The 57,175-nt window shown below is 39.4% G+C and overlaps 1 protein-coding gene across 2 annotated transcripts; it reads left to right on the plus strand.

Annotated features, from left to right (window-relative positions):
- Positions 1-23,297: 23,297 nt before the first annotated feature.
- Positions 23,298-28,690, plus strand: stx19 (syntaxin 19). Of its 2 annotated transcripts, none has more exons than XM_028393581.1 (5): positions 23,298-23,467; positions 25,543-25,877; positions 25,978-26,214; positions 26,574-26,786; positions 27,966-28,690. In XM_028393581.1, exons 2-5 carry the CDS (start codon positions 25,656-25,658, stop codon positions 28,200-28,202), a joined length of 909 nt encoding a protein of 302 aa, XP_028249382.1. In that variant the 5' UTR covers positions 23,298-23,467; positions 25,543-25,655; the 3' UTR covers positions 28,203-28,690. The 2 variants fall into 2 exon arrangements, with proteins under 2 accessions (XP_028249382.1, XP_028249383.1); XM_028393582.1 differs by having other exon boundaries at positions 25,592-25,877.
- Positions 28,691-57,175: the final 28,485 nt, after the last annotated feature.

Below are 57,175 nucleotides of genomic sequence, written 5' to 3' on the forward strand. Positions count from 1 at the left end.
AGGCAACCATAAAAGCGATTTATTTAGTGGCTGGGGACATAAAGTGGTAAATGAAAAGGATTTTTTTCTATATATGTGCATATATATGACCAAAACATTATCAGATTTTTACACAAGTCAGAAAAATTACAGAAACAGACAAATATAACAGAAAAGGCAAACCATAAAATATTACATATGTGTGAGTGTTGAGCCTCTTGAATTAGAGGAACAGCACAGATTTATCAGTCTGTGTAATTATTAGTAATATCCATAATCATATTTTCTTTTATTGCAACAAAAAGGATTTCATCATATAAAACATCCAAAACATTTGGTCACCTAGTTCTAATACTTCTTTGCAATACTTTGTACACTATTTAACTGTTGATGTGCACGTCTTAAAGAGCACCTGTGTTCACAGACAACCACACACAGCCTCAAATCATTGTTTTGCCCTGTAGGTGAATGAAGGACAGTGTGCACCGGAGTGAACTCGTACTTGATGAGAAAATCTGCTCTGGTGGTGGAGGCATGTCCCAAATGAGCCAGTGCATGAGCAGGTGTGAATGAGTCAATTAAGAGTTTTAATGAGGGGGAGGCTAAGATGAAGGAAGGCAAGGAGAAGATGGGGAGTGGGATGCTGTGGAGGGGGAGGTGGGAGTGGATCTGCATACCTAAGTGAAGGCAGGATTCTGATCTAAGGAGGCTCTCATGTGGATCGGATCTTTGCCAAGCTCTGGCTCTCAGTAGTCTGAGTTCCTGTCTGTCTGCTTGTGCCAGTTTTTTCTTGGTCTGTTTGTGGAGTCCCTATTATAATAGAGTTGGGTGAAGATGCTGTGGAGAACTTAACTGAGTCACGAAGTTTCTTGTTTTATTTTTAATATTCTGTCTGACCAATACGCTGTTATACACTGCTTTAAGCATTTTCTAAGCAACTGACAATTTCTGAAACAAACAAGTCAACTCTCAAGCAGTTCCTTCATAACAAATACAGATGAATTGATTGGTCATGTACTTCCAGTACGAGCACATTTATACCAACAGAACTTATAGATGTATTGTATACACGTACTTTTTGTGACAAAACCTGCTGTGTAATCATGGTTAAGGTTAGTCGATAAAATACAGGGTAAGGGCATAGAAAAATATCACAGAACATTTTTACACCATGAAAACCCTTCCTTTCCACAGCTTCCATTTTCTGCCCCTGTATCAGTGAACACATAGTGCTGCAGCTGGAGAAATGTGCTCATATTCATACCATTTTTGAAGGACTAGAATATTGACCATCATGTTACATTTTCCTGGTAAAGATGGGTTAAAACGTCAGCTGCTCATTAGCTGTTACTGCTCCACACTTGTGTTTTGTTTTTTTTGTTTTTTCTTGTCAGCTTTATACAGAACACAATGACCTACTTCTATACTAAGTTCTTTATATTTAGTTGTATTGACTCTTCGTCTTTGTCAATCTGCTGGTTTTGTCTGTTCTATTTTCATGTGTGTGTGACCAGCTTCTTTCTCTTGCCCATTGAGTGGGCCCTGTTCCCAGGCTAGTTGGGATAATTAGATTTGGGAATGCAGAGAAGAAGTCAGCGCTCGTTCCTATACACAATCACACACACGGTACATTCTAGATTATGCAAATTAGTGGCTCATGCTTCCTTTGAAATACACAGAATGAGGATGGAGGAGGGTTTGCAGCAGAGATAAATACAGAGTTCAGATGGAGGCCATGGTGAATGAGCTGAACTCCACAAGATGTAAACGCATCATCCAAAAATTTGCTGTGCTTAAATAGAGGTGCAACCTGCAGCGCCGAGCTGATCATGTCATAGAGTTACTGTATCTCCTTATGAGTAAGGAGTAATTGCAGAGATTCAAGCCAAAAGACTTTAACAATGCTAGATCTAATGTTATTTCACTTGAATATTATATTTCATAATTCAATTTTATTTTAGCACCTTTTACAATCAAAAATGGTTCTAGGCGCTTTACAAAAACCCAGAGCCTGAACCCCCAAGCAAGCAGACAGTGGCATGAAAAACTCCCTTTTCACAGGAAGAAACCTTGAACAGGACCCGGTTCATAAGGAGAACCCTTCTGCTGACAGTCGGCTGGGTAGAGGAGGAGAAGAAGCGGTAGATAGGACTGTTGAGTTTTATATGCATAATTTGTCTAATGTATAAATTAATGTATTATTTTTAATTTCTCACATTTTACATACTAGTACTTTATCACTTTGTCCCTTTATTACATATACCCTGGCAGGTGAAGTAAATTAACACTGATTATGGTTACCTGGTAACTGTCAGTGGGCGGGACATATGAGGTGGCAAGTGAGTTTTGTCCTAATAATTTTGATGGCAAAAAAGATGAAAAATGGGCAAGCAGAAGGATTTGAAAGGCTTTGACAAAGACAAAATTGTGATGACATGACTTGTTGTGCATTGTAAAAATAAACACTGACCAGCTTTTCTGTTCACAGAAATTGATTTTATAAAGTTAAGTTCTGGGCCGGACAAACACTGACATGACAAACTTCATTATCAATGGTTGCTATTGGTTGCTATGGTGACAGCAGAAACTTTGGAACCTTTCTCAGTTTGGGAAAACTAAGTAATTAGAGCTGACCCACAACTGCACTCTGAAAGTGAACACCATGTAGGTACTCGCCTACATTTATCACCTGGATGTCCATACCACGCCCCCTCTCTCCAGCTGCTTGCCTAGAGTTGATTCATTATGCAAGGAGGCATATACCAGTGTTAATTTTGGCAGCAATTTCTGATTTTGTTTTTATTTTAGTCTTGTGACTATTTAGTCTTTTGATTTTAGTCACATTTTAGTCATCAACATTTTTTAACTTTTAGTCTAGTTTTAGTCGACGAAATCTGCCGTGGATTTAGTCGACTAAAATTCTGATATATATTTTTTCATGAAATAATTAAGGTTTGAAGTGCAATAAAAACAGGCACAGCTTTAACTTGTGTTATTTGAAACAAACACCTCTTTATTTAATTGCTATGACCTTTTCACAAAAGAACCAGTGAACAGTGAGCTGCTCTCCCTGAATACACTGTTCAGTCATGACCTGATCATGAATACTACTACTACTACAGAAAAATACTTCAGTGACAACTTAGAAACGGTGTGCATGCTGTAAAACCATCAGCAGCGGTGTCTTAATTTATAGATTTTGTCACGTGAAGTTAAGATGACTCGTCTGCCAATGTCGCTTCACATTTATTGTGTTTTTACCGCTGATAGTCGCTCCGCACGGTTTGCAAACCGTCTTCTTTGTCTTGACATCAAACATGTCCGTGTGTCTGTTCTTCTCCTGTTTTGTGTTACCATGCATGCTTCCAGCATCGCGGGGTAACGTCCTTACGCAGAGAGATCACTTCTGATTGGCTCTCTGCTGCCGTCTCCTGATTCGTCCCTCCCTTCCACAGTCAAAATTTGCTCTGATTGGATCTCGTCTCCGTCAATAATTTCGTCTCATTTTTATTCGTTGACAAAAGTGTCAATACATTTCGTCTTCGTTTTTGGCACCGTGCGTTAGTTTTTATTTAGTTATCGTCTCATTTTTATCAGCAAAAAAAAGGTTGTTAACGAAAACTATGACAAAAATGATTCGTCAACAAAATTAACACTGGCGTATACGCAAAAGTTTTGTATCATATGACTGTTTCATCTACACGGATCTGGCTGGTATGATAGTAAATTTATTATTATTATTATTATTATTATTATTATTATTATTATTATTATTATTATTATTATCATTATTATTAGTAATAACAATTATTATTATTAATAACAATTATTATTATTATTATTATTATTATTATTATTATTATTATTATTATTATTATTATTATTAATAATAATAATAATAATTAAACTTTTTTTTAATGAATGTGGTTTTGCTCTGCATGTACTTAAAAGACATGTATTTGCATTTTCAAAGTCAGTATGGTTTTCCACACATGGTCTGAGGCAGGCTAAATTTGTCCAACGATCATACGCACAGTTTAAGCACAGATTTGTGTGTACACACTGTTTGTAAATGAGGCCCAATGTCTGCAAAAAGCATAATATCATCATGAATCCATCTTGCCTCGCCAGCCATCCTAATTCTTTTTTTCTTCTATAGAAAGAATTAGTCTGGCCTCTGTGGGTTACATTTAGATTTCCAGGAGGCAGTACCAATGGACACTGAATAAACTGTCTAGATGCATTTGGACAGACATACAACCAATCAAAGACACAAAGCATGAAGCGACGTATAACAGGACACGACACCAGTCTGTGACAGTACCACACAGACAAAACACACTCATGCTGACACCTACTGACCTACTGATTTAGAGTTATAAATTATATATAATGGCATATAGCAAACACTTATTGTTTAGTGTTTATTTGTATTGATGTTTCTTTTTAAAAACACTATTTACTTTATTAATTTCAGTTGTAAAGGTAAATGATTAATAGCAATATTTTAAACCACCTTTGATAACAGGTACATTTGTAACTATTGTCTTTTTTTTCAAAAATACTTATCTTTTTCAGGGATATGAAAAATGCATATCTCTGTAAACCTGATGCTGTACAGTGAAATGGATCCACAGTTCACACAGAGTATAAAACACCCAGCAAGACCCGCGTGAAACCACAGACCTGGCAATGTAGATTCTATTGTTGCCATGAAATGACCCACATCAGAATAATAGCAGTTTAAGTATGCATGAATGCAAGAATAGAGGTAGAAACAATGAGTTAGCATGGTGTGTAATTATTATTCATATGTGTGACAAATAGGAAGGAAGCTGTTAATATGCATTCAGCCAAAACAGTGAGAAGAAGCAAGACAGAGGAGAAGAGAAAGGAAGAGGAAGAATTATTAATCAGGGCATGGAAATACAGTTATTTAAAGTCTAGCTAACAGTCTATAATGACTATACCTCTATACCCTGAAGATGGAGGTACATTGGCAGAAATAGGTCAAGATGGAGTATAGAACAAGATGACAGTCAGTCACCAAATGTGTATCCAATGTCATTACGCTCATAATAAAACAAGTACAAAAAATGTTATTATTTCATTTCTGTGCATGAATACAAGTGGCCTGAGCCTCTGTATGCTGCAATTCATTCTCCATCCTGAGGGAAAAGTAGCTGGTTAGGAACCCTCTGACAAACTGCCCTTGAGTTTAGCCCAGAAGTGTTTCAAAGAGGAGAGAACTGCTGCAGCCCCCAGTGCAAATATGTCGTATTATAGAAATATTGCATCTGCTCCTGTAATATTACAGCTAAAAACAATACATTTATAATATACATGTGATTTTTTTAACTGTCCTACAGCATGCACCTAGTTCTAAATGGCACCTGGACAGAGCCAGGTTTCGTGGCAAAATGTGTTGCTTGAGGTATGTTGTGCTCCTTAGTAGCTGATCATAGCCTGGTCTCTATCATCTATTAAGCAATCCTATTAAGCGAAACTCAAACATCATGCTTCATCATTAGGCCATTACAAACCCGACGTAATCTTGGTTTATGAATTAAATTACCTGTGTCCTACATGACATTAATAGACTCTGAGCGAGGGTTTGTGCCAGCGGTGGGTCTAATGTTGACAGGAAATGAGTAATTCCTCTGGGATTGGAAATGAAACAGCCTTTACCATTTAAAGTCATGTAACTGGGATGGCAGAACATAATGAAGAAGAAAAACAAACTGATGACTCAGCACACTCCAAATTTCCTTGTCACATTATAGACATTATAATAATAACAGAACACATCAAGATTGGTCAGCTTTACTTTTAGACATTGAGATTTCAATAGTTTTTTTCTTGACATAGAAATTCCACTGACAGTTATCGCACAACACTGTGGTTTAACATCACTGACACTACAAACAACAAAAGAATCCCTCAACAAATTGTCTTCCCCCTGACATTACCAGTTCATGCAGAGGGCATGACAACTTACCCAAACAACAACAACAACATATCAAACTATCAGAGAGCTGTAGCAACACAGCAGACGCTTTGCTGCCAAAGGTAGAGGAGCTATAAACAGCCTTCGGGCGTCACTTGATGAGCCTTTTTACCTGGGTTAAACAAGGCCTGGTACACAGCATTTGTTTTTCACCTGCTGCTCTGTTCAGGCACCTGCAGATATCTGTCTTGGCAGGAAGACAGATGTCTTTAGAGATTGTGCAATACTCTAGTTGCTTTTTTAATAGTTCTAAAAAATTTTGATCAGTCTCCAGAAGCAAAATCAACCTGATCTCACAGAAATACATGACATACACACGGATTGTTAACACTGCATTATGTGGCACTGACACGAAAAGTAGTGAAATTACATGCAGGCACCACGGAAAACTGTCGCCATAGAAATTCAATGCGGGGCATTTTCGTAGGCACACCACGCTTTTTAATACGTGTGGACACCACGGACATGAGCTCCAATAGAAATGAATGAGTCGATTTGATGCAACTTGCAGGCCCGCTAGTGGTTGCGTAAATTGCCTGCAACAACGCACCATTTTACCAAGCGATTTCACCTAAATAAACGTTTATTTTTTACTTGGTTTCCTCGTTTAATGTATACTTCATCCCCAAAATCTTCTATATATTTATCCATGTCAATCTTTTGCCTGGTGCACATTTGTTCATATTGTTTTCTAAGTTGTTCTCTAGTTGTGTGTTAATATTGCACTTCATATTGGTAGTAATCACAACGGTAAACGTATTAATATTATGATGTATAGTATTTAGATAATATAATACAATAGCATTTATATCTGCAAAGTTTTGAAGAAGACTACCGGTATAAACCATATGGTTTCCACGGCAACGGACGTCACATGTCGCCTCATCAAGCTGTCATTCATTTGGGGGCTATTTGCTAGGCTATATGCTACATGCTAACATTAACTGTCACATCAAGACAGCAGATTAACGTCACCGTCAGCTAAATGACGGCTGTTTGCATGGTGGTATCTCCACCACCAAAATCTGTTCAACTTGTAGTTATTGTCAGTGAGTTGTCAATAAAATGCAAGAGCACATTTCTGCTTTAACACATGAACTTTGAAGACAAAGTGTTCACTGCCCATGTTCATATTTTCACTATGTTCAAAGGTGTTACAATGACTTTAATGTGTATGGCTGATCACTTACACCCCACCATGTTTGTTATCATCTTTTCACAGTGGAAAGACGAGGCCTCCGTCTCTGCAGCCAGCCTGATTTCAGTCCAAGGCATCTACTCTGCAACTTAGATCTACAGCCACGTCAAAATACTTGATCTAATAAAATACAACAGTTACACAAAGAAATCCAACCAGTGTCATGTGATTATAGTTTTTTTCATCTAAGCATGTTAAAAGCCAGGTTAGGCCTCAAGCTACTGTGTCAAATAAACGTCAATAAACGTTTATTTAGGTGAAATCGCTTAGTAAAATGCGTTGTTGCAGGCAATTTACGTAACCACTAGCAGGCCCACAAGTTGCATTACCATGGCAACGTGACGGCGCTTCTGACCAGAGCAACTGCTAACCGAAGTTAGCTTACACCGCCTTTCAATCCAGTCGTTCTCAAAAATGAAATAACTGTTACGGCCCCGGGCCGATTTGTGGATTGTATGTGTGAACTTAATGAATGGACACTGAACAGGCTGAGCTGGAGCTGCATGGATTGGGGGACTGAAGACCTGCCGCTGCGTGATTGGTTTGCTCCTCAACCAATCACCAGGCTGCACTTCAGGAAGCCCATTGAAAAGGCGACGGAAACTACACACCGACGGGAAAAGACTTGGAGCCGCGTTTGGCATGAGTTCTCTCCCCCTCTCTCTCTGGCATAGCTTATTTGATTGCTTGCTTGTTGTTTGAAATAGTAAGAACTGGTTAATTGTGTTTCGCCTCGTTTGTATGTTCATTTGTAACTGTAACTGTATTGTGGAAACCGCTTCTGTGTGAACCTTTTTGGTAAACGGTCCCTTTTGTTTTCGTTAGTAAGAAAGTCTTAGTATTTAATTCCAACCTCAGGGTTGTGATCCTTAGTTCTGGTACTATTTGTGTCTCGTTGTCCTGTCAATGTTCTCAACCCTCTGTCCCCTAGCGGAGGGTTGTAACAAATGGGGGCTCGTCATTATTGGATCATATAAATCACCTGGTTGTTTTCTGATTAAACAGTGGTGTGATTATTAGTTGAGTGAGTGCAGTTGCTTCCGCTTGTGTGTGCAAACTAGAATGGCGTCAGAGGAAATTGCTCATTTCCTTAGCGCTCCTTCTGTAGAGCAATTGGAAACATTTAAGGAGGAGAACTTAATCAAAATTGCTGCAGTTCTTAATATCACGCACCCTAAACAAATAGTAAAGCGTGATATAAAAGGTTTGATTATAAACAAATTGGTGGAATTGAGACTCCTTGTGGTGGCGCAGGGTGAGCCTGTGGCCGAGACCGTCATGTCTGCACAGCAGAGTGACAAGGCTGGTAGCTGTGAGCAGGTGGCAGACGCTGCTGCTACCCCAAATGCTGCCCCGGTGAGCGGTAAAGTGGAGGTGAGTTATACTCCCTTCACGATTCCTCGTTTTGACCCTCACTCCCCAGAAAGCAGTGTGAGTTCCCGTGTACAAGCCCGGCTAAAAATGCGCCTGGCTAGGTTGCAGCTGGAGGCTCAACAGAAAACAGAGGAGCGGCACTTTGAACTGGAGTTGAGGAGGATGCAAGTCGAGGCTGACAAAGCTGTGCGGCTGTGCCAAGTCGAGGTGGAAGCTCAGAACCGGGCGGTGTTGTCCGCGCCAGCCATTGATTCGGGTATGTCTCTTCCCATTCACCCTCCTACTGCATTTGATATAACCAAGTATATTGCTTTAGTGCCTGCCTTCAGAGAAGCTGAGGTAGATTGCTACTTTTCTACCTTTGAACGAATTGCTGTTGGATTACAGTGGCCGGAAGAATTTTGGACGCTCCTGCTGTAATGCAAATTAAATGGCAAAGCACAGGAAGTTGTGACTGCACTCTCTCTTAACGACAGTATGAATTACAAGGTTGTCAAAGCTGCTGTGTTAAAAGCTTATGAACTAGTGCCAGAGGCATACAGACAAAAATTCCGAAATCACAGACATGTTCTTACACAATCGTATTTAGAATTTGCCAGAGAGAAGAGTTCACTTTTCGATAGGTGGTGTGCCTCAGCAGATGTACATGATTTTGCCTCTGTGAGAGAATTAATATTGCTTGAGGAGTTTAAGCGTTGTTTGCCTGAATGTATTGTTGTGTATATTAACGAACAGAAAGCAAATACACTCGCTGCCGCTGCTATGTTAGCAGAAGAGTTTAAACTTACTCACAAGTATTCCGCTGCTGAGTCTGACAGGCCCCGCACTGCCGGTGCCTCGTTTAGCTACAAAAAGCCACATTCTGATAAAGAAGTAAGAGAATGTTTCTATTGTCACCAAGTAGGGCATGTGATTGCAAACTGTTTAACGCTCAAACGAAAAGAGCGCACAACTCAGTCGCAGCATGTGAAAGCGGTTTTACTCATAACTAGAGCTCCGGTTGCTGAGGAACCAAATTCTGATGGACGGCCTGATGCTTGTTTCAAGCCATTTTTGCTGGATCAGCATCTGGTACGCATACTCCGCGACACGGGAGGTTCTCAGTCTTTGATTATCACAGGTTGTCTAGCTCACTTCAACAAATGTCTCCACGTTACTTCTACACGCCCTATTTCCTGTCATTGCATAAGGAAATGCTGTCGCACACAATTATATCAAGCACTGTTGCATTAGAAAAAACTTGTATCAATCAAATAAACGTGTCGACATAGATGGTCATGTTGGGCTGGTTCGTTTGTGTTAAATAATAATATAATAGGCATCGTTTCCTAAAAAACGTTTATTAAGGGCCAAATCGCTTAGAGAAATGCGTGAATTGTCAGAGCGACATGACTGTAATCAAATCAGCACGTTTGATTGACTGTGTAGTCTTTCCATTTAGATCGTCATTTTCTTTCATTTAAAAACAGAGAACGTGCACTCTTTAGCTAACTGCATATAAGATCGAAAAGAATAATGTTTTACCGTATAGTTCGGCTTAGGGAGCGGCCTTCAAACAGCATATAGTTTATGTAATAATAATACATTGCTATTGGTGCTCATATCCGTGGTGTCCACACGTTTTAAAAATCAGTGGTGTGCCTACGAAAATGCCCTGCATTGACTTTCTATGGAGAGCCTGCATGTAATTTCTATGGAGAGCCTGCATGTAATTTCACTACATTTTGTGTCGGTGCCACGTAATGCAGTGTTAACAATCCGTGTGTATGTCATGTACTTCTGTGGAAAAATGTTGAGTAAACTTCTTCAACAGTGCTCAGACAGCTCTACTTCTTCAAAAACTTGCCCTAACATTAAATTGAATTAAATATACAATTTAGAAAAACCCAAGAGCTTAGCAACATATATTCATACAAACAGAATAAGTTTTCAAACACAAATATAGCAAGGGCAGCACAGTGAACAAACATTCACCAAAGATTTACATGCACAGTCACTCATTGAGTCAGGTAGAAGCAGGGTAGACATTCATCCGCAGGAGTCCTTGTTGGCTGAAGAAGAACCCTCAAAGCCACACTGGATAGGATCTGTTCTTTAACTCTTAGCAGCTAGCTAGGTGTTTGCAAACTGGTATAGCATTGGCGCTCTTATTCTACTCCAGAAAACGCTGTTGTTCTTCTTCTCTCTGCAGCACCATCACTACCCTCTGCTGAGCAACAGTACCTATTGCAACAGCGAGTCATTTCCCATAGACTCCTATGTTAAAATGCGAGTCTCAAATGATAAGTTCCCTTCTAGTGTCAATTGCACGGGGGGGGGGGGGGGGTTACAACTCACTCGTTTTATTTATATCTTAAAATTACGCATAATTATGGGCGTTGCCGCTTGAGCGACAGATGGTTGCCGTATCATAGCGCGAGTTTCCTGCTTCCGTGATCGCCACCCCCCTGAACTCCACTCGTGCTTCCCCTCTTTGTCCATATTTGGAGTTTTGGTGGACAGGACAGGTCAGAGCGTCCCGGAGCCTCCCACCGAGCTGCAAAGCGGCTCTTCAGAAACAAACAGGAGACGTCACGGAAGCTATGTCTATAGTTTTTACTGTCAATGTCCAAAACGTCTAAATTGCCCCCTAGTGGCTGGCTGCAGTAAGGCTTATAAACGCTGCCTCTTCTGTATTAGTTGATAGGAAATAGATCTAACTTATAACTAAAAGCACCCCAAATTTTTCCAGAGATGTTAGCTAGTTTGTGTGTTTGCTTGTTTTTCTTGATATGTACATAATGAGTTGATACATTCGTAATCTTGGTCAGCAGCCACTGGAGCACCCAAGCTACTGGCTTGATGCAATGGCCTTTTACAGTCACTATATCTTGCAGCACCAGCTGCTGTTGGTTTGCAAGGTAAGATTTAAAATTTATTTAACACTGGAATTGGCATACACTGACAGCCTGGCAACAATCTATTCCTTCATATGTCCAGTGAGGAGCGTCACAGACCTGTAAAAAGGTTCATTGAAACAGACATGTACTGCATCCCAAATACTGCAGGGGGCACACTTTGTTGTGTATATGCACTATGCATGCAGAGGTTTGTTTGCAGAGATCATGCTGCATCAGTGTTGTACTTAGATCACTGCACTGACAATTCCCAGTAGATAAAAAAGGAATCCCACTCACTCTTGTTTCCACCTCTCTGTGTAGAGAGATTAAATTACTATGATTATCTGTCTCCTGCTGAAAAAGCGTTTGGTGTTAAGTCAGGCAATAATAAAAGGGCATCTGTCAGCTGTACCCGTCACTTCAAACCTGTGACATATCAGTTAATGATGCCAGTCTCATACCATTATGTGTAATAGTCACATATTATTTCAGAAAGTGCTAGCTCATGGAATGTGTTTCCTATTGTGAAAGTGTGTATTTGATGCCAAACTCCAATCTTTATGTAAAAAATACCAGTTTTTAAACACTTAACCTTAGGCTGCTATTTTTAATGCCCATCTCCAACAGTAAATAAAATGTTTGTGAAAATCAGTCAGTGTTGCCATGATCATGAGACTCCTGTATTGAAGTGCACTGTGGCTTTATGCTACCCACCACCCCTCTCTTGTCTTGTGCAGGCCCTGGACAGGTTGCCAATTTGTGGAAATGTCCATACAACAGTGGATTAATTTTGCAAGGTAACTGGCTGAGTTGCATCTTTATACTAGTTGCATTGTTTGACTGGAGCCTGTAAAGTAAAACAAACAATGTTGGACCGTGAAGATTCCTGTGAAAAGGGTAGGTCTTTACTAGATGCAGCAATAAAATGTTATGTGTAAATATAGGCTGCAAAATCTCAGATTAAGATTAAGATTAGGATTAACTTTATTAATCCCCTCAATTACATTGAGTAACATCCAGATTCAAATTCCATTCATTTTACAGATTTTGTATGCATCAAGAAGCAAAAATACACCAACACACTGGATCAGTTCAGGGTACCTTGTCAAGAAAGATATATGAAGTCTTTTGCTAGAGCCATTTGCAAATCTTTGGGTTTCTAACCAAGTGTCCCCTTACAATAAATGGCAACACTACAGCATGGCCTTGTGGTACAGGATGTGGTTTAAGCTGGGGTTGTGGATTAGTGTTTGAATGATGCATGCACATATTGCAGACAAGGGTATATGGAGAAAGAGAGAGAGACAGATTTTTTTCCACCTAAGTGCCTTTGGAGGTGCAAAAGGGGGGATGTGAAGGCCCTTGGCATCGGCTGGCGCGTCTAACGGACTGGAAACAAGGCTTTATATTCAGCAATTTATGATCTCAATGCAGGGAAAGGAGTGTAAGAGAGAGGAGAGGGGAGGGAGTTACCAGGAGAGACCTTGGGAGGTGAAATGAAGGACATCGTCCAAGACAAACTCTCATCAGCAGATGTCGATGAGAGACGCCCGACTAACAGGAACAAATGGGATTGCTTCGATCTCAATTTGACACGTCATTTCGGAAAGCCTTTTTCTGCTTTGCATTTTCCACTCTCTCTGACATCCATCCATGGTGTACATTATTGAACAAGTCTGTCTCAGTGACAGGTAACAAGACAGATGCAAAATATATTGGGTTATAAAAATATTTTTTGGGAAAATGTCATAATTAGCTCAAAACAAATTCTAGAAGTCAAGGTCTACTTTTGAAATATTAACAATATTTCTGTAGCACACAATGACAAACTATTTTTGTTGTAGTATGATAAAATGCATGGGGCTAATTTCTCCCCCCTTCCCCATCCCCCCTGAGTTTTCCCCTGCTGTTTCCCAGGTTTGCTGTTGGCAGAGAGTCCCTATCTCGCTGGGATGATTATGTTGGCAGGTAGTTATGCGGCCAGGTGATTAATCCCCTAGGGAGGGGAAACAACATTAACCTGCCTCTCCACATTTGCCACTGCATCACCTTAGGAAAAACACACCAGTCCAACAGCCTACAGTATATTATCCAGTAAAGGTTGGATTGTAAGCACTGTGGCATTTTGTGCAAATTAAAACATTACTCCTCTACTTCATGTGGGCTGTCTTTGATGATGAGACTTGCATAAGTGAGTGATATCACCCATATTCCCTAAAACGTATTTATCAATTTAATTGGATTCAGTTAAACAAAATGTGTTTTCTTCACCCCTTGTCCTTCGCTTACTGCATGACTTGGAGAGTTGTAATTACTTTAAAACAAAAGAATTGAAATGTGTCAGAAACAATGTTTTCCTGTTCTGATTAATTTTCTTTCCTACTACTATAAAGTATGACCTTCAACCTTCTGAATGAAAATGACCTGGATGACTGAGGATCTTCATCAACAAACCAGAAAGTACAGAAGACATTCCTCAAAGGAAAGTATGTTGCTTCAGAGCAGCTAAAGAAGGAAAAGGGTCGTTAGGGAACATGGTTCAGATCTCCTCAACAGTAATGGGAGATCACTGACCTGTAAAAGACTGCCAGGTCTCACAAGTGTGCAGATAGAAAAACCCCTTCTGGCATCGGCAGCAGGTGGTAGAAAGAAGTGGCCTTTGCAATAATTTGTTCATAGTTAACAAAGCTTATTTTCACTGACAGGAACGTTGGGGTCATTTCTGCTAACAAGTCATTTCTTAAAAAAGTGACATATTATTACACCTTTGTCCAGATGTGATCAAAAACCCAGTACAATCACCCTGGACCTGGAGGCCAGGTGTCTTAACAGTACACCATCATGTGCAACCTATTGCAGTAGTCAAGTTGCTGTTGCTGTGTTACTCGGTGATGGAAATTTGACGTACACCTCCGTACAAGTACAATATAGGTTTTGGCTTGACCTACATGAGCGAAGGGACCTGCAGTAGGACGCAACACTTCCAGTGTACTGCCTTTGTTTTAAAATGACAAACCGTGACATGACACCATATATTTTGCAATAGCATGTATATAGAAAATAAATTGGTGGTACCCCCACCAAACACACGGATTAAGGATTTATTTTGTATACATTTATGAAAAGACACTATGTCACACTATGTAGCATTTTAATTCATCGCTGTCTGTCTTCCCCTGCCTGTCTGCCTGTAAGACCCTGCCTCTTGCCATGGAACCCATCTGTCTTCCTCTCTGTTTGGTGCAGATGGAGCAACATGACAAGGGCACAGGAGCCAATCCATTCCCACCTTGTCATCTGCAGGCATTTCGATCTGCCATAGAACTCTTCCATCTCGATTAGGGGTGTCCTGCTGGTGGGAGACAAGCCTGTGGTTGTGCTTATGTGTGTGTATGTGTGTGTTTTGGCAGTGGGGGTCTGTGGTAGCAGGCTGAGCCTGTAGTGCAATATCCGCCTCTTACTCCTCCCTGTCAACCACTTGTCAAAGACAAACCCATTGTCACGGTGTGGATCTGAAGATGGAAGATTACCACACACACACCATCACAAAGATCATTACTGTCCCTTGGAGATGGGAAATAGCGTTAGGGTTAGGGTTAGGGTTAGAGAAGCTACCAACAGACAATCTCAGATCCTGCCTTTCTGATAATTGATAAAATGCTATGGTATGACAATAATAGAGAATACGGTAGGTGCAAGCACACATGTGACCCATGTGCTAATATTGTTAACCCTTGAAATGATAGCTATGATGCTGTTTATGGACTTCTCTAACCTCCCCTCCTTTTGATTTGCAAGCATTTCAAATGTTGATTATATGGTCATAATTGACCTATGACTCCATTTAATCCCCTTTTCAAATGTTCTTTCCCATCTGTCAGCATTTCATCTTGCTAAAGGAACTACAGAATAGATTTTTGTTCTTATGCAATATTCAAAAAAACATGACCACAGGTGCAGACAACAAAGGAAAATGCTTAGCTGTTTGTACTAGTTAAGATTAAGATTTACTTTATTAATCCCTATAGGGAAAAGTTGTAGCAGCAGCATATATCAAAGAATAATAAATACAATTTATACACACACAGCAGCAGACAAATGAACATAAATACACAGTTAATGTAACTGAGAAGTTTGACGTGCACCTGATGATGCTTTAGTCCAAGTTTGTGAGCACAGCTCTGACAGTCACAGATGAGTTACAGTTACAGAGTCGGATGGCAATAAGCTCTTGTGCAAAATGCAAAATTTACTACACATCACACTGCCAGAATGACCAACATGATATCATACAATGGTGTATAAATAACATGTTGTGTGCATTAACTATGCATTTTAAGCTGGTTTGGAATTGAGTTTTTAGAAGACGTTTCGCTGCTCCTCTGAGCATCTTCATCAGTTCTGTTTAGTGGAAACAGGCTTTTATGCGTTGGAAGGCCTCAGTGGGTGGATCTGTGAGGGACTCACATCACTATAGCTCATAAATGTCCCATCACTTATCTGTGTTCATTGATCCGACTATCTTTGTCAGGTGTGTCTATCTATTGGCAAATGACTATGAGACTATAGGGGAGTTGTTGAATTGGGGGTGTTGGAACAGCGGTTTTGTTCTCACTGGACACATGTGAGTTGGAGTGAAACTTTCTGGGAATGGATGGGAGCACTGCATTGAATATGGTAAAAAAAGATGATGCCTGTTCTGTTAAGGGAAGGTCTTCACGAAAACTCTGAAAGTCCAGGTTTCCCACTTCAACCCTTTAAATGGAAAAGCATTTAAAATTTGCATTTTATTTCATGGTATTTTTGGCCACAACATGCATGATGGTGGTCACATAATGCTACAGACTTTACCTCAGGTCACTTTAACTCACCCACTGTTAAGTGTTGTTAGGGAGGCAGGGAGACCCAAGGCGAGGGTCAAAAGGGCAAGAGACCCCAGAAGGGGAGTCAAGAACACGACGCTGTGGAGTGACACCATGTGGAAACCGCCTCCAGGCCGCCCTGGAGCAAGCCCAGCAAGCTCCACAGAATCCTCAGAACTACTGGTGAAGATGAGGAGCTCATGCCGACTGGCTCAGGCAGAGATTAAGCAGGTATCCCAGCTGGCTCCAGCAGGAAGGCTTCAGCTGGAACTGAGGCCTTGGCCTTGACTTGATGGCCAGGCAAGTTCTAGGATGAATTGTCTGCGCTCCTTCTTCTCCTGCTGGGTCCATTTTTGGCCAGTTCGTACCGTCATGATTTAGTTCAGTTTAAGGTGGACCCAAAAGCAAGACAAACTCAAAAAGATTAAAACAAAGGGCAATCTTTACTAATAAAGCTGACTAAAAGCATTAATTAAGAATAAATAAAAACCAGAAACCAGAAATGAAGATCCAGGCAAGACACCAAAACGGGAAACATGGGGTAGCATCACAGGTGGCAAAACAGTGGTAGCAGAACAGACAAACTGTCAAGGACAAAGGGGAACAGAAGACTTAAATACACAAGGTTAAAGCTGGATACATACTCTACGAGAACCAAGAGCTTTCTTCTCGCTCCCCGGGTGGCAAAACAGGAAAAAAGTCTGTTTTGGCATGGAGTATTCACACTTTGCGAGAAGCGTGTGTGCAGAACTCCTCATACGGCCCTCCCACTGCAGCGCACGTCACACACAAAAGGTTGACAATGCAATTGTATTGCAAATTGTTTGCACAGCTGTGGTTACATGGCCTAACGAGCTGATAATACTCAGGGAAAAGGGCATATAGCATGGTAATAGGTAGAAGATTAGTATAGCTGACTGTCTGGAATAATATATCCCATCTACCAGTGTTTAATGTGCACATCGAGCGACTGTAATGCTGTGAACAATACCGGGATTAATTTTTGGACAGACACTCTCCTCTGTGAGCCGTGTGTCTCCTTCCAGGAGTTGTTTGCCAACTGCCCATCGTCGTTGTACTTCCTCCTTTTAAGTCTGTGTGTTCTACACCTGTAGAAGCTCTTGCGCTTCACCACATTTATCACGCCCACTAAATTCCGACCAATCACACAATTGTTCTCGCACACCACTGAGAGAAAAAGAAAGCTGCCGAACAGGCTCCGACAACAAAATGACGCCATTTTGTAGTCGGAGCGCCGGCAGCGAGAAATGAGTTCTTTCTTCTCGTGGAGTATGGATCCAGCTTTAAAAGACACAGGGGAACACTATCAAGGAGGGACAGGTAATCACACCATTATTTATTTAATAGTTGTGTTTGAGATATATATTTGGTTTTCTTCAACACGTTTCTAATGTAGCTACAGTATCTCTTCTCTCATCTTTCTCACCTCTCTGCCTCAGTTTCTCCTCTCTTTCTAGAGCTCCAGCTGACAGACGTTTCATTATGTCTGTTACAGTTTTAGCTGTATGCAGATATCATACTGGCAGACAATGGTCCACTATAGGCTATACGCCCCCTCCCTGAACATTACCGGCTCGTTATCATCACACACTCAGGTCAACAGCGAATTAGCAAAACCTGCATAGTAGCAACAACTCTTCCTCCTCCACTGCATGTTCACCTAAACTGCGGTTTCTGCTGTTCTGCAGCGAACCGTTTTTATTACCTGTCTGTCTGTGTGTGTGCGCACTGCGCGGCATAGTGAGAGGACCGTATGAGGAGTTGCACACAGACATTTAAAAATGTCTAAAAAGTCAGGGCTGAAACGAACTTTGCAGATCTCTCTGTTCTCATGGCGTATGGAACAAGATGCGACCTCTGATATTTTTTGGTTGCACCATTGAGAAATTAGGTCGCATGTGCGACTAAAATGGTCACACACAGCCCTGCCTAGGAGGAGTTCGTCCGCATACCAAAGGTGGTCAAAATGGCTGACTTTTATGTGCGTCTGATAACTTTTGATCAGCAGGTCCTTTAGGTGACATTCACTGAATATCAAGTCAATCGGGCAAAATCCCTAGGAGGAGTTCTTCCATATACCAATGGTGAAAATTGCCAACTTCCAACCAACATGGCGGACTTCCTGTTAGGTAGAGATCATGGTGTCTACTAAACTAAGCCAAATGCAAGGGGGGGTTGAAAATTTCAAGGGGTTGCTGCAAAGCCATTTTGCCGTGCAAAATATCAAATTTTATGACAGACCTAATGAGTGTGCAAAGTTTCGTACGTTTTCGTGCATGGCAAATGGCTCTTGGGGTCCAAATAATAATACAATAGGGCCTTTGCAGCACTAGGTGCTCGGGCCCTAACAATAATAACAGAACTTAGGATCATGACAAGAAAACCAGGAAAACTACAATTACATTAAAATAACCAAGAAAACCAAGGAGTAAATGAAAGCAAAACCAACTGAACACAGGATCATGAGAGTAGGGTGGCTATGTCATGGTTATGAAGGCACAATTTATTTATTAGTCCTTTGTTACCCCTATTCATTCCTTTCAAAAAAGCTTTTTTAATGCAATTGTCCTATTTGTAAACAGCTTCCCCACCATTGTCATGCTACATTCATACGACCCCAGGATGGCACCAGATATGTAAACAACAGGCATTTGAATGGTTCAGGAAAGCCAAATGTATCTTTTTTTCTGAAAAAAAAAGTAAATAACAGATTTACATATACAATAAACTATTTAGTAAGCTTGAGCTGGTAGTGTAATCACTGTCACTTATACACAGCCAACATGAAGAATACAAGTGAGAGAAGTCTTGCATGTTTATCAGGAAACCTGTCATTTTGAGCAGCGCACAAAACCTATAAACTTCTGCTATCAAAGCACTATATTGCTTAGATTCTTGGACACACACTCCCTTGCTCGCACACATTTAGTAACACTACAGTGTACATGTTACCATAATAGAAATTGTCTACTTTTCACCTGTACTGTGTTTAATTAAGGCTTAGGTACATCATTGTCTGGTGGATAAATGTGTATTTACAGACTGTTTCTCTTTCTGGTGTTTACTTACCTTTTTCTGTTCAATCCCAGTCAGGGGCAAATACAGAGAGTATTATAGGGGACCACACACACACAGAACTGGCCTCCCCTGGCTGTTTGTCCTGACTAAATGTGTTTGCTCATCTCTTTAGGTGGATACAAATCTCACTAGTCCATCCTGGATATATCACAGCAGAGTTTACTGTCATACAGGTGTCCTTCAGAACACACTGGCTGCACCACAGTACAGTAAGTTCACTCATAAAGGTTGACATGTCATCTTTGTAACACTGCATAATACACTATTACTTAGTAAATTCACAGAAATGTGCTATTTGGATAACCCACATGAGTTACACTTACTTAGCTTCCTACATTGACAGAGAGTCAAACCCTTTCCACCCTGGAGGTATCAGTGATGAATCAGGTCATATTGGTTACTTGATACAGAAACAGCCTGTGGTTGATTTTAAAAACAACATGCAAACAGTTCAGGCCACCAGAGTCAAGCCAAACTAATCTGCAGTACACCTGATATCTGGTTTTATGGGTACTTTATCTTCCTTCAGTGCTTCTATGTGTGCACCTCTTCTTTTACTACACAGACCAAAGGATGATATAACCACCTCATGACACTAGGGGGTGAAATGACCCAAGTGCTAGGCCAAACGGAGGAGGAGGATAGTCCAAAGCTATGCAGCTATATACACTGATTATTGTGTGGCGCAGTGGAGCTCTGTCAGTCAGACAGGCCAGAGGCTGCAGGGACTCAAAATGAGCAGAACTAGCAACTCTCTAAGGACCAATGATAAAATCATTCACATCCCTTTGAAAGTCGGAGCTTCACTAGCTTCTCCACCTCCAACCACCTACAACAACCAACTTGATCAACACAGGAGGACGCCAATTACACAAACACTACTAATTTCTGCTAATAAATAATGCACATTTTTTTGATAACACACAGCCATGGGTGCACATCTACAGTATGGACAAAAACTAGTATCCAAAACTAGTATTACTTGTAAAACAAAGGAAGTTTTAGCAGGTTTAGCAATTACAGTCCATGCTGTTCAACTCTAAATGAAAACCTAAATGACCCAAGGCACGATATCATACAGTTCCCAGAGGGAACATTTAATATTGAGATCACTGATTGCCTCATGTTAGTAGGCAAAGCCACCAACCCAGTATCAATCTTTGGGATTGGCTTAATGACAATGGCTTTGACCTCATTATCATTGCCCCTCTGACCACCTTTCTCCCCCTCGCTCATTTATCTCCCCCCTCCCTCTCTTCTTCTTTATTTCTCCTCCCGTATGACCCATATTTCATGCTGATACTAGTCTTTCTTTTAAAGTCAGATATTAGCCTGTCATGTCCTCTTCCTATAATAAGATGGAGGTTCTCCTGCTGATAATTGCGGGCCGCAATTATCAGCAGGATGCCCGTTTACACCAATGAAACAGTTTTACAGTTACGGAGTAGGTAGGTGGGGGTGTTGTTGAACAGTAAAGTAATCTGTCCTTGTGGCTTTGAGACATTTGTTGAAATTGTTTCTTGCCTAGTGGCAGGTGTTTACTTTCTAATATTTATTTTGATATTATCTCATGAACAGTTCACACATACTGATAACTGTTGGTAGGTCACAGCTGACTGTGTCTGTAAAGATTGGCCTCCATTGCTTTATCAGTTTCCTCTAATTCTGTTTTATGATTCCCTCAGGCAGAAATTAATGCACATTTTCTGTGGCAGTGTTTAAATATCACTCTCAGGGATGTGACTAGACTGTTTGTGAGTTGTTGTCTTTCCTCCCTCTCTCCCTCCCACTCTTCGTTTCTCTCCAGACCCTACAGTGGAGAATATCAAAGCAGTGACTCTGACATCCCTTCAATTACAGAAATACCCAGAGAGCTCTTCAGCAGCTATAGTGTGAGACAAACTCTACTTGATACAATGACCAAGACAAGATGATACACTCTTTCATATTGAGTGAATTTGAGTTAAAGCAACAAGGACATATTACTTTTCAATTTTTTTTCAGAATACTTGTTTTATGCTGTCTTAAACTTCTACCTGCTTATGTTAAAGACATGAATACAAGTTGGATAGAAGTGGTACATAACCATAAGGCAGATAATGCATGCCACTTACCGAGCGGGCATGGCTACCACAGCATTCTGCAGTGAGTTGACATCTGGTTTGTTCTTAGTGGGACTATCATTTATTTTTCAACAGGACAATGACCCCAAACACATCTCCAGGCTATGTAAGGGCTATTTGGCCAAGAAGGAGAGTGATGGAGTGCTAGGTCACATGACGTGGTCACAATCACATGACCTAAATCCCTATGAGATGGTTTTGGATGAGTTGGACTGCAGAGTGAAGACAAAGCAGCCAACAAGTGCTCAACAACTCCAAAAAGTCCTTTAAGACTGTTAGAGACCATTCCAAGTGAAGCTGATTGAGAGAATGCACTTTTTTGACTACCTAATAGTGTTCCTTTATAGTTGTGATGTCTTAGATATGGATCTACAATGTAGAAAATAATAAATTGAAGAAAGGCCTTAGAATGTATGTCCAAACTGGTAGTTTATGGCCTCTGATTAGAGGTGCCTATTAGACCATCTGTCAGTTTGAGTTCCCTGACCTTGCTTGTCATACTCATATTTTTTTTTCATGGAGAGATCAGCTTTCATAGTAATGCAAAGGGTGTATGTGTGTGTGTTTTTCAGTGGAAGATACACCCTTCTTAATCACCCTTCCTCAATCTGAGGTGCAGAGAAGAAAATCTTATATAAAAAAAGATGAATGAGTGCTCATCCACATGAAACAGTGCAGGCAGCTTGTTCCCTGCGATGCTGTTTAGGTTGAGTTCTGACACTGAAAAGCTGTTTTGCTTTGTAATCATAATATATTGCCATTAGGGAAAGATGACTCACAGATAACACACATCTGCAGCATTATTACAGACATGGAGGAGCATCTGTTACAACAGAGATAAAACTTTCATACCAGCTTTTTGCATAGTCATCATATGCTCAATGTCCTTTTTATGTTTATTTTAGTGAAGCAACCACAACACACCTCCAAATATAACCGTGTCTGTTATAGTGATTTCTTTTTATTATTATTTAAAGTACTAGCTGGATTAAACAGTACTTAGAAACTGGAACTCATGGAATGTGAAAAATAAAGGTATATATCTGAAACATTACCTGGTGACTACACCTTCCAGTGCATCACAGATTGCCACTCTGAAGTATAGTTCCTAAAGTTCTGAGGGGGGGGGTATTCTTCCAGCAGCTTCCAAAGTTTCCAATAAAAGAGACTGAACTCTTGTCCCCGACAAACTCTTCTCATCCTCAAAAACTTGTCTCCCCACTCTTTCTCTGACGCCTCACTTCAAACAGCTTTATATAGCGTGTTATGCTGCATAGCAGAGAGTGGCTGCGTCCCTTCCTGTGTTGAAAGGACTCCTGGGTTTTAGGCAGCTTGTCAGTAGAAATCTGTCAAAAGTACTCAGTGGAGTTACTGGGGCCTAATACCCACAGACCAAGAGGGCTTACCCCAGGAACCCAGACACTTCACACAGAAATTAACTTTGCGGATCAGAAACCCCGGCTGACAACCTAACCACAGTCCCTATTGTTTGGCCTTAGCAGTGTACACAATACACTTCTATTTGCTCTGCTTTATTTTCCTGCTGAGGAATAAGCCTGAGGGCATGGTTTGTGAATTCCCTCTGCTCACCATGCCGTCTCTGCCTCCTCATTTACTTAATCATGTCACCTCACATTTCTTTTAATAAGCAAATAGCCTTCCAGCCTGCTCTTTTTCTATTGGTTCTCACCAGGCCTTTTCTCTAAAGGAGGGGAGGTGCTTGAAACTGACTCAGTGAGACTTCCTCAAAACTTTCCCCTACTTGTGACTGTAACTGTGCTGATAAACAGCTGGTGGCATAGAAACTGCTGATGAGCATCAGGTGAATGAAAGGAGATATAAAACCATGATGATATCCAGCAATACGTTTGTGCTCGACTATACATTCTTGGCTGAAATGGGAATACTTAGCAGACAGGTCCTGATGGAATAACAACAGCATTAAGGTAAAAATCTGCATTTCATACTGTTTCCTACAGACTCATATGTGGGTGTTAATAGTGAAGGACAAGTAGGAAGGAATGGCCTTCCTCTTTACATTTGTATATTAGAGGTCTAGTCTTAGTTTTTGATGAGTTAAACAGTTAATAAATGCTGCACTGTTTTAACTATTTGATTACATACAACACAACGTTCTGCACCTGCATTGAAATAAGATAATGTCAACATAAGATTTCCTTCAGAAACACGGACAAAGGAGCAGATGAATAGCAGGAAGAAAACATTTGCTTGTTTAAGGGAACAGAATAACAGAGAGAAGCTGAACACCTTCTTGAACTGTGCTCCACTTTTTTCCAGGTTTTTAGGCTAAACACAGGAGAATGTGCTCCCAAATCCTTTAAGCAATTTTTTTAATCGGCTCTTCTGTTTCGGGCAGGTAGCTAGAGAAAAAGCCAAAGGGGTGTGGGAGCAGGAAGACGGAGAGAGCTCAGCCAGAAGATACTTTTTTAAGCTCAGAAAAGTTTGCTAAAGTTAAAGAAGGGTGTTTCCTGTTTGAAATCTACCCGTAAATGGGATAGCTTGTGATTTGAAATGCTCCATTTCTCAGCAGCCAAACACTTGGTTCCCCCTTCCACACAATCACATGTTGGGGTGGGGGTGGATTATGTTACAGCCTGTAAAACCTAAATCCATTTGTAACTAAGGCAATTTTTTGTATGCCTATTTGATGAAGTGCACATTATTAGTCGTTTAAAAAAAATCAGATTTGGTTTCTCATGGTGAGTGTTGAGGACATCTTAGGAATTAGGTCTGAGATATTGTGTTTGCACTTGTTTTATGTTGTGCTATTTAACAAGGTCTAGTTTTCCTAGGCTTATCTAGATGCTACAACATGGAGACAACCTTCTTTCCTTGTTTGTGTCGAGTGTGCTCACTGGTGAACACAAACAACTCTGTTCCCACGGGAAAATGAACTCAAGTCAATTTGACTGATGTCGCAGATAAGCTTTCTGCTTGGTTTTCTCATGTTGTTTTTCATATAGTTAAAAATATATCTCTGTGCACTGCAGAATGCAGATATGGCCCATCAGTTAGGCTCACATGAGGACAGATACATGTTAAACGAGCTTTAAAAAGTATAAATAAAAACAGAGGACCAGTACACTGAATATCAGTACTCAGGAAAGACAAACAACACAACCTTACTTAAAATAAATAACACCTTAAGCATATGCATAGTAGATTATTTTGGTGAGGTAAAGACAGACAAAAGCCAGTTACAGTGGATAATCATCACACTCTTACCAAGGACACTCACTCAAAAAGAGGTTATGCCACAATTATGCAAAATTTTAAATGGGGTAAGTTGATGTAAAATAGTCTTGTCAAAAAATAAATGTATCTAAGGAGACCAAACCAGTTTTTGTACTATATTGCATTAAACACATACAGCATTTACATGCATTTACAACATAAACCATTCCCATTGTGCAGTCGCCATTTTTGGCTACCATTGGGATGAGTCCCCACCCCCATGTACGTAGGGTTGCGGCAGGAGAAAAATATACACGTTCTGTTATCTGAAATATCAATTCTAGGACGGGGTGGCATAGAGGTCTATAGGGGTTGACTAAATTTTGGACCCCCCAGAGGTAGTGCGGTTGACTGCAATTTTTAATACTTCCACGTGGGCTTCATTTCTTGGCCCTGGAGATTGCGGCTTGGTAGGCTGTTACTTTGTTTTGTTATGGCTGGGCACCAACACTAGACAGAGGATTTAACATTTAACATGCTACAAGTACAAATTTTCGAATTTTTACTAAGCTACAAAGTGACTGTATTTACTGCTAACTTTAAAATACATTGGAATAATGTAGATAGACCCAAACATTGCCCAATGTTGTGGCAAGGACAAAGTAGGGGGACCAAAAGCACAAATAGGTGTAGCCAAAAGCGCCAGTTGTTTAGCATATTAACGTTGCATTGTAAAACCTAAAAATGTGTAAATGTGTTCCAAAGCACCCTCCCTCTACTTGACTACACTTTAATGCCAGTATTCTCTGTCTTCATTTCTTTTCAGCTCAACATTTTCTCTTCTGTCCCAGTGATTAAAAAGATGTATTTTCCAGCATTCTCTCATCAGCACTGACAAGACTTTTACACACTAATAACTGAGAAGAGGACACTTCCACAATGAGAGACCGATTAGAGGAGCTGCGACAGAAGGCTCAAGAATTTTCAGAAAATGAGATTGAGAACAGCAGCCCTTTTTCAGTGGAGGTCGATGGTGATGACTCTGCGGTGGTTGAGGTCATTACACCTCAGGCTGTGGTGTTTGAGGAGGAACCAGTCATTGAGAATTTCCTGTCAGAGGCCCAACAAATCAGAGATGACATATATGCACTAGAAACAGAGGTGATGAAGACAGGATATTTAACATTACACTAATATGTCAGTGTCTGTGTTTTACAAGTGACACGTAGTAAACATTTTGTCTAATCTGTACCACAAACAGGTCCTGAAGTTCACTCAGCAGCAAAAAACCCTGGTGGCCACCATGCGTCGGTTCAGTGTCATGAAGAAAGAGAGTAGCATAACACGAGACATCAAGCTCCAGGCTGAAAGCCTGCACCGTCGTTTAGATGTTCTTTCAAAACAGGTCCAAAGAACCGAGGACCAGCAGGGACCTGCTACTGTTACTACCAGAATACAGCGCTCCCAGCATGCAGCGCTGTACCGCAAATTCCAGCAGGTTGACAGTCTGATTATCACTTTGTGTTGGACACTTAATACACCTTTTTCTGCAGTTTTGATTGATTGAAATACATATAAAATCATTTTAATAGTATTTCTCATGCGTGAGACAAATGATAGCATTGCAAAAACCAGAAGGTGGAAGTACTTAAGTTGGATCACTGCACTTTATGACTGTCTTTCTATGCTAAGACATAAAGATGTACAGTAAATGTATTGTTCATAGTTTGAAGAGGGTCAGGGAAGCTAACATAAATTATGTTTATGCTGAAAAAGATGGGACTCTAATGCCCTCTCATTGCTCATTTCCCCTCTCCCTTCTTTTTCATTCGCTCTTTTCGCTATAATTATTTCCAGGTAATGCGTCAGTATAATGAAGGTCTGCTGACCAAGCAGGAGCGCTGTAAGCACTTCATTATCCGGCAGCTGGAGGTATCAGGACGAGAGGTGACGGAGGAGGAGGTGAATGAGATGGTCGCCACAGGAAAATGGGAGGTCTTCAATGAAAACCTGCTGAATGATGCCCGAATCACACGGTCACAGCTATCTGAGATAGAACAAAGACACAAGGTTAGAGCACACTGGTACAAACCACTAAGGTGGTGTAAAAAAAATACTCTAGTATTTATTGGCTTTGTGCCTTCTGTAAAGTTGTTTTTTTTTTCCAATTTGCTCTACATCCTGTGTGTGATGTTGTATTTATTTAGCATAGGGAATAAAAAGGGGGTTTAATGCTAACATGCAAAACACCTCAAAGTTCTCTAAACAGCTGTAGACTATAAAGATGGAGTTTCCCCAAAGTGAGGCCAAAACATCTCCATCACACCTTGGTGGGTGACTTTCTCTCAAATATTTTTTTTTCCTCAGCTGTGGTTTATGGCTTGTTTTTGTTACACTGATCAGTGTCCTTTAAAAAAAAAGGCGGAAGTAAAAAGGCTATTAACTTTATGCATAAATGGATGAACGTTTGGGTTTCAGCTCCCAACCTCTCTCACATTGCATTGTCCTTCTCTTATACTACAGTTAATGCGATCAGCCATCACCGAAGAACGCTGTTAGTTAATGCTAATGCTAACAGGGTAGGTGGAAAAGATTACTTTCCCTTTGTGTCCACCAAAGGCCAATGAAGAGATTAAGGTCAAGATATTATGAGCATTGGTTTATCTTTTTGTTGTAAAAGCTAACCTGGTAATGTATGTTAACTAATTTAGGTTACCAAAGTTCTAAACAAAAAAAAAAAAAAAATCTGTGATAGACTGGTGCCCTACATCATGCACATTGGGGGACAGCTGGGATAGGCTCCAGCTCCGGTACGCTAGGGTTTGTACCAAGTGAAATTGGCTGTGAAGTAGGGATTCCAGACCTTCTCAGGTCTTTCTCATGAACAGCTTAATCCACTCTAAATGAAAGCTGAAAAATAATTTGTTTCTTCAAAAACACTTGACAATGAATGATTCCATCCTGTCATCCTTGGAGTGAGCTCTACTGGTTTTTATTCGAGGCATCTACCGTCATGTAGTGCTGGGATCCTAGGTGAATGACATTAACTCCTTGAGGCGAAGCAAGCCAAGCTGCAGCCACTCCTGAATACAAAAAGATTTCAATGGAAACCAGGACATTAATCACTCAGTATATAAAAATCAGTATCAGGATGTCAAGAAAATTCCTATTTGTTCCCTCATTGCATCTTAAGCCTTTTAACCCTCTTTGAAAATGTCCATCACATGTGCTATTCCTCCCCACAAACAGGAGCTTGTGAGCCTGGAGAACAATATGAAGGAACTGAGGGACCTTTTCATGGACATTTTCATGATGGTGGAGGAACAAGGTGCCTACATCGAACACATCCAGACCAATGTAGAGAGGACACAGGATTACGTGGCTGCAACTAATGAGAAATTCAAGATGGCAGCCAGGTATAAAAAGAAAAACCCACTTCGACAGCTCTGCTGCTGCTGCTGCCCTCCATGGAGATGCTGCATATAAAGAAATTTGTGCCTCGACGCTTATTTCAATATACTGTTTACAACTTACCTGTTGGAAGTAAGCAACAGTGGATTCAGGTACCATTAAAGTGAAGGTAATGGTACTGCAGTTTTTGCTCTTGAACAAAGGGATGGTGAAGACAGATTCAGCAGAGCATAGAAAGCAATTAGGGGGGGAAGGACCAGAATTGGTATGGGAGGCACTTTATTCTTTCAAGAGGATGTGAAGCGACTGCTATTGGAAGAGACAGTTCAGTCAGAGCTACACACCGACACTGTTGCTTATTGGAGACCTTCACTGTCGTCTGACAGAGGTCACAAACAAGGGGAGGCCACTGTCACTGCTGGATCAGCAAGACTGAGATTTCAGCATTTTTATTTTCCCAAGGACCTTCTCATCTTTTTTTTTTTTTGACACTGGAGCTCCAGTTAATGAGGACATATTTTTTTATATGTAGTATTTTCAATGAAAAAGTAAGCCTTGATCAAAATGATGGCACTACTGTGAGAAGTCCTTTTAAAAATATTATAATAAAATTGTTACATAAAGTTACATTTTAGTATAATATTAATTCTCTATATTTTTTTATTGTTTGTTTTTTACACACATACATTCACAATTGTGTTATATTGTTCAGTTGAAAAAGTTTCAGAACATGCACATACTTATAAGGAGAATTAGGTAAACTCATTATGCCTACCATGGTAAAGGACTGAGTACTTAATTCCCTGTTGGTGTCACAGTGTTTTAAAAGTTCTTCTAATCATCAGTGACAGTGACATTCCTTAGTGAGTGTGTGACCCTGTGGTGTCAGATGTCTGGAACAAAATACAGGTGTGTTACACTCCGACTGGAAAATCTGGTTGGTCTGCTTTTTCCAGGATTCTTTCCAGATAGTTTGTCCACGTTCCTACAGGGAACAGTGTGTAAAGAGATCTAACAGGAGAGGACCTACCTTGGTTAAATAGTCTTCTTCTGTTTGTGCTTCATCTAATATTTGAACATTGTAGCTACACCTTTATGTTCTGTTACGAGTGCCAAAATAACTTAGTGTCTGTTTAATCACGTGGCGCCTAAGGAAACACTGCTTGTCAGTGAGCTGCTTTATTTACCTTTACATTAATTAGATTGTTCTCACAAGAAGAGGCATGTGTGGCATATGTGTGGTGATGTGTTTGGTGACCTACATTAAGGCATCTGTCCTATACATCAGATTGTTTAAGATTTGAATTTTATGACATATGTGACTGTGCACGTCAAATAATGATACATTATAATACATAGGAGACATCTCCAAACTATTGTGAGGACAAATGAAGCTGTGCTGCAAATTGCAGAGATCCTGAACAGCAACAATGCCATCCAGTGTTCATTGAGATAATTACCATTTACCACAACATTTCTGAGAAGTGACAGCTATGTGATTAAGCAGTGTATGAATGCTTATGGCTGTGGTGTTATTAAGCAGTTCATTTTACTCCAAACAGATCATTCTTCTATATACTTCTATACTTCTAGATATATAAAACAAACTAAGTTATGTGAGATATTTTTTGGGGTCAGAACCATATTCACAAGTTTTAAGCATCAACACGTTTGATTCATTAGAAAACAAATATAAATTCTTTTCAATTACAGTATGCCTATGAGATATCTCTCTTATAAAGTTTTATAATGCAAAATTATGACATTTATTTGACACATAAATGAAAAGGCAAAATAGATACACTGGCCACCTGCAGGGCTGACGGAAGACTGCTGCTCAGGCTTTGAGACAGCAGTGTTCAGTTCATGAACATCCGATCCCAGACCGTCTGGACAAGTGACTCGCCGACTCTGTCTTCCTCTGTCTCGCACCTCAAGAGTCAGAAGGCAGCGCTCTGCTGCCCTGTGCAACAAAAACGTTCAAATAGTTAGAGGCTACACTGCAGTTTTATCTTGTTTACCCCCCATCACTGAAGCTATTATATTATAACAATAATGTTGATATGTTTATACAAATCAAGCAACAACAAAAAAAGTAACTGGATACACCAAGCACGTATTCATGGTGAGTACTTTTGCAACGCCCATCAATCACGTTTGATCTAGCAATAATGTGAATTTTAGAGGCACTTGAACATTTACATGGCTGACACGGTGATGTCTTCGACTGTATACTGTACATATTTCTTCTTTCTGGCCTTTCAGTCACAGCGTGGAAACTAAAAGACTTTCTCTAAATGTGTGTAAGACATGAAAGCAGCCCTCCTGTGACTGACACCAGCTGTGGTTACAGAGAGCTGACATTACTTTACTGCCTGGTTTTATCACACCCATCAAAATCTGAACGTGCAGATATCAGGACCCTCAGAAAGAGATAAATCACAAAGAAACTGTACAGTAAACTTGGCAGCTGTGCCAGAAATGCACAGTGGCTACTCTGATTTATAACGTGCATAATCCTTTTTTTTCAGTTGGAATGACTGTTGCCCACAAAGTCGCAATAATTTGAGAAAATATACACTTTATGTACCTCAGAATCATTTCATGATTTCATCATTTTTTTTTTCAACTTACTAGCCATATCCAGTTTTGGGTTAAAAAAATTGTTTAAAAAAAAACTTTGCTAAGATTCAGTATTTGACTTTCTAGCCAGTGTTTCAAATTCAGATGAAATGTTTGTAGACAGCCTTCATGATCTACAGCTTGTTGTGCTATTGCTTTACCATCCCAAAATGTGAGATTTGAGATTTTGTAAATGTGAATATTAGAAATAAATGCAGAATACTTTCTTTTTTCTTACATAGTTTGGTATAGCACTAACTTTGAGCATTCCCTCATACAGATCTGACATCATTTATTTTATTTACTCTGCCTGTCATCTGACCAGGTATAGTGGGAAAAAATACTCAGTGTTTTCTGTGTCCTTTATTTGTTTGCAGTACATTCATGTCATGGTGTTTGAAAACCATTATTATCTTTCATTGGTTTTAAAGGAAAAAATAGATAATAGAATATATAGATTAGATTAGATTAGACTCATATTTATAATGTCAAAAGTTTATCAATATTTATCACATATCAAAGAATGCATTTTCCAGCTTAAATATTCTGTCAGAATGATTTAAGTAAAAAGAGCTTTGGGAAGGTCAGTGCGTGGAGCATGATATCTTTGTGTAAGACACCTGTGGGGATCACATGCAGATAGAAGAAATGATGATCTGTGTGCATAGCTGACACTTAAAAGATGTTTTTTTGCATCACAGCATGTGAAAGTGGTGTAAAACAACAGGAGGGGATTTTGTGTGCCAGTTCATTGTCACAGTTTATCACTGTTACACAACAATCAGAGGACAAGATTACTAGTCCTGTAAATTAATCAGTGCTGGAGGAAGTACTGAAGCTTGGTACAATTATCCAGCAAAACATGTACTGTAAAAGTAGAAGTGCTTTATCAATAATCCTACTTAAGTAAAAGTCTTAAATGCTTATAAATGTACTAACAGTATTAAAAGTACTCACACAGGGAGTTGCCTCATATCTATGTGGTGCCATTTTGAGCTCCTGGTGATACTTCTGGCTCCATACATGTCACTACTAGTAAATCCCTGCCAGCAGCTGTTTTCTTTTTCGAGGCAACATTTTGATAAATCAGTATTCATAAAATTAAGGAGTAACAAGAAACATTGTTCAAATGTAGTATGTATAGATAATAGCTGCAAAATGTAATAGAGTAAAAGTCTAATGTATGCACTATTATTTTAACTTAAGTAAAGCATATATATAGTGTATGTAAAAAATTACTTAAGTACAGTAAAGAAGTACAAATTCCACCACCGAAAAAAATGCAATGATACTGTTTTAGTTGCTCAATAATAATAGTAATAATATTTCATCTTTTTTTCTGTCATGTTTATTTTTGTTCAGTTTGCTCTCTTTACTTTCACCTTCTGCTGAGACAGTGCACACTACATTCATCATCTCCCTTTGGTTTCAGTTCAAGCCTGATTTTTCCTTCAGAATATTTCTCCACTTCTCTTCCACATGATGAAGCTGTAATATTGACAGATGTGTGTGATATGAGGAGATGTGGGAACACTTTGAGTGGCGGTGATACACACTCACAGCCAGCAGCTGCAGCTGTGAAAAGAACCCACAATCACTCTGTCAATCAGATCCAGTGAATGAGTAACTACTCAGTCTGCATTGTGCTCTGTCTCTTTTTCATTTTTTTTTATCCCAATGCAAATTAAACACAGGAAATGACAATTTAGAAGATGATCCTCTAAATTCATAAATTGAACACTTGATGCATCACTGAGATGTACAACAGTTTTTAAATACATTTGAAAGAGTTTAAATCAAAAGACGTGATACAAATTCATGAGTTATTTTTCAATGTAAATACTCATTGTTAAAGTATCCCATCACTTTCTATTCAGTCAGACCCTCCCCGAAGTGACCAGCAGAGGGAGCTGATATCCAAGAATTATAACACCTCACATGCTTTTCCTGCTCATTACTTACTAATAAAGCCATTCTTCTCAGCCTCTGCGCTCCAACTGTGAATATTTCAGCTCTTATTGCTGTTAAACAAGGCAAACACCTGCATGTAGTGTTTTGTCGCTCTACTATTAACGCAATAGCATCCCCTTTGTGTTCTTCTGTGTTAAGTATTGATTCATGCACTCGACAATGAAAGATGAACGGTGGGAGGCCCAGCCGGGGCACTGCCGACATGCACACGTCGGGACAGAGGAGAGGTGAAAATGAACTGAGACGTGGGTGAATAAAACATGTCTCTGAGGATGCTGCCTTGTTTTACCGCTCTGCGGGCTCAGGGGGTACTGGGAGCCTCCCTGATGGTTAATCCTCTCTGTAATGAGAGGGTAAACACAAAAACACACATTTAGACATGGCTCTGCAGCTGTCCTCTTAATCCTTGCTGCCTTTTGGCTTGCACCGAGTCTCCTCTATTGTTGATGTATTCTTTTTTTTAAGTGCATGTCACCAATCAACACACACATAAATATTGTTTTCCTACAGTTCATAAATGTCTGTCTATTTATTTTTTATAGTATGTTCTTTTGACCCTGCCAAACAGCACACAAGCTGTTTAGACCTATTAAACAGATGCTGACTTGGACCTGTCCAGTCTATGTAATAAGTAATACGATCTTGACTCCACGCTTTACTCCACCTTGTCATCAAACTCGGTTCAAAGTGATTAGATTTCTCCCTAAGCTTCATAATGTGATTTACTCTATTGGATAACTGTGCGGGGAAACAGTTGTGTGGTCCGAGTGGAGAAGCGGTAAGTGCATTCAGCACAATTTTTATGCTATCATAATCAAAAGTGGAAGGTTGTGTCTAGTCTACCAGCCAGACTGAAGTGCATTGCACAGATGAGGAAATACTGTAATCTGTGGGCAATCTTGTGTGTGCACAAGGTTAAGCTATTAAAAAAAATGCAATAAATTCATTCTTTGATATCAAATACATTTGCAGGAGATGCTTTATATTTACAGTATAGTTGTGTATGGCGTACTGCCTGGTCTGTTCAGTTGCCCTAAAGACCAATGAAAAGGCTGTAAACTGTCATAAACTACCTCTATTAGGTGAAAACTCAAAACAGATTTCCTTCCAAATATCAGGAAGTGAAGTTTGGCATTTGATTTGATGAGAGTCACATACTTCTATTGAAGTGGACAAAGAAAACATCTGTGTTTTTAATATTCGTCTGCATCTGTTGCATCTGTCAAATAAATTACTTTGACATACAGGATGTTTTTATCTCCAGTGTCTCATTGTTTTCATATAGTCCGTTTATCGTCCATTGACTTTACTTTTAATCATTTAGGGGCTATTAACATTAGAAACCATATACTGTGCTATATGTGATGAAACTTCCTGGAATAAACCGCCATATTGTAATTACATATATTCATCCTTGTGCATGTGTTAATGTATTAGAGTCAAACATCATTTGTTTAGGAACTTATCCTCCATCTGTCTCTTTATCAGCTACTTCCTCTGTCTCTCTCATATCATCCCAGCTTCCACCACATCAATCTGGCTTTATGTGCCACACCTAAGGGAATACAGAGCATTTCCACCGGCCAGCACCAAGATAATGAGGCAACATTTAAACACATCTGAAAACAGCACTTCAAATTAAAAGCATGAATTTGGCAACTGCCTAAAGACAAACCATGAAGCCAGCTGTAAACAAAAATGATTAATGTGATTATAATGTTCTCAGTGCATGTTTCTTTTTGCCTCTCCTAGTGAAATATGCACCACAGAGCAGATGAGAAAGACCAACGGCCAACAGTCATGAGTGTCACTGGGTTATGGATTGCAGTGGTTTTGCTCCAGTCCAGGACTCAGCTCTGGGACTTCATAAAGCTCCTGACTCCTGGCCAGACTCTGATTAGGCCCACACATCCCTTTTGCCCTCTATCTGACAGCGCTTGGCAAATGTTCTAGTAAATGTGTGTGTCTTGATTTGTGAAGCCAAAGCATATACATCACACAACTCAGTGATGACGACATAAACACACACAGAGACAGACAGACAGACACAGTGCTGCACCATTAGATGATATACGGCGGCAAGGACAGCCTGTGTGTGTGAAAAATGTCAGTTCAGAAGCATAATCTTCCCCAAATTCTGCCAATTATTTATTTATCAATAATTTATTTATCACCACCACTTTATTTAGGGCAACAAGCCTGCAGGGAGGACAGGATATATATTTACAGTTCAGTGACAGGGAGGGACCAGAGGACTGCGCCTTATAATTCTTTTCCCAGACAGAAATATTTCTTCCACGGTACAACTTGATTGTTAAAGTTTCTACAGCTTTTCTTTCTATTTCAATTTTTTGACAGCTTCGACTCAAAAACTCAAACCACATGATTTAGATGTGCCACTTTATCACAGGACTGTATATGCCAGCAGCAGTGTTTTTAATGGTTTTAATCAAAATCAAATAAGTAAAATTATACCTCAAGCTAAAAAATTTGGATAAATACCTCAAATTTATAGAGCATGTTTCTTTATAATCATTATAAAACAAACCAGAATGTTCACATTTTTTTCTGTATGTAATAATACAGAAAATAAATATATATTACATTTTATATTTAGATTTTTTTTTCATAAAAACATAGAAAAAGTTTGCTGTTTTAAAATATTTCTTTGCATTATGCAGAACTGGTGCAAAATTATAACTAAAAAAAAAAATCACTCACTTCATATAATATCCCTTTAATTTGTCCAGTTATACCTGAACTATTTCTTCTCCCTTCTTGTGGAGAAGCAATGTCATTCCCTTTAACTGTATAATGCATTCCATTTTTCTCTGTCTGTGAACAGCCTCTTGTGTCACTTTAAATGGAGTGTATTTAGAGGAGATACTGGGTCTCACCCTGAAAATGACTGCTGACACTTTACAGACATTCACTAAACTCTGTGCTGGGAATGGAAGTGGAAAAAAAGACTAATCATGAATAAATTTCCCCTCATCCACGTGGCCAAGATATTCTATTTACAACCCATTTCTTTGGGTCTTTATATCCAGTTAATGAGATTTCAAATAAATGTGAAGTGAACTGCATTTAAATTGCTATTCAGTCTGGAGGCATGGCACTGGAAAAGGGAGGGATTCCACCCGATGACAGAAGAGCTATTACTGAACCCGGCGAGCACACTGAACAGAGCAGACCCAGGAAATGCAATAAATGGTAGGCACTGGTGAGAACTGTTGGAGACTTTTAATCTGGTGAACATGTGAAGTGGAAAAGAAATTAAAAAGCAGAGGTGTGAAAGGATGCCAACAATAAAGCAGCAGAAGAGCTGTGTTGTGTGTGTCATGGCATTTTTTTTAATCGCTCTGTCACATATAACTACACAATTTAAACTTGGAGCTCTACTAAATGTCTGGATGAACTGAAAACAAACATTATAAACACATATATTACAATAATGGTACTAGATATGCATCTGTTGTTAATTTAGCAAAAAAAAGGTGCAACCATTATAATCTGAATGCATAGAAAATTGACTCTAAAATAATCCACTCTTCTAAAGAAGGGTGGAATTAGTATTTCGCTACTTTGATTGACCAAAACTGCATTCAATTTATTTGATTTATGTTAAATAAAAGTATATAAAAAAGAATTATTATAAGTAAGTTTATATCTTTCCCTGATGTACATACATTCAATTGAATTTTATTTGTATTGCATCTTTGTTTCCAGGTAAACCCAGAGCCTGTAAAAGGTATAAATCACAATTATCACCAAGCTAGATTCACTTATCACAAAAAACTAAATCATATGAACCATTATAATAATAATAATAATAGTGATAATGTAAGCAATGATTATGGCACTACTTTGAATTGATCCTCACACCTGAACTGAGTGCCTCATAGGGAGACACAGGGATTCTTCTCATAGCCGTATCCTTTAGGCAACCATATAGTCACACACACACACACACACCTACACACACATTTGACATCTGTCTCAGAGGAGGACTGAGACCACTAGAGGAATGAATAGTTATGAGGCTGAAAGGACATTAAGGTTTCTGGGGGCTCCAAAGACCCTGAGAGATGCGGTGTGAATAGCTAAAGCAGTTTTAATCCACAGCAGCACTGCACAGGTGTCACTAATATTTTAAGTAATTTGTTTTGGACAAGTTTTAAACACATGAAAACACAAAAACCCTAGCTTCTATACGAAGGAGATATGCTGCGTTCCCTGTCAGAGTTCCCTCAACAAACATACACAGTCACAGTCTTCTAATGGAGGAGAAACCTTATGCTACTGCAATACATTTATATCACCCCTGACATGCCTATATTCACCATAAAGACAGCTGAGTTTCATGGATATCATATTCAGAGTCATTTGTCATTCCAAGCCATAACCTAAAATTATGGTGTAAAAGTCAGTAGAAAATTCCACTATATTATTACCAGTTATTGTTAAGGAAAGGTTGCAAATGCTTTCACAAAGTATAACTTAAAAAATCTGCATCAGTTCATACATCATGACACTTGAGCCAAAGTACTATCAACAAACCATAATACTCACAAAATATGCATCCATTTTGTGAACCATAGTCAAACTGGGCACACACTGACAACCCCATTGCACTTGTTTGTGTAGTTCTTCCCTTCCTTATACGCTACACCACACCTTATCTAAGGGCTGTGTAGGCAGGTTCCACTGAAGCTGGATGAAACCAATACCTGTGGATTCCATTCAAGAAAATATATGCACCCATCAGCACAAGACATCAAAATGACACAGCTGCCACAGTTGTGCTTCTACAATTTCCAATCTGAACAGCACTCATAAATACTCATTGGATGGTTTGACTTTGGGACAGCTGGTTTTCTAATGTAGCAACATTCTTCAGAGAATGGTTTTAAGGGATTTTGGAGTCACTGTTGCTTTTTCTGTTGACATCAGAACCAGGTAGCGGTCTAATCCATCTTGTCGGGAATCCCACAGTGTCCCCCTCACTGTGGGATTCCTGCTCGGATACTCAGATAGGACATTTATCATGACTGCTGCTGATAAGTTACGATTGCACTAAATATGAGTCAGCAGTTACTGCTGCATTTACAACAGGTTGGTAGACTCCAGCAGGCATTATTCAGTTTCTGTTTATTCTTATATAAAATTTGGAAACAACAACACAACAAAAAGGCACAAATTAACACAAAGCAGGAAGGAAAAGTTTAGTGAGTTGAGCTAATAACAACAACTCTCTGACATATTCACTGCAAACAATGCAAAGGGAGCAGTGATGTCATTAGATTTCATCTACCTTGTCATAATTTATGTTGGAGATGATGGTTATGTTCCTGTGCCTACATAATGCTGTCTAAAAAGCACGGATGAGGGTCACTAAACTGCATCTGAACAAAGAACAACACTGGTGGAACAATGACCTGTGGACAGATGAGACCAAAGTGGAGTTGTTTGGTCTTAATGATCACCACCATGTCTGCTGAAAACTACACAGCATTTCAGCAGAAAAGCCTCATACACACTGTCAAGCACGGTGGTGGAGGGATGATGATTTGGACTTACAGCCACAGGATCTGGACACCTTGTAGTCACTGAGTGGACCATGAACTCCTCTGTATACCAGAGTGTTCTAGAGACAAATGTGAAGACATCTGTCTGACAGTAAAAGCTTGGTGGAAATTGGGTCATACAACAGAACAATGATCCAAAGGCACAGCAGCACATCTACATCAGAATGAGTGAAAAATAAAAGAATCAAGGTTTTAGAATGATCTAATAAAAGTTCAGACCTCAACCTAGTTGAAATACTGAAACAAAAAACAAAAATTCCTCCACAACAATGTGAGAGACTGACATACAGGAACAGTCAAGTTATAGCTGCTAAAGAAAGATTTGGGCATTTAATACATATTATAATAAGTAATATGTTGTTCTCAGATGATGATGATGATTATTATACCCTCTTCTCTTCTCTCCTCTCTTCTCCTCTCTTCTAGACTCATGGGTCTTCCTGACAGCTGGTTTTACTGACATGTGTTTGCCAACAACAGGCTGGTGAACACTGATCGCTCAATCCTCCACTGTCCAAATATTTCCGACTGTTTCCATATCAGACCTGAATCATTGGAAACTCCACAGCATCTCTTATTCATGGTTGCCATAAATTATTCTCCCTGATATGAGCTCCAGTCACGTAAGGCAAAGCAGAAGACTGGCACACTTTGACAGAGGGACAAATATGGAAGGAGACATACAGAAAGGAAAAGAGATGTAGATAGAAAGTGAGGATCACAAAATGAGATCAGCAAAGGGTCAATGGACACAAAACACGAAAAAGTAAAAATTATGTAGGGCACAAACACAGGAAGGACTGAGGTGCATGTGTATGAAAGCGGGACCTACAAAATGAATGAGGAGGTAGGCCTTTCACCTTTTGCTAAATGGACACTTTAAAAGGATACCTGTGGGGGTTCAACTTCAGAGCTTTGATACTTTTTAAAAATGTAATTATTAATATATTCAATGTATAATTTATATTATTTTGTATTTAGTTCATATTATATTTTAAATGGTATTGCAGGCTATTATTATTATTATGTTAAGTTAACATAACATATATAAATAACATATACATTACATTTTTTCCAGTCTCTGACCCATAAACTCGTCAACTATCATGTGACAGCCCGCTATAATGTGTGTTTTTTAATAATGACATTTTTGAAACATTTTGGTTGAATTTTGTGTGATAATGAATACATCATTTTTAATTTTAATAATTCAAGATTCAAACATTCATAGAGGTTTACTGTCATATGTAGAGTATTCAAATGACAAGATGACAAGGGGTCATCTGAGCAATGAAGCGCTTGTAACGTGAAGGCAGACAACTCCAGGAAAGCATGAATACTAGAGAAGAGAGAAGAGCCTAGACAAATAAGTCGAAATATTCTGGGAAAATAATATTCAATGGTAGTGATATATACACATGTGTAAAAGAATGTGTAAATATGCATTACTGGAGAGGGAGATGGTGTGGTGGAAGCTACTGATTTAGTAGTAATGGTAAAGTAGTGTCATTCATTCAGCTTGTTCATGCAGTGAATTAAGACCTACATTGTTCTTCTCATGGTTACAGTCTAATTAAACTGCCAATGCCTACAGCTTCTAAGTACATGAGTGTGTGTGTCTCTGAGTAAATGTAAAAATGATAAAGCTGTGGGTCATTTAAGGATTTCAGCTGGGTTTGTGGGAGTGTCGCACACATTTGCTCTTACTTTGCTCAAATAAACATTTAACTCCACAAACAACAGCATAAAAAGACTGCACTGTACAATTATGCATTATACGAGAAAGTTTACATTTTTGAATTTGCAGCCAAGTCAAAGGAATCTTTTTACTGCAAAAAAAACCCTTCCACTCTACTGCAACAGTGTATTTTTTAAATTAACTTGAATTCCACATTTCCCACGGAACTAATTTACCTCTCAGAGATAATGATGTTTTTGTGGCTGGGCAGCATGAAAAACATGACATGACTGGGTTATGACACAGGAAACCTTTGATATGGTGGCACTGGTTTGCTTGATCTTTTATGGTGGAACATTTCAGATGGCAAACAAAAATGCTGCATCTTGGAAATTGCTTTCTGTTCTTGTTTTTTGCTTTTTTTTTGCTTTTTTTAAAAAAAAAACAGACCAAAACGTGGGCACAAAAAAATCCTATGAATAAGATTCAAACCTTGACTATATTTGTTCTTGTCTTCATTGACAGAAACTGAAGGTGCACACACATTTTTACTTTGAGCTATTTGCTAGAAACTGATTTTTTTAATTCCAAGATAGCTTGTTTCTGAATCATGTTTGCAAACTAGGCAGTTAAGAGAAAGTGAAAGCACCTGAGTATTGGCTCATGTATCAGAATCATTATTGTGTGAGGAAACGCAATTACATTTCATTTATTTTTAAGAAGATTACACACACACACACACATACTGTAAACACATTCAAGGTTATGTTCTTACAGGGGGGGGGGGGGGGTCCCCTCAATAATAAATCAGCTCCCTGGTTGGTATTGGTTTGTGTATTATTGTTGAACCCAGCATAGCTCGGCACTTAAAGCCTCTGATCCATGAAGAGTGCCGGTGTGTGTCACAGTGATGGATATAGTCATTACCATGCCCTCCTTGTTTCTGTATCTGTCCTTCTGCTCCATGGCTTCTTGTACTTTGCACTTCATATGTCCAACATAACTTCCTCTTTGTCACAAATTAAAAGACATATGTTTGACCACACTTCTTTCCCGTCCTCGGGCCACGTGTATACAAAAGGTTAATGCTTGATAATTTGCATTAAAATATGTTTCTGGGTAGTACAGTAAGTTCAATGAGAAAAAAAAAGATCTGTTAACTCTTCTGTACTGAAGACTGCACCACAAATTTGGAGGACTACTTTCCTTTGTGGAATAATACGTTACTGCAAGAGTAACTACTAGCACTACAATGGTGTAGCTTATGTTTCAAAGCTTTGGTATCCCAGAAATAATAACAAAATAACAAAAATAGATTCATTCTTACATTGAAAATTGTGTGCCAGCTTGTGATAGTTTTTTGTTTTGCATGTTGTTTAGAATCAAACTGAATCATCACAGTTTCAAGTCTAGCTATCAGTACCATTGTATCTGCACATCTGCAGATTGCCTGCCTCCAACAACCACCACCTCAAGCAGAAATTCCACATCAGAAGGTGTAAAATCACCTCAATTCACTCCCGAAGGCTTTCAAATGATAACACAATTTCCCAGGTATTGCACATTGCGCTTACTGTCTAACACAATAGTGAGCCTGTAAATGAGTTTCCTTTCTTTTACACAGAGAGGGAGAGGGAGAGGTGCATTGAGGAGTGGTATTGACCAAACACTGCTCAGCTGCTAATGATCCCTACAGGGAGAAAGAGACCACACACACACACACACGTACGCACACACACACGCACACACACACACACACACATACACACCTCTATGTATCCTGCATTTTTAAGCAGTCAAAGATTATGACTAGATTGATCTGATTTCATTTAAAACTCTGAGATCATATGGATCAAAAAGCAGGGGCACATGTTTTGGCTCTCTGTCTCCAGCAGAAATATCATATCTTTCATGACTGTATCAGGCATCATTGAACAACTATATTTAGGAAAGCAAAGAAAAGGTTATGGGCCTCACAGAGGCTCTCAGAGGATCATGCATCCCCCAAACAAACTGAACAACATGCACCGAAGAACGACTGATAAACCAGCACAGAAGGAAAGCGTTAGAGAGAAGCACACATGATTTCATTTATTAATTTTCTCCTGTACATACAAGCTTTAGGAGGGGATCTACATCAACTACTGTATATTATTAATATTTAAAAGAAAATTATGAATATTGTAGGTTCATGTATTTTATTTTCACAATAATATATAACATAGTATAATATACTCATGACAAAATGGAAAAAAAATAATTCAAGTCAGGTTATTTTTGGACAAAACTACAAGATCTTGCAATTAATGCAAAAAAATCTTTAATGCACATAAATAAAACACAACAGACGAACATATGATTAAAACTTTTAAAGATTTGCAGAATCATCTTACATTAAGATTGCTTGGAATGCGGTTGTCTTAACAGTCTGAGTATTTATTTTTTTCCCAATACAATATTTAAATCAAAACATAATCTGCATGTTTTGGGATTTAATCCATGTCCATATAATATAAATACAAAGCTAATGCAGTTCAATCACTGATGTTTTTGATGTTCTCTAGATTATGCTGCAGAGAGCACATACACAGCAGTGAGGGCGTAATATCTTTTATTCCATTTCATAATAAGGTGGGCCTCATTCGCATCCATATGCAATGGGAATTTTTAAATTGAACATGGAAATTTCTCTATTTAAATCCTGATTATCATAGCAGGTGGAGAGCAATTAAAATAAATGAATGGTGATATGTCTGTGTGTTACAAAACGCTGGAGGCGTACATCTTAGATTCTTTTCACCTTTATCACAGACTTGTAATGTTTGGGTTACATTCAAAGAAAGAAGAAGGAGGTAATCTCATTGGACTTTTTGTGTGGGTCTTTCTGTGTGTGTGCATGTGCACATCTGTGTGTCCTGAGCAAGAAAAGATGGTTTACATTCAGCTTTTGAGTATCGAACAGCTGAGAATGCAGGAAACCCAGAGCAAGCGCAGTGCAGAGCCATCTGCCATATGGAAAACTGAAAAGTTCACATCGTACATCATTATCATCATCATCATCATCATCTTCACACATACAAGAGGCACACACCCAGATACACACACCAAGAGGATGACAGGATGTAGAGTCCCAGCAGGGAGGAGGAAATCTCTGTGAGTTCATAGAGAAGCTCATTTGAAGGCCAGACTCTTATAAAAGCCTTATGAACCAGACATTTTTAGGCGGATGAATGAACCCAGTGTTTCAGCTGCTATAATGCATTATTATAATGTATAATTAAAGTACATCAGTACACAGGCTGGATTGTATTTTATTAATTCAACATAACGTTTGTTTGTTTTTGTGTAAAGTGTAAAGAATAAAACTATTATGATTTAGTTTTTTTCTTTTGACTGAAGCTAATACTAATGAATATTTAAAGATAAAGAAAATCGAAACAATATAAATTATATAAATATTTGCCTGATTAATGTATTTGAATCTGTCCGTTCTTTTGCAGGATCCAGAAAGTTTAAAAAAAGGAAAAACAAAATCAATATCGTCCCTCTTCCCTATAGTATTCACTGTTACATCCTCCTCCGCAGCCTTTACATAATCTGTGTTTCTAACGCTCAGATAGATTAAATAGTGTGTCCTGATGCAGCTCATGATATCACCCAGGCCCTCATCTACAGCTGCCAGTTTGCACGTGTATGTTTAGTTTAAGAATAAGTCAAACAAGAGCAGTTATCCTGGTTAAATTTCATCTACATTACATCATCTTGACTACATTTAAAATCCAAATTTGCCCTATGTATGCTATAAATTCTTAAGTTGCAGGTAGCTTAACATAAAATCTGGCTGTGGTTTGCAGCAGATACTTGTGGAAAGTATCCATTTACCAGAAAAATGAAAGCATGCGAGGCCTGTTTCATGTAGACGGTGGAGTCAGTAACATAGAGTTGGGTGGTTGTGTGATTGGAGGATCTCTTGTTGATATCATTATACCCTTTCAAGGAGAGGCCAGCTGCTGGGGTTTAAACTAAAAGCCCATTCTCTAAAAATAGTCATAATACAGCACTGCTACAAGTTTTTAAAAATGTCTGTATGATCTACACAAATGCATCCAAAAATGTCATTCGTATTGTTTTGTCATTTTACTAAATCAGTTGAAACTACAACAAAAGAGTTAGCCTAAGCGAAGAAGGGGCCACATGACAGAGAGACACAAAAAAAACGAGCCTAAGAGCAACACAAACTTAGTGGTGTTATAGGGAAAGGTGTGTTTGACAGAAAACACAGCCATGGTGTCATACTACGCCTCAGTTGGGTGTCATCTGCAGCTCCAGCCCCCACTGATGGATGATGAGACACCAGTGGGAGCTGACTGGTGAGGCGGGGAGGGAGGGGACGGTGAATTGGAACCAATGTCTGGAGCTGCCCTCTTTGCCATAAATTAAAACAGGATGGCAAGGATTGAATAGCACGAGTTCCTGGGTGTGTGTTTGTACTTTCTTTGTCTTTGTGAGAACCACTTTGAGGACATCAGAATTGGGAGACATTTTTGTGAAAAGAGACTATCTTGGAATAGTTAGTGGAACAAGATTGTTTAAATGTCAGGAGTTTTTATAGTGAATATAACATTTGTTATTATAGAAGGAGAAATGGGCAGATAAATCCCCTGTCCCTTACCAGACAGGTACACAGACATGTGACAAAGAGAAGGACGGAGGGGGCATTAAGACATGTGAACACTGATAATCCTTGTGTATGCATGTGTGCCTGCTTGTCTGTGCATGGCTATCCAAGCGTATTGACTAGCATGTGTTTGGAAGCTCATATTGCGTCCAGATGTCACGGCAAATCAATTCAAGTCAAAGACAGCCAAATGTGTTTCATGAGGCTCACAAACCCGCGGCAGGTGCAGCCCACCCCCCTCCCCCGACAGTTTTCAATACCGTGATGGTGACTGGAAAAATGAAAACACAGGATTTATGGTAAACTGAAAATTTAGGTTTATATTAAAGTCTGAAGTATATTAGCAGCTGAAGTATTATCATAATAACCAAGTGTCTATTTATCTTTTGTGTTTGTGTAACATTAGCATCAATATAATATTATCATTGATTATAAAAGTGACTCAAATAAAAAAACGTGTAATGGCTGAAAATAGTAAAATTAAATGTACAATATGGAACCCAAACCCGTTCTCTTTAGTGCCCACCTTCCATAATTACTTTGCACAATCTTTTTATGTGGAGAAATATGTTGTTGCCAGTTCTGTTGTGTACATTTTTTTGTCTGATTTCTATGCTTTTTTATTTAATTTAACTATGGTTAATGGTAAGTTATCATACTGTATATATGTTAGACATATTTGACAGAATTTCACTGTCCACCTTGAATGTTATATGAATTCCTTCTCTTTCACTCACTCTTCATATCGGGTCACTTGGACACAGATTGCAGTCATGTTAAGGACACCGTTGTTCCCTTCAGAGAACTTCATGGGAAAATCCCATAAAATAGTCATATATGACAGCAGAAGTTTTAAGCGAGTTATGCTCCATACTGCAGACTGCCTATCAATCAAATCCATGTGCAGCGATCACACTCCCCACAGTCCTCGTTACCAATCGTGATCCTAAGACCCACAACCAGACTGGACGTAGTAGCACATAACTTGCTTATGGAAGTATACTGTAAAATCCATGGGTGACATATGAAAAATATCTGCAACACTTGTGTCAACTATTTTAAACCTCTTGCGTCAAGTTCTCTGTCATTCCAGCATAACATAATCTATTATACCAAATGTGTAAGACAAATAGTCTTCCTGAAAAGACTAGAGAGGGAAAAAGGATCTCTGCTGGAGAGAGGAAGACAGACAGACTCTGTCATCTGTCTGGTTTGGGAAGAAAATGTACTCAGGGTGCACAAAAAAACACAATCAATTATTCTCCCTGCTCCTCATTCATAACCCAGGATTATCATCCCCAATCCATACATCACGCAGAGAGAGTCGTTTGCATTTTGCACACATGCACAGCCATATGGAAAGAGGCAGGGCTAAGGAAATACACACATACACAATGGAAGCCAAAAGCCATTAATCCACGCTGTGACTGGGAAACAGTCCAAATGGGCTTGTGTTTGTGTGTGACTAGGTGTTTGATGTGGTTTGAGGTACGTAACGATCAATGCCATGTGGATACTAATATATTTATTATCTGGAAATGCACCTCTTGTGCACATAACAACAGCAATAATGCTAAGATAAACATATATAAATGTTAGATTAAACAAACACCAGTATTGCATGTACCATAATATTACAAACCCAATGAGCAGCTGTATCTTTGCCCCGAATATCAGTTTATTTATCTTGCTCTATTATTTCATGTGGTTGAACATACACAAACTGGGTTAGTCATTCTTTGGCATTATGACCTTATCATGCAGATATTGTATTGTTCCATCCTGACAAAAAAGACAAAGACTTCAAACAACAGCCAGCTCAGCCCTGACCTCCAACTGTTCCACATTTATCTTTTAAATGACCGTCTTCATTCTCTGTCTCCTAGACTACTTGTGTAACTACCCTAAAGAATATCCCACACACAAAAATAAGACTAAGTAATTTTAAGTAGGACATACTGATGGGTTAAATTACCTTTTGTTCTTTAGATCTTTAATTGCTAACCGAACCCCACAACTCTTTCTTTTTATTTCATGTAACCACTTCTATGCACAATTCCTCGCAGAAGTGAGTCAAGTCAAAATGTCTGAACTGTCATTTCGGCCATTCTTGTGGGTTGCAGGTGGTTGTTATAAGGTCTCATCATTGTGCCAAACATGCATACTCATGCTGAATTAGATGCTTATATCCACATGTTTAATTCAATTATCTCTCCTTCTTTGGCCATTTCCATTGCCACAAATAGTCGCTGCAACTTCTCTTTTTAAGTTAAATTTGCAATTCAATCTGACAATAAATTCAAAGTCTGTCATCTCAGATTTTGGTGTTTAAATTGTGGGTTGACAAACATAAAGAAATGACCTTTAACTCTGTGATTTACTCCACCTGCGGCTCTTCTGTGGACATAGGATGTTTCAACACATGCCGGTGTGATATTATATAAATGTGATGAAGGCGGCAGAAAATTGTGCTGTCACACACCTGTAACACATTCTCGGCTTGTCATCTGGCCACCTGCTCTCACACACATGTCCTTCACCCACCCACAATCTAAAACTACGGTAACTCATATACAAAGCTTTATCCATGGTCAACTGGGGTGAGAAGACAGAGAGGCAAAATATATCTAAATAAATATAAAATAGAATAAAGAATAAAAGTAGTAACTAACAAATTAACTTTTTTTAAAGTGACCAGTATGAAAAAATATTAATGTTCAAAAGTGTAAGACTTATTGCTCAGTATTTGGGGGAGTTGGATGTGTATGAGAAAGTGGGGTGATGGATTTCACAGCCCTGGGGAAAAAGCTGTGTCTCAGTCTGTTGGTGTGAGTTCTAATGCTCCTGTATCTCTTTCCAGAGGGAAGAGGTACAAACAGTTCGTGTCCTGGGTGGGTGGGGTCTGCAGCTATACGACCAGCCCTTCTTTGAATCTGGCTGTTGTATATGGAGTCCAGCTGTGGGAGAAGACTTCCCACAACCCCCTGTGCTGTCTTCACCACCCAGGCCAGGTCCTTCCTGTCCTGTGCAGTGCAGCTCCCGTCCCACACTGATGCACTCAGACAGAGGATGCTTTCTATTGTGGCCCTGTAAAAGTATGTCAGAATCTGAGGGGAGAGTCCAGTCCTCTTGAGCTTCCTGAGGAAGAAGAGACCACAGACCACTTCTCTGCTCTCATCATTTCTGCCTGATGTTTTGCTCACTTTTGCATTCTGTCAGTGCTCTCACCCCTAGAGGTAGCATGAGGCAATGTCTACAACCCACATAAGTAGCTCAGGTAGTGCAGCTCATCCAGGATGGCACATCAGTGAGAGCTGTGGCAAGAAGGTTTGCTGTGTCTGTCAGCACAGTGTCCAGAGCATGGAGGAGATACCAGGAGACAAGCCAGTACACCAGGAGAGGTGGAGTGGCCGTAAGAGGGCAACAACCCAACAGCAGGACCGCTACCTCCTCCTTTGTGCAAAGAGGAACAGGAGGAGCACTGCCAGAGCCCTGCACAATGACCTCCAACAGGCCAATAATGTGCATGTTTCTGCTCAAATTGTCAGAAACAGACTTCATGAGGGTGGTATGAGGGCCCTGGGTTACTTCTGATGCATGACAATGCTAGGCCTCATGTGGCTGAAGTGTGTCAGCACTTCCTGCATGATGAAGGCATTGATGCTATGGAATGGCCTGCCTGTTCCCCAGACCTGAATCCAATCGAGCACATCTGGGACATCATGTCTCGTTCCATCCACCAACGCCACGTTGTACCACAGACTGTCCAGGAGATGACTGATGCTTAAATCCAGGTCTGGGAGGAGATCCATCAGGACAACATCCACCCTCTCATCTGGAACATGCCCAGGCATTGTAGGGAGATCATACAGGCACGTAGAGGCCACACACACTACTGAGCCTCATTTTGACTTGTCTTGTCAAGTTGTAATGTAATTTTCCGCTTTTATTTTGAGTATGGTTCCAAATCCAGACCTGTATGGGATAAAAAGTTGTGATCATTTTTACGTTATTTTGTTCTCAATGTATTCCACTATGTAATGAGATAAGATTTTCAACTGAAATATTTCATTCATTGAGCTATAGGAGGTGTTATTTTAGTGTTCCCTTTTTTGACCAGTGTACTATTCACTGTTACACAAATTAGTCAAAAGTCAAAGTCTTTATTTCTTTCTCTCTATCTTTATTGTCAATTCTGTCATAGACATACAGAGGATAGAAAATTCGCTATTTCAACTCCACAACATATAACTTAGGAACTAAGCTGTACTAAAGAATTATGCTCTAGCAGCTATAATAGAGAGGACCTGGGTATGGACTGACCATGCTCTCACCTTGCTAAGCTTTGATTTTAACTCTGGTTAGCAATAAACCAAATCCTGCTGGTAATTCCATCACTGGTGTCTCAACACAGCCTAACTGTTTCCACACATAAACCAGCTCAAAACATGTTCACATTTTACAAAATACTTTCCTGATTAATGCTGTCTTATTTCACCTGCCTGCTATTAATCAGAATGTTTAATTTATGACACAGCCTGCCTGACGAACCATGGTGCCCACACATGGAACTGCAATCCATCACGACACTACTGTAAGTTCATATTGCATACCCTGATATTCTGTACTGTTTTCTAAAGGTATTGTCTAATAACATCTAGACATCCATCACATCATATTCAATTCAATTTTATTTGTATAGCACCTTTTACAGCTAAAACTGTGCTTAATTTCTCTAGGTGCTTCATATCATATCAGCACCATTTTACTGTACTTTAGTTTTTGGCTTAAGTTCTCACATGTTCGTCAACTAGTCACACATTTTGTATGCTAATTGTTACTGGGAACAGGTCCATAGCTACCATTGAGTTCCAGACCTTGAGATTGATTGAGGTGCATATAATTGTTTGCCAGCATCATTGCATGGGTACTGCAAGGGTTAATGGAAATGGAATATCTATTATGAGCACAGACACACAGACAGATAGATAGTTTTCCCACACTGTACTATTTTTTGTATATAAATTAAACTGTAACATCATCCTATAACGGTGAAGCTCTCAATAGATTACTGTTACTAATTATATAACGATTTCCATGACATACTAGTGTAAAGATATGTCTCCTATCACTGAGGTGTGCGTGTTACAGTTTGACTCTAAATGATCATCTCTAAATAAATGACATTTAACCTCCACCCTTCCTCCCCCACTTTCTACTCATAATTAGAAATGTCTTCTTTCATCTGTCCTCTGTTATGCTCTCCTTTATAATGAACAGGCTTCAACAATAAACACAGTAGATGAGCTGAAGTCTGGACAGTAATATGGATGGTGACTTTGACCTGTACTAACTCCTCAAAACTTGTTCCAAATCAATCAACTATTCCATCACTGTGACCCAGACGTCCATTCCTCTTCCCCCTGTCCATCTTCCTCCCTATCTCTTGCCAATCTCCATTCATCAGTGTTTCTATCTCCATTCCCTCCTCTCATCTTTTCTTCTAAAACCACCAGAATCCGATTTTCTTGACAGTGAGAAAAAGTCTGTGTGTGGAGCGCTTTAGAGAAGAAAGGAATACTTTAGAATGAATTGGACTTTCAAAATAAGTTTGCCCTGAAACCTTTTGTTCCATGGCTCTCATGCAGTATTCATATCTGGGTGAACTATCCAGGCTTAGCTTTCACTTTCTGTTTTCCCTAACTAATCAGCCACACAGCTAATGACCTTGCCACATTAGCAAAACAGTGTGAGTCACACCTGCAGTTTTGTGTATGTGTGATGCATGCAAAACGGCGAAACAGATATATTGCCTCCTTATTCCAGTGTTAACTAAATCTGCAGTTATTAAAACTGACCATCGGTAATGTCATATGACTGTCCCAACAATGGTAGAGACACACCAGCAGTGTAATGATTATAACCATAATGCTGTTGCTCGACAGGTCATTGTGGTATTTTGTCAGGAGCTGAATGAGATCAGGGTAAATCCCTTCTTGTTCCTTTTGTAATCCTGTGTCTGCTTTCCAACAGAGCATCGGATCCGTGCAGACATGTGAATCGATGATGGCATTTGCACAGTTGCACTTATCACGCTGCCTATCTGCTGTCATTGAAACCCAAGGATTACATTCACCTCCGGCTTACTGCTGACAGTGATGGAAGCAGCAGGCGATTCTGTGATTTCTTTTCTTTGTACTTATAAAACAAAGCAGCAACAGAGGCATATCACAATTTTGTTTACAGCAATAATCTGTGAAGGATATTTAGTCAATTCCTTGTTTTATCAGAAATGTGACCATCACAAACAGCATGGGGTGGAAGTGAACATTATAGGATGTCAGAGACAAAGGATTACACAGTGACATGCAATGAGATAAAAAGCAGTAAACTGAGAGGAATACAAACGAGGGGATTCTATACAAAAGAACCATAGAAGAATCTTTAAAACTTTGTTGATTTTTGAACTTCTTTCCTTCTGAGCTTTTGTTTCTTATAGTGTGAGTCGGGTAATCGCCGCAGAACCAGAACAAAGAGCTGCAACACACATCTGTCCTCTCTGCTCTGCATGCAGGAGACCACCTCCAGCTGTCTGCATAATAAACACCCTCTCTCACACGCATGCACACACACACACTGAAAACAAGAAAATATCCACACACACACACACAGTCCTATTTAACATCGCTGTGAGCACAAACATTAAGATGTTGTAATTTTTGGGATAATTAGTTAGCCTGTCAGTTTTATGGCTGTTCCTTGCTAGTTCCGAGATTAGGCCTTTGAGACCTCCTGCTCAGATGCGCGTGCACACACACACACACACGCACACACACACTTTGTGACATTGTGTGTGTGTGTGTGAAAGAGAGAAAGTGAGAGATGGGGGTGGTACTGAGCGAGAGAGAGAGAGAGAGTAAGGGAGGTTGAATACCACAGCGAGGGAATTATAATGCAGCTATTTAATTAGCAAAACCCCATTCAACTTCATCTCTTCCATCAGTAATTGTGAGCTCCCAGCACCATTAACCAGATAGAGATTTCCTTCCGTCATATTTCTAATGTATCTTTGCAAATACAATGATTTTAAATTCATGGCTGTCATTTATATTCAAATACTCTTAGGAATAACTGTAATCACAACTCTTTGAAGAAATTATATGAGGGTGGGAAATTTTCATATTTTAAAATTGTGATCACTGTCGGATCCCTAAGGAAAAGAATGAGCTAAGTAAAAGGAAAAGTATCCTATAGAATCTAAAACATGATGTAATACAAAACAAAAACAGCAGGTAGGAAAACATGATGTCACAAAAAGTGTGCAGTCACTGAACAAATGTATTTTGAAACAAGAGGCAGAAGGAAAAACTTTCCTTTTACTTAGCTCATTGTTGCAGCTTGTGGACATCTTTACCACCATGTTTACTGTGGACCATTAGCTCAGACTGTGTGTGATAGTCATTCATGTCCACACAAGCACACTCACTCACATGTGCGGAGCAATTACTGATGACTTGAAACAGAAGACAGCTAATGGAATTATGTTTCATGTAAACAATAAACTCAGGAGAAATAAACCTGCTGTTCCACACTCTCAGCTTTTTGGCAAGTTGTCTGTATGCTACCTGCAAACTATTTTAAAACTGTAACACTTTGGAAACTGTATATTCCCAGCCAGTCCACACCAGGAAAACATTTTGGGTTGATATTTCAGTCCTTGTATACGAATTGATTTTTTTTTTGGTGCATCTCTATATGGTTATGGGGTATGACTATTCGATGGAACTGAAAATTAAAACTGTGAGACGGATATGCTTTTCCTTGTAAAATGTGTGTTTAAAGATGATCCTAACCTAATCCCTCACCATGTTTTTAATGTCTAAACCAGTAACCAGTTTTTATGCAAGTTTTACTGGGTTGCACCCTCCATGATCTCCAACCAACCTCCTATAGCAGACTTTCACAGCTGCATGACTCCCATAACGATGTCAAAGATGTCTATAGCATTGGCTATAGGCAAATAATGACGTTGTCCATACACATTGGTCTTTTTGACTGCCTATTATGGTCAAAATTGTTGCATGACAGAGGACAGCATATATTTTTTACATTTTTTTGTCCTTTCAAAGAAAATCTTAAATGACTAAATGGACCCCCCTTTTTAATGGTCTATCATGACAACAACAAATCTGAGGGATAATGTGTTTTCTTTAATATTTTATATTTATTTTTACCATTGCTGAAACAAAGGACACTCACATTTGACAGAAATGCAGCAGTGTCCATTTTTGAAACTAAGTTGTGTCTGATGCAGTCTGATGCACCACTTTACACTGACTTTTGTACTCAAAATGTAAACCCAAACCTTGAAACGATAAAAGAAACGTTTAAAAGCAAGTCTAAAAAATTAAATATGACTGGCATGTGTGGAATTCCTCAAATGTACATATACAACCGAATGATAGCTTACCTTAAAAGTGGGCAAAAAACTGCTGCCGAATACAGGGGCAATCTTATTCTGAGGTGTTCTCTGGGATGTGCTCTATAGGTGGCATCTCTGGCAGCAGTATGCCACATCTCATCGCCACATTGTGCAGTGTAGGCCATTGTCATGAAGCATTCCAACAACAGAATCAAGGCACAATCTCTCTACCATGGAGCAGGTGCACACATGCCGGTTCAAATAGGACTGTGAAATATCTGACCTGTTTCTTGTCTTTCTTTGAAACTGTCTTGTAACTCTGAGAACGCTGAGCACTTTAAGATGTGGAGTTACGTGATTCGACCAGTATGTGTTTCGCCTACGTTTGGGCTCCAGGCTCTAACACAAATCCAAAAGCACAGATTGTGGGGAACCGGCCTGTGTGATCTCTGAAGATTTTTACTCTTACTACTTAACTGTAATTTCTGATTCTGATTCTGAATATGTGTTTCAGTGTTCCTAAAATGTCAAACCTACTGTGCATTAAACAAATACTTCCTGGGCTGTGAGTGTAAGAGTGTTCCTAGCCACTTGTCAAATTTTACCTGCATTCAGAAAAAAAGAAAAGAAAAAAAAGTAAACACTGCTGAATCACCCAAAACTGGGAGAATACACATGCAGCAGGGAAGTTGACAAAGAAGAGAAGCACAACACATAAAGGAGAAACAAGACAGGTATAATAATAATAATAATCAGGGCTGGGCAGGCAATCAACATGGAAACACAAGAGGAAGTGAAACAACACTTTCACAATAAAACAGAAAATACAAGGAAGACAAACATCAAACCAAAAAACAACAAAACCAGAGTACTTAAAAATACAACACAAAAAATACAGCAAAAAACTGCGGATCCTGACAGGCAGATGAGTCATCAATCCAACGTGGTGTTTCTTCAAGGACCCGATGTATATTCTACTTAACATTTAGCATTTAAATACACATGTGGAACACATTACTCTAGTTTGTATTGCCAGAAGAAGAGAACATAAACAAACATTTTTAACATTAGTAACCATAAGATATGATAAGAGTAATGTCAGTGTAATGAGGATTTCTATATGTTATGGGCTGATATTGCCTATTTATAATGTCTCTGTGTGAAAAATGTACCAAATATTTTGATGAATCAACACCATCAATCTACCTAATCACTACAACATTACAGACTTCTCAAAGTGACCTTGTGACCTCTGTAGAACAAACAGCATGTAGCAGACCTCATGCTGGTCTGAGTGCCGCCTGAAGGTTCACTACACACACACCAAAACACGCACACACACATGAATACACACATATCCCTTGACTGTGTCCTGGGCAGCATATGGCAGACCTTGAAGTTCAAGGACACCACTGTTTCACAGATTTAGAAAATCCATCACTGACAAACACACATTCATCTGAGCCATACCCTGTGGAATACAAACACACACACACACACAAATACATGGACCCTACATATATGACAGAAAAGGCACACAGAGACAGAGGTAGCCACCAGCTCTTCTGAGATTAGTTTCTATCTGATGACCAGAGGAGCCTGACAGTGGTTTAACAAAAAGGCCCCTAAGGCAGAGCTAAAAAACGACACACATACACACGCAATTGTTGACACATTTTTTTCACTAGTTTAGACAGTAAAAACTGTAAATCCTGATGTTCACTTGTTCATGCAATTTAGAAACATACTTATTTCCTTTGTTGATATGGATGGGATTTAATCCACCCACAACAAAGAGAGATATGCAGACATGCAGTACATGATACGGAACACCGATGCTGGGACGCAAAACGCAGTCTGTGACACATAATCAACAAAAAACAAGCGCAGGACAGCTTTTTTGTATTTATTTGTCATCTGCCTGGCCTTGGTGCCTGAGCTTGACATGTTTGAATAATCCAGGTTGTGCTTGAATAAGCATAGCTGCTATCAGACATCCATTGATCTGATGGACCATATCTGTTGGTCCAAGTATTTGTCATAACAAAGGAGGAAACAGACACACAATGGCTATAGGGTGAATTGCATTACATGATATGGCTCACTCATCATTGTTATTTATTGTTGTTTACACACTGAGAGTCAGCTTTTTTTTGTGCATTTTATATTAGCTTTTATAGCACATTGCTTTTTAAATAATATGTCACACCATGACTTGGCTTAATTGTAGTGTAGAGGCTGTAATTGTGCAGGTATAGAATAAAACATACAACTGGCATGCATTACAACAAAGTTGTGCAAAGTTGTGAGATTTACATGACATTAGTACTTGACACACAAAAGAGTGCAAATACATGTGTGTGCAGGGTACTAATGATCCTGTTTGTTCTACATGCTTTATTGGTCCTGGGGGAACAACAGGAGATGGGCACATACACACCTTGCTCCCTACAGAGGCCATCTGTCTTACAGACATACACACGCTCACCTACACAGTGCCTTAGAAAGGTACTATAAAACTGCTGAAGAGGGAACACAGATATTGATGGTATCACTATCTATCTATCTATCGATCTGTCTGTAGAGCCAACATAAGAAAATAGTATTTACTAGACTCATTTACACTGAGCATGAAATCCTTGTTTAACTGCTCTTTAACACAAATTCTTATCAGCCAATCACATGACAGCAACTCTCATAGTGAAGACGACCTGCTGGTGAAGAAAGGTGTACTCAGTGACGTTGAACGTGGCATAGTGTTTACTGAGAATGGTCTGAAACAGTGGAAATATCAGGTGAGCAGCATTTTTAAGCTGAAGGCCATGGGAGGGTGGTCAGACTGGTCGACAGAAGAGCAACTCAAGCACACATGTTCTAACCTCAAACAGACGGGTTCCACCGGGTGCCACTCCTGTCAGCTAGTAACAGAAAAATTGAGGCTACAATTTACATGGGCTCACCAACACTGGACAATAGAAGATTGTAATGTATTGTGTTAATTGTATTGTGCTGCCACATTCAGATGGTCAGCTCAGAATTTGGTGTAAACAACATAAAAGCCTGTCACACTTTGGGCCGGTTCGTACCAACAGAGCCTGGCTTAAAGGCCACTGCCTTGAGTGTTGTCGCTGACCATGCCCATTCCCTGTATGAGCACAGTGAGCTCATACAGTGTATCATGTCACCTTTGGGAGGTGTTGGAATGGGAGATTGAGCCTCAAAAACTAATTAAGGTCTCATCTGATAATGTGAAATAGTCATGTGATTTTTAATGGATTAATTCATGTGCAGTAACATTGTTCTTTTTTTGTTTGTTATGACAATCAGCACACATTTATGACTAATGGATTTCATTTGGAATTGTGTTTCACGCCTACATCTGTTCCTTTTTTCTATAATAATTCTATTGTATCAAAAACATACAGCAACAATATACAGCGTGATTATTTCCCTCAAATGTTTTCAGAGAATACCAGCCTGGAGTCTGTTCACACAAACTGATCACAGTTCCTCACACAACAGGGATCCCCTACTGCATATCAGCAAAAACTCCACAGCAAAACAAAGAGAGCTCGAGGAGTCAATATTCCACCTTTCTCTGAGACACATAACTGTGAGGCTGAGGTGTAACACATCGTGTGGTAAGCTGTTTCTCACTTGGCTAACCTTAAATGAAACCTCAGATGAGAAGAAAACCTCTTTCACCTCACTCCTTGGCCAGAAGTGGCTTGCTCTGGGCTATGTCTTTGTGTGTGTGTGTGTGTGTGTGTGGGGGGGGGGGGGGGGGGGGGGGGGTCTGCCCTACTTTCAGTCAAAAATTGCTTTCGTACAACCAAAAGCATCTAATTTTCCTGTGTGACTAGTAGACCTGTGCAGGTTAAGTTCACAGTGTAAAAATTATTGATTACTGTTTACTCAGAATCAGAATTACTTTATTTACCCCCGAGGGGAAATTCTTCTTTGTTACAGAAAAATAGAAGTCAAAGATAAATTGAAATATGAAATAGAACATATATAATAAATATCTAAATACCTAGATAGCATTTAAATCCCAGTTGATGCTAAAGAAGAAGAAACATATTTGCTACT

Source organism: Parambassis ranga, chromosome 21, assembly GCF_900634625.1.
Source record: "Parambassis ranga chromosome 21, fParRan2.1, whole genome shotgun sequence".
NCBI lineage: Eukaryota > Metazoa > Chordata > Actinopteri > Ambassidae > Parambassis > Parambassis ranga.

Coding starts and splice junctions, on each gene's coding strand:
- stx19 (XM_028393581.1), top strand. CDS start 25,656: ATGAGAGACCGATTAGAGGAGCTGCGACAGAAGGCTCAAGAATTTTCA. Junction 26,215..26,573: donor TGTACCGCAAATTCCAGCAG/GTTGACAGTCTG, acceptor AATTATTTCCAG/GTAATGCGTCAGTATAATGA. Junction 26,787..27,965: donor AGATAGAACAAAGACACAAG/GTTAGAGCACAC, acceptor CCCCACAAACAG/GAGCTTGTGAGCCTGGAGAA.